Here is a 72,089-nt window from a genome sequence, read left to right as displayed (position 1 = left end):
GGGTTGCAAAGAGTTGGACACGACTGAGCAACTGAACTGACTGAACAGCACTGAAGAAGTTGCCCTTTTATTGATTCTTAACAAACCCTATGATTCTCATGGGTAAATGGAATCATTGTCCCAGTGGGTTGGGTGCCCCACACAGCTGCCTCTTCACCCCTGAGCTTGGCACAGAAGTTCCAAAAGGACCTTCCTGCCCCAGGGCTCTTCACTCTCGGGATATTCGCAAGCTCCACCTCTCCAACTCCCTTGCATTTTTCTGTGGCCAAACATCCCCTTAAAATCCACCCGGCGCCTCAGCTTTATGAGCAAAAAAGGCCCTTCTTCACCCAGGCCTATTTCCACTCTGACTCCAGGAGCCAGGTCAAAGTCCAGACCCACCTTCACGGGTCTGCAGGTTGGATGACCCTGAACGCCTCACACGCCATACTCCCAGAGGCTCCAGCCTGTCCCCAGACATCCTCGCTCGGTGTGCCCTGGGGCTTGTCCTGCGGCTGCCTCTGGTGCCCCACCAAGATGCAGTGTGTCAGGAAGGAGACCCTTCTCTTGCTCTTCACTGTTTTGAGCAGTAGAACAGGTCTTTTGGGCGTGGTGTTCAGAGTCTCACTGCAGCTGCAGGAACTGCGGCTGGAGATAAGAACCCACCAAATGGCCCCTTCATCTTCACTCAAGGCTTCATGCCCAGAGATTCACACCCCAACCGGAGGTCCTCCCGCCCTTTCTCCCACTGCCGGGCTTATATGAGCCACATTCAGGTCCAAGTTTGTGAAAATAAGTTGGGGAAAGAAGGGGGGTCTCTGATGGGAACGTTCCTTGAGGAGGGCAGGCATTGTCCTGGCTCCCTGATCATCAGGACGGATTGTTCTCGGTTTTTTTCCCCTTTTGCTACATGACCGTGTAGTGTACCCGCTGGGGCAAAGTGTCCTTCCCCGGTGGCTTTGGGCATGGCCACGTGAACGACTTCAACCAATGAAATGTACGCAGGCACCACCCACTCGGGGAACTTACTTCGATGTTCTTGCGAGCTTTTGGCTCATCCTCTCCATCTTGAGGGCGGCTTTTCCCTGGCGCGTATCAATGTGGTCGTTGCCGGGCGCCTAACAGTTTTGTCTTTACTTGGCCCAGGAATAGAGCTAGATGTGGGAACCCGGAGAGTGAAAAGGAGTAATCAGCCTCATTGCCCACCTTGTACCTCCGCTTAACCCGTGTTCGGGTGCTCCAGGACCCTTCTGCTCCGGCCTTTACCAAGACCTCCTTAGTTTTTCTATCTTTTGTGGAGGATGGCCCTGCAGGTTCCTCCACCACCTGATCCCACATTCACGTTGGCTCTCAAAACTTGAACGATTTGTGTCATCAACTGACCCTTTGTCTTATAGCTCAAATCACTAATTGAGCCTCCTACTAACTTGTCAAATAACGTTAGTGAGACAGTTTTCCAATAAAGCACTTAAAGAAACCACACTTTTGAGTATAATAGCAGAGGGCAGTGAACACATTTCTATTAAAGGAGAAAGCAACAAAGGAAATGGGATTTCTAAATATTTAAGTGTATTTTCAAAACCCATTATATCAAAGATTTTTAATTTTTTTTTTTTTAATACGAAAGTGACACAGTTCCAAAGTGTGTTAAATCCTGCCAGCATGGGGACATTTGCAGACACGTGTGTGGTACTCAGGCAGGCCTGGACAGCTCTTCCCCAGCATAAGCATCTCACAGACAAAAGTCCACTTGTGCCAATTCAATATATATGTCAGAGGAAAATTCATTCCTTTGCAGGATTATAGAAAAATTATTCCAGGACTGTTCAATCTTGCTCTATAAGACAAATTCTCAGTGAGTGAATTAACTCTCTCGGAGTAAATTAGACACATTTTGGAAATTGCCTTAAATCCTCACGAGCATGCCGCCTGTTCAGTTGCCCAGGGCCTGCACTCTGAAAGAGCCTGCTCCTGCCATAGGAGTCTTGGAATTCTTAATAATTATTGAACAGAAGCCTGCATTTTTCAGTTTGTACTAGGCCCCACAAATCATGTAACTGACCCTACTTTCAGGTCCCTATAAGGAAGAGAGAGGTTCTAAATAGTCCTTTGGTATTTTTTGTTCTCTAATCGTTTGTTAATCCACATGTATTCTTGGCATCTACTTTGGTGACTGAAACCCTCTTCCACAGTAGACTGAATTTTTAGAAACCATCTTTCACCTGTTTTAATCGTGGCTGGAAGGGTCATGGGAGTGGGTCTGATGTCACTGGTTTAATGGCCAGTGGAAATATCACATTCCCTCATCAATTCAAAACACGCCCTTCGCTTTATGTTCACTGTCCCCAAGCCGGCTTTTCTGATGCCTGCCTTCTTCCCAGAAATGAACGGTGAGAATTTGCTCTTTAGGGAAAAGTGGCCAGTTCAGCCATCTTAAGTTTGTTTGCGATTGTCGCAACGGTTTAAAAAGGGAATCCCGCGCGCGCCCCCCCCCCCCAAAAAAAAAGAACATAGTAGGCAGTGCAGAGATTCAAAGGACTGTCGACTTGCAATGTGGGTATGCAGGGAGGACGGGAGGTGGCCACCAGAGGGAGGCTCTGAGGGAGATGAATGTCCCTTAAAGAAGAGGCAGGCAGCCCACCTCCTCCTGGAAGAATGCCCATTAAGGATGTGGGATTGTGCGTATGAATATTTAATTTGTGCCTTTTAATGGGTTTGTTTTTAGCATCTTTCTTATTTAAAAATAATTCTGACTTCATTTTCTCCGCTCCCCAAAAGGTAAATAAAGGCAAAATAGCGCTGAGAAAGCATCTCCAATGGCTTCCGAGTCATTTTGCTTGTTTTAATGCCCGAGACTCAATGTTCCTTGGGTGTCCTTGAGGTTAAAAGGATTCTCTGAAGCACACCATCTTTTCTTGCCCTCCTCCCACAGTTCTTGTCTTTCACCTTTTATAGGAAGACCATCTAAATGACAAATTACCAAAGAGAGATTAGACTAGTCCTGGATCTTTAACTTCCCCCACCCCAAATATTCGGCATAATTATCAAGACAGTTTGTCTTGTGGATGATGGTTATGCTGGTTCTTCTCCAACAGAGATAAATGGCAAGAGGTAATTAACCTGTTTGCCAAACTGATAACTCGTAGACATGACTGCCTCCTGAGAGTCACTCAAAGAGCGACACAGATGAATGGAGAATAAGCACCTTTAGGCTAAATGGCCAGTGGTGAGAAATATCAAAGAAAAGACATTATTTTACCATCTAAACTGTCCCACCGTGACCTGGCCCTAATCTAGGCTCAACTGATCAATAGCTGCTGACATTGATGTAGGTTCCTACTGATTATAAAGTGTCTTTGGGTGCATTATCCTATCTTCAAGTCCCTGATCTGAGAATATACAAAAGGGTAACTTCCCACTGGAGAGATTCATTACAGACTTGGAAAATAAATAATGAAAATAAGCCCTTTACTTATATCAACTAAGCATCTGAGGGGCTTCCCTGGTAGCTCAGCTGGTAAAGAATCCACCTGCAATGCAGGAGACCTTGGATTGATCCTGGGTTGGGAAGATCCCCTGGAGAGTAGATAGGCTACTCAGCTGGTAAAGAATCCGCCTGCAATGTGGGAGACCTAGGTTCAACCCTTGGGTTGGGCAGATCCCCTGGAGAAGGGGACGGCTGCCCACTCCAGTGTTTTGGCCTAGAGATTCCATGGACTGTATAGTCTACGGGGTCTCAAAGAGACGTGACATGACTGAGTGATTTTCACTTTCACTTTCAAGCATCTGAAGGGGCAGTAATGCCTGGGTTACTGCGGTTGCTGTTCTTCTGCAAAATTGCCTATGGGTGGGTTTCCTCCCTTTTTCCTGGCTCCTTTCCCCTGCTTTCTGTACTGTTCTTCCACCTTTAGGCTCCAATCTCAGTCTTTTCCGTGGCTGACTTGCACCCGTCCCCACCTGGACCTTGGTTCCCATTGCCGCATCTTCCTGGTTCCACAGCTTCCTCCCCATTCCGTGCAGGGCACTGTCCAAGGGAAAGCCTTGACCTCTCCATGATGTGGCCCTGGCCTCAGTGCCTCCTCTCTCTGCCTCGCCTCCATGCCCAGATCACAGTGCCCACAGCGGGCAGCTTTCCATGCACACCATGGACTTTCTCCCCTGGAGCCTGTCCTGCATGGCCCTTCTATCTGGGAAGGAAGTCCTCACTTTCTGCTGAGACAGAAGGTCCCTCTCAAGGGCTTGAGAACAAACATTTGAGGATTTGCCTGCCACAGGGTCTCTGTGGGGGCAACACACATGGAAGCTGTCATAGACAATACATAATTAAACATTCTGGATTCCACCAAAACTTGATTTTGAGATATGAAGAACTGGAATTTCAAATCATGTTCACATGCTGTAAGATAGTCTTCTTCTCTTGATCTTTTTTCCCAATCATTTAAAAATGTAAAAATTGTTCTCAGGTCTTGGGTTGCACTATCTGAATTTGGTTCACGGTATGTAGTTTGACGGAGAAGGCAGTGGCATCCCACTCCAGCACTCTTGCCTGGAAAATTCCATGGACGGAGGAGCCTGGAAGGCTGCAGGCCATGGGGTCACTGCGAGTTGGACACGACTGAGCGACTTCACTTTCACTTTTCACTTTCATGCATTGGAGAAGGAAATGGCAACCCACTCCAGTGTTCTTGCCTGGAGAATCCCAGGGATAGGGGAGCCTGGTGGGCTGCCATCTATGGGGTTGCACAGAGTTGGACACGACTGAAGCGACTTAGCAGCAGCAGCAGCAGCATGTAGTTTGACAATTCCTTGATTTAGACTAGTATTAGTTCTTCAGAGCCATGTCAGGTGGTATCTTCAGGAAACTTCTCTGAATGTTGGGCACATTTGGCAAAAAAAAAAAAAAATCCTTTGTCTGTGTTCCCGTGGGACCAGTTTCCATTTTTTCATCTCTTCCCATAGGATTTTCCAGTCAAGTGCCCTGCCACTGAGACGCAGCTCCATCCCCAAAGCATTTGGCAATGACCTGCTTTTGTGCCTGAGTTCCTATTAACAGCTAAGTCCCCCAGAGCAGAGCTGGAGCTTCCCTGCTCCTGGGCTCCAGGCCCGGCCCTGTACTCCCAGCTGGGTGAGGGCCCAGGCTCTGAGTGGCCCCTGGGTGGAGCTGGGTGTTCTGGGGTGATATCTGAGCCATCTCCCCTGGTTTGCCTGGGCCTTGCAGGGAAATGGGCTTCCCAGGTGGTGCTAGTGGGGTAAAGAACTCATCGGCCAATGCAGGGTTTGATTGAGAGAAGGGTTTGATTCCTGGGTCGGGAAGATCTCCTTGAGGAGGGGATGGCAACCCACTCCAGTAACCATGCCTGGAGAATCTCATGGACAGAGGAGCTGGATGGGCTACAGTCCATGATGTTGCAAAGAGTTGGACATGACTGAAGTGACTTAGCACACACACATGCAGGGAGACAGGCCACTGTAAATAAGAAAGCAGTGTGTAGGTTACACTGTGAACCAGACAGTTACCTGATCTAGACAGAAGGAAGCAGTGATTATGGGGCAAAAAGAAGCATCATGTACTTGGAACATATGAGAGCTCTAGAAAGGAGAGGGACTCTCAAAACATGGGGACTGTGAAGGGGAGGGCATTTCCCTGCCACAGAACTCTCCTGAGAGCCAGAGGTGTCCTTCTGCCTCAGAATCACCAGCCTCATCTCAAGCTTCCAGCTCAGAATGGCCAGGGGAGCTTGGGGATCTGCATTTTAGTTAGCTATTGGTACAGAACAAATTGCTCCTAAATTTAGTGGTTCAAAATAAAAATAACCATGTATCATTTCACTCCATTGCTATAGATCAGGAGTTGGAGAGTGGCTTAGCTCATAACTCAGCTGGTAAAGAATCTGCCTGCAATGCAGGAGACCCCAATTCAATTCCTAGGTTGGGAACACCCACTGCAGAAGGGATAGGCTACCCATTCCAGGCTTCCCTGGTGGCTCAGCTGGTAAAGAATCTGCCTTCAGTGGGGAGACCTGGGTTCGATCCCTGGGTTGGGACGGTCTCCTGGAGAAGGGAATGGCTATCCCACTCCAGTATTCTAGCCTGGAGAATTCCATGGACAGAGGAGCCTGGTAGGCTACAGTCCATGGGGTCACAAAGAGTCAGACACAACTGCGTGACTTTCACTTTCATTTCACTTAGCTGAATGGTCCTGTCTGTGGCTCTCTCAGAAGATGATGGTCAAGAGGTCAACCAAGGCTATGATCACCTGAAGTCCCAACTGGAGTCGGAGGATTTGATTCAAAATGGCATACCCAGTGGTTCACAGGCTGGTGCTGGGGGTTAGCAGCCGATCTCCTTTCCTCCTCAGGTGGATCTCTCTGTGCGTGTGTGTGTGTGTGTGTGTTTCACTGCTTCATTTCACAAGTATTTGTAATATGGCGTGATAGATCTCATTTTAAAGATGTTAGGATTGGTGGCCTCTTTTCATGAGCTTCTGAATCCATCATGTTGCTTAGGATCTTTCTTCTTCACAGGGATTTTTTTCACCCATTCACCACAAGCACTCAGCTTCATGCCTGATAGCTTCCTCCACCAGGGCTTTCTAGATGTCCTTACAACATGGCAGCTGGATTGCACCAAGAGATAACAAGGTGGAAACTGCAATGGACCTCACTGTCACATTCTTTCCTTTTCACCATGTCTGTGGTTACCCAAGTCAGCCACATTCCAGCATGGCAGGAAATGGTACCAGGGTGTAACTATCAGGAGGCCGGAATCACTGGAGCCATCTTGTAGACTGGACATGGCAACAAAGGACTTAGAGCCTGTTTTCTTAAGGGCTAGATTAAAACAACTTAAAAAAATTATGTATGCTGTTTTATAGAAAAATTTCCTTGATCCAAACTTCATCAAGATCCCTTAATCTAGACAAATGCTAAAAACAGGAAGCTATTTTCCAAGGCTAGATTTTGCTTGTGCCTAACTGGGTCTGGTATGAGTGGACTGGGTTTGGGGGAGTGGAACATGACATTTCCCACCCTGAGACAAATAGTTTTAACAATAGTTTTGTATCTTATCAAACTCTGTATTGCTGGTGTGTATGTATAGTAAATGGGCTTCCCCGGTGGCTCAGGTGGTAAAGAATCCTCCTGCAATGTGGGAGACCTGGGTTCAATCCCTGGGTTGGGAAGATTCCCTGGATAAGGGAATGGCTACCCACTTCAGTACTCTTGCCTGGATAATTCCCTGGACAGAGGAGCCTGGTGGGCTACAGTCCATGGGGTCGCAAAGAGTTGGACATGACTGAAGCAACTTGGCACACACACACGCTTGTGTAGTGAATATTGGACTATTTGACATCAATATCCAAGTTCTCTTCTTCCAATTCCTGAAACTAGTTCTTATTGATGGAAGGTAAGCGGAAGTATTGTACATTACCTCCAGACCAAGGCAGTTAAATGAAATAGGATTTACCCATCTTCCTCCTCTCCTGGCTGCTGGTCGAATGCAAAGCACTGATAGAGGAAACCAAGGCACTAAAAATGGCAGAGCCACCAACTGGAAAAAGCCTGGATCCCTGAATGCCTGGAGCAGGGCTCCCTGCCTTTCTCTTGAGAGACCCATGTTAAGTTGTGAAGAAAGTGAGAAATAAACCTCTGCTTTGTTAAACCACTGAAACGTTCAGGTCTTTGTTCATGTGGGCCAGCACTGCTTGTTATGACTTATGCAAAGTATAAATCTTACGTAAATCTTTGCCATCCTAGAATTGAATTTAATTTTTCCAAAACTGAATCCCTGCCTACTTTCTTTTGTATTTGTGCTTTCTCATAAGATATTTCATTTTTAAACTAATAACAACAACAAAGCCCCAGACTGTTCTGGATCTTTATAACGGGTTTGTGACAGCTGTTGAAGACCTTTGGGGGGAAAAATGTTGCCTTCTGGGTTGTAGCTTATGAGGTACAAATGTATTATATGATGTTACAACATATGACATGACACCTGGATAAAAAAAAGGAATGTAGGGATTAAAAATAAAAGTAAATAAAGGTTATTAAAAATGATATCCTGTATACAAATTGATCCAGTATATTCAAAAATTAAAATAACTCTACTTCTTCATGAATGTCAGAGGACCACAAGGTTCCTTTTATATCCCAAGGACTGAACCAATTAAAAAACAAAACAAAACACCTTTAACCATATACAAATTAAAGGTCAGCTCTGAAAACTTCAATAACAGACTTATAACTACTAACAGTTCCTAAAATGCTGTCTGCATAATCAAGGACTATTTCTCAATCCTGCTCTATAAAAAAGTAGATCACACCCTTGTTTTGTGATTTAGACTGTGAATTTTTGTCTTCTCCTTGTGTTAACGGAGCACCACGAGGAAACTGAGGAAAGCATGGTCAATGTGTCCCCTTTATTCCATCCATCTTTCACCCTCTTGGATCTACTGTCCCTTCACACCAGCCACTCCAGGGGCCACCAACACCCCAGGGGGCCTCTCCTTCCATTTCTTGGCTCGGCAGCAGGGCCCCAGCCCTGGAGGTGGGCCTGCCAGCCCCCAGGCTGCCCTGCTTTCCACTTCCACACAGGGAGCCTTTCTGTGGCCACGTTTGTGGCTTGGTGATGTCAGACTAGCTAAATCTCATTTCTCTCTTCCGGCCTCTAAGTCTCTTAGTTCCCTTTATTGGCTCTGGACTTGCTCCACAGGATGTCCTACCAAACTTTTCCTCTGGGGGCCCGTGTCTCGCTCTAGAGGGAGTGCTGGCTGGGGCGGGGGTTAGACTGGGAGATGGTAAATCTCAGTGACCACAGGACAGGCTCGTAACATGGCTGGGCTCGCTGGTTCAGCTTCAGACTGTGAATATTTTCTCCCCACTTCCTCTTTTTTCAAAAGGCAAAGACAAATAAAGCTGAATAAAGAGAGCTATCATTTGCTTTGTATCTTGGGACATTTCTCTAACGTCTTTCCAAAAGCTGAGCCCCTTACAAGCAAAATAAAATGAATGGCATCTTTAAGAGGGTTGGGGAACTGATGTACTATACAAGAAAATTTCCAGAACGTTCAAGAGTATGTTTTTCCTCTCTATCAGTATGTGTAAGAAAGAAAAGAGACCCAGACCACTGATGTAAGTGGATGAAAAATAAAGGAATGTGTGGCAAAGGAACAGTCAGAATACTTGAACTGAAAACAAAAGAGAGTGATCATTTTTACAACCTAGCCTTAGACACTGAACAGTTGATTCGGGTGACTAACTCTAGCACATCTGTATTTATATGATCTAGAAACGTAAATTACGAACACACAGGAAAATTTGGGGGTTGCCCGGGGAGAGAGAAAAGATAGTATCTGGTTACATCGGTGTCTTTGTCCTTATCTATATGAAGTCCTGATCTAGCATGCGTGCGCCACCTGGTGGAGTCACAATACCTACCTTCACTTGGAAATGGATTCAATTCAGCAAGATGCTTTCAATTTCCCATCAACGGCAATGAAAGGGGATTGAAAAAGTATTTCTGTGGCAACCACATGTAGGGTATTTCCAAATTATGTAAGCCAATGATGAGTGAAAACTTACAAGCTTCACACAAGTGCCTGATTTCATCATCTAAAGGCATCCATTCAATGTCAAAGTGTGTATTGTGTCTGGACACCAAAGACACCCACAAGCTCTGCAGATAGTTCTGCCTTCCAAAGCAGTTACAGATGTCTCCCTTCTGTTTTCAAGGTACTAAGAGGTAGTGATAGTAGTACTAGTGGCAGCTAATAAAGAGAGAGAAGAAGAATCCCTAAACTCAGTAGCCATCCTTCAAATAACCAACAGCTGATGTTTGCCATAAAGCAATAACATTGACCTGCCGAATCTCTTACTCTGAAATTGTGGGGTGGGGGGTGGTTTTTGCAAATATTTGCTCTAAATGTGAAGACTTTCCACACCAACTCTGACTCTCTCTTTCTTTCAACCATTTTTTGGATTAAATTTTTATTGGCATATGGTTGCTTTACAATGCTGTTACAAAGCTATGTTACTTTCTACCATACAGCAAAGTGAATCAGTTATATGTGTATATATATCTCTTTTCTGGATTGCCTTCGATTTAGCTCACCACAGAGCACCAGATAGCATTCCCTGTGCTGTACAGTAGGTTCTCATTAGTTATCTATTTTATACTTTTATACATACTAGCATATATATGTCAATCCCAATCTCCCAATTCATCCCACCCCCTACATTCCCCCTTGGTGTCCATTATTTTTCTCCTCCGTGTCTCTACTTCTGCTTTGGTAATAGGATTTCTAGAGTCTGCATGTATGTGTTAATATGTGGTATTTGTTTTTCTCTTTCTGACTTGCTTCATTCTGTATCTGATTCGCTATTTACTTGGAGTCTCCTATTTTCTCTGACTTGTGTTCTGAAGGTCATCAACATCCACCTAAAGTTGTCCCCAGCTCTCAAATTTCCCTACTTATGTGCAATTCTCCGATCAGCCACTTACACTCTCAACTGTACCACCCACAAGGAAAGAGTCAGAAGGAACTCAGGGAAGAAATAGAAAATACCCAGAGTTTTTTTTTTTTTTTTTGCAAGTTGCTTTGAAATGACTGCACATTTTATAAGGAATCTACAAAAACATAGAAATGTACAGAATGGTAAAATAGCTGATGTGAGAAAGAAGCAAGACCAAGGAAAACATCTCAGCAACTTTTGGAAACATTGGAAAAGTGGAAATGTGCCAAAGGTTTAAAACAGGGATTTTTAAAACACGAAACTAGACTATTTCAAATAGCTGATGATGTTTATTGATTTATTTAATGTTTTGTTGTTGTTATTGAGATGTAATTCACATAACATAGAGTTCACCATTTTAAAGTATATAGTTCAAAGTTTTATTTTTCATTCACAAAGTTGTGCAACCATCACACCAAACCAATCTTAGAACATTTCCATTACTCCCCAGAAAAACCCCACACCCATACCTCACTCCCTGTCCCCTCTTCCCTTACCAGCCTCCGGCAACCAATAATCTACTTTCTATCTCTACAGATCTGCCTATTCTATATACTCTGTGTAAATGGTAGCATATAGTAAGAGGTCTTTGGTGTTTAGCTTCTTGTGCTTAGCACGTTCAAAGTTCATCCATCTTGCAGCATTATAGTTCATGTATGAGTATATAGCACATCATTTTTCATACATTCAGCAGTTAATGGACATCTGGATTATTTCTACTGTTGGCTTTATTGTGAATAATGCTGCTATGAACATTCATATACAAGTTTTTATGTAAATATACATTTTCAATGCCCTTGAGTGTATGTTTATATATATGAGTGGGATTGATGGGTCACATGGTAATTGTATGTTTAACTCTTTGAAGACCTGCCAAGCTACTTTTCACTGTGGCTGTACCATTTTATAGTCCCAACAACAATGTATGAGTGTTTCTAATTTATCCTCACTAAGACTAGTACTTTTCTGTTTAAAAATTACCATTGTTATTATTGCCATCCTACTGGATGTGAAGTGATCATTGATTTTTAAGAGTGAGTATTTCAAGTGGTGCAATGGTAAGGAATCTGCCTGCCAGTGCAGGAGGTGCAAGAGACACAGTTTCAATCCCTGGATCAGGAAGCTCCCCCAGAAAAGGAAATATATTCTCCAGTATTCTTGCCTGGAGAACTCCAAGGACAGAGGAGCCTGGCAGGCTACAGTCCATGGGGTCACAAAGAGTCAGGCAATGTTAAGCGACTGAGCACACACTCAACACACATTCATGCAAATACAGACTAGAAAACAAAGGAGATGCTCTTGGGCATAGAAAAGAACTTTCAGATCAGCTCAGTTCAATCGCTCAGTTGTGTCTGACTCTTTGCGATCCCATGAACCGCAGCACGCCAGGCCTCCCTGTCCATCACCAACTCCTGGAGTTCACCCAAACCCATGTCCATCAAGTCGGTGATGCCATGCAACTATCTCATCCTCTGTCATCCCCTTCTCCTCCTGCCCTCAATCTTTCCCAGCATCAGGGTCTTTTCAAATGAGTCAGCTCTTCGCATCAGGTGGCCAAAGTATTGGAATTTCAGCTTCAACATCAGTCCTTCCAATGAACGCCCAGGACTGATGTCCTTTAGGATGGACTGGTTGGATCTCCCTGCAGTCCAAGGGACTCTCAAGAGTCTTCTCCAACCCCACAGTTCAAACACATCAATTCTTCTGTGCTCAGCTTTCTTTATAGTCCAACTCTCACATCCATACATGACCACTGGAAAAACCATAGCCTTGACTAGACGGACCTTTGTTGGCAAAGTAATGTCTCTGCTTTTTAATGTGCTGTCTAGGTTGGTCATAACTTTCCTTCCAAGGAGTAAGCTTCTTTTAATTTCATGGCTGCAGTCACCATCTGCAGTGATTTTGGAGCCCCAAAAAATAAAGTCAGCCACTGTTTCCACTGTTTCCCCATCTGTTTGCCATGAAGTAATGGGACCAGATGCCATGATCTTCGTTTTCTGAATGTTGAGCTTTAGGCCAACTTTTTCACTCTCCTCTTTCACTTTCATCAAGAGGCTTTTTAGCTCCTCTTCACTTTCTGCCATAAGGGTGTGTCATCTGCATATCTGAGGTTATTGATATTTCTCCCAGCAATCTTGATTCCAGCTTGCGCTTCTTCCAGCCCAGCATTTCTCATGATGTACTCTGCATAGAAGTTAAATAAGCAGGGTGACAATATGCAGCCTTGATGTACTCCTTTTCCTATTTGGAACCAGACTGTTGTTCCATGTCCACTTCTAACTGTTGCTTCCTGACCTGCATACAGGTTTCTCAAGAGGCAGGTCAGGTGGTCTGGTATTCCCATTGAACTTTATGTTTATATATTAAGGTCAACTACATACTAGGCCCTCATCTAACCCAGACAAGAATAATTACCCAGTTTGTTTACCTAAGTATTCTGCTACCAGGGTGTTTACAGAATCACAGGGTCTTAGAGTGAAAACTGCCATAAAGAAGATTCCTTAACTGGTGCTACAGTTTCTAAATTGCAGAAATTTCTCTACAATTTACCTGACAGTTAATCATTTCATTCCACTCATGCAATGACAGGGAACTCTTTTCTTCACAAGACTTCCCATTTTATTTATAATTTCTAGACTAGCCTTCCTTACATTTAAAGCTTGCCTTCTTATAACATCATGTAAATTCTGAGACCACATGAAAAATCTGAATTCCATTAAGCCGCTGGTCATGTCTTTGTCCTCAACATTTCTCTTCATCAAGCTAACTATCTTCAGAAGGTTACCCATCCTATAAAGTCATGGATTCCACTCCTTCACCATCTCCAATGTCTTCCTCTAGATATTAAATTGGGTCTACATCCCTCTAAACATGAATCCCTGGGGTGTGAGCCCAGCACGCTCTGGACAGTAGGGAATACAGTGAGAGCATTATTTGGCTGTGATGCTGTGCTTCCTCTGACAATGTTGTCTGAGACTGCATGCCTTTCTGCAACTGTGTTATAGTTGCAATTTGTTTGCTCAAATTGTGCTTGAGCCAATCAGCTAAAACCCGCCAAACTTTTTCAAATGATATGCTCTCACTCCCCTGTTCTTGGGCAGTTGGTTTTCAAAGCTTGTAGGACTCTTATCCTTTTTAAATTTCATCTTTTAAATTTTAGTCTCTAATTCCAAAGATTGTGACAATCTTTTGGACTCCTGAGTCTGTTTCCACTTCACTAACTACTTCTCTAAGGCTTTGTGCCCATCACAAATTAGAAAGACATTTTATTGGTCTTTGATCAATTCATGGTTATGAACCACATATCCAGCCTGCTCTCCTGGATGGCATCTGTTCTCACAAACAGCACCACTATGCAGTTCAAACACCTGTTCAAGTGTCTGTCTCTCTATTAGATTGGACTCTCATTGTTCTTTCAAGTACTAGTCACTCAGTAAGTTTTGTTGAATTGAGTTGGACTGAATCTCCTTTTCAAATGCCACCTTAGAGTCTTTTTGGTAAGACCACTTGCCAAACATGTGAGAACATCTCCTGTTTTGCTAAAATCTCACTAATTAGTTATGTTAAACTATGGTCAAGGGGGAGGAAAAAGTTGTTCATTTATACCTTCTGCTTAGTAACTCATTTCCTAATACATCATCCTTCATCTGCTAAGCTCTTGTAATGATACGTGCTAGGATCTGTACTAAGCATTTTGCATATGTTATCTCATCTCATCCTTAAAGGAAACCTATCAGGTACAATTATTTCCCAGTCTAGAGACGAGGAAGCTGTGGCACAGGGGTAATTTAAGTAAATCATTCAGGGACACATGTCTAATAACTAGCTAAGCAAGCATCGAAACTCAAGTCAAGTCTAATATGGAGCCAGAATGCCAATCGCTATGCACCCTATCACCTTTTATGAAGTCATGCTTTCACCCAGAAAAGAGATGAAATGCTATTATAATGTGTCACTGAGAACATCCATTTCCTTATCGGTATTCACAGATTCCTGCTGGTGATTAATACCTTCCATTCAAAGTGACCCACAGAGAATGGTTGCCTCGGCAAAAGGAAGGAAAACGTGAGACCATGAGACCATAGAGGGTCTAATGAGATCTTAACGTGCATTTCTAGTGCTTTGTTTCTTGTATTTTAAAATAAAGAATACAAAATCACACAATGCAAATACTCACTAATACAAAGTGCTGGATTCATGTGTGTTTTTATGTTCTCAATACTTGCCTGCATTTTTCAAATTACCAAAATAATATTTCAAAACAAAAATCTATAGACGCGTGGAAATTTTGATACATGTGAAACTGCTGATGCCACAGTTCCTTTTGATGTGGCTAAATGAGGTGGGTCACAGATTTTCCTGTTTCATTACAACAAGTTTAATGTACATCAGTAAAATCATAATTTAAAAATCACTTCAGGCTGTTTAGCTGAATGTATATAATTTCTTCTAGAAGAGCAATTCACCTCCCAGCACTAGAGGACAGAGGGAATACCCAGAATCCTCTTGGCTCCGTGGACTCCTTGCTGGAGCCCCAACAATTAAGCTTCTGTTTGAAGAGCTAGGCTAGGCCATTAGAAAATGAACTAATACGCATTCTTAGTGCTGCAAATTTATTGCACGCGTTGGCAACTAGGAAGAAATAAAATGTTCCCAAAGATTATTTCTAAGTCATAAGATCAATGAAAAATTTTTTTCATATTCTTTATACACATCCCAAATTTTCCACAGGAAAAAATAAAACTTTAATGTATTCTCTTTCGTCCTCCAATGTTTTAATATTCATCTAGAGGTTTATATGCTCTGAAACAGTGATATTGTTAACACTACTGAAGTTGCAAGCACTTTAGATAATTAACTGTCCCCAGATGGCTAGCAGCTTAGTGCATTGAGGCTTCTATCTGTCTGTTGCTTCCCTGGTAAACTGTCACATATTTCTGAATGTTGATTCTTCGTTTTTTTGTCACCTTCCAAGTTCCTATTTCATTCACTGTATCCTAGGGAATTAAATGAATATGCTTGTTAGGCCTGTTTGTAGAGTAAATAGATCTGAGTAAAGGTCTGAAGACCTTTGTTGTGGAGGACTGCTCTGGATCCTTAGGGTGGGTTTGTGACAGCAGATGAAGGCCTTTAGAGGTAGGAAATGTTGCCCTCTGGATTGCAACTTGTGAACCAGAGGATTGAGACTTTTTATAAATCCAAACATCTGTCAAGTGAGTCATTTCCGTACTTGATGTAAACTCTATTTTTTTGTTGTCGTTTAGTCGCTAAGTCGTGTCCGACTCTTAGAGACCCATGGACTGTAACCCTCGGGGCTCCTCTGTCCATGGGATTCTCCAGGCAAGAATACTGGAGTGGGTTGCCATTACCTTCTCCAGGGGAGCTTCCAACCCAGGGACTGAACCGGAGTCTCTTCCATCGGCAGGCAGATTCTTTACCACTGAGCCACCAGGAAAGATGTATAAACTCTACACACATCTCCTTTTTACCTTTAGAGTGTGTGGAAGAAGTTAGCTGCTTGCTGCTGAAAATAGTGTTTTGAAATCAAAGCAAAGACATATGAGCTTTATGAAGACATTGCAAATTTTTTCTATTTTTATTCTTTATTAGGTGAAGAATGTCAACCTTCTGATTTTTTTTAATCTAGTATGTTTTATTTGGAGCAAGTCTACTTAACAATTTATCCCCTGGGATTAAGCTATGAGATTAGACATTATAGATTGATTTTTGAAAAGTACTATTTTAATATATTATCATTGTAGTTGTTGAGTGTTTAAAATACATTTTATACATTTGTTTATATTTCCCCCAAGAAGCCCATGATTGGATCTATTGTGTTTTGAGACTGCAGATCATTGGGAAAAGTTTTGATTTTCATAGATTAGGGAACTGTTTTGACTCCACTGTAAAGTGTTTATTTGACTTGCTGTCCTTCAAAATAGAGACCAGTGATAAACGGATCTGTTTCATAGGAATATACTTTGGGTTATTCTTTAGGAGTAGGAATAGTTCGCAATGAATCGCCATCATTTCTGTCTTCACTGTGACTATCGCATCTAATATATACATGATACTTTATAGCCTCAAAATATAAATCATCTCGGTTGATTCTAACACCAAACAGTAGGAGTGATTCAGTTCAGTTCAGTTCAGTTGCTCAGTCATGTCCAACTCTTTGCGACCCCATGAATTGCAGCACGCCAGGCCTCCCTGTCCATCACCAAATCCCAGAGTTCACTCACACTCACGTCCATCGAGTCCGTGATGCCATCCAGCCATCTCATCCTCTGTCGTCCCCTTTTCCTCCTGCCCCCAATCCCTCCCAGCATCAGAGTGTCTTCCAATGAGTCAACTCTTCGCGTGAGGTGGCCAAAGTACTGGAGTTTCAGATTTAGCATCATTCCTTCCAAAGAACACCCAGGGCTGATCTCCTTTAAAATGGACTGGTTGGATCTCCTTGCAGTCCATGGGACTCTCATTACCCATCTCCTAAAGAGGAAGAACCCAGTGGCTCTTGAGCCTGTTGTCTTCTGATTCTTGATATAGGTGGCTTCTGACTGCTCAGGGTAGCAGAGAGTGTCTTCTCCTGAGATGGCTGGTTTTCTGCAGTCCAACGATCCTGGCTGGCCTGTGTTGGCTCAACAGTTTTATCTGTATTTGCTTCTTAATTACCAGCTATGACAAAGAATCCTCACTGTCAAGTCTTCATCTTATAAATTAATAATTCCAAATGAGAAAGAGTGAATTCACACATATGTTTTAGAAGAATGTCAGTGAGCTTCTCAGAATCTCTCCTTCTAACACTGACTTTGAGAAGGACAGATCTTCTGGTAATTGGCTGGCACGTATTTGAGTTTACTTTTTATGATCAACCATAGAAATATGGCTTAGAAAAATGAAAATGGAATTTTAAATCATACCTATTTGTATGTAAGGCTTAGAGTTGGTTTAATACTTCAATATAACTCATCATTTTGAAGTGAACCATTTTTCTCAATGACTGTGGTCTGTAGCTTCTTCTATGAATAATATGCCATATATTATATTAAAATTGTCAAAGACTGCACTTTTCTGTGATGAAGAGAAAACACTGAAATATTCTTTAGAAAAGCCTTTCCATATCCAGATTATTGTCAAAAGGTCTTATGTTTAGATAACAATGTAATGTGGTCATTTGCCCCCAAGAATGGTGGGAAAAGCAAAATATCGCAGAAATTGCCTTTCTTATTGCCTCTATTGCTCCCCATTTTCTGTTTGCTTTTTGAAAAAAGAAGTTGCAGTAGTGTCAGCTGCCTTCAATCTTTATTGAAAGTAGATATATTAAAAAATAAGGAAGGGAGATTCATGCATTTAACAAATACCTGTGTGTGCATGTGTGATCAGTTGCTCAGTCATGTCTGACTCTCTGCAAGTCCATGGACTGTAGCCCACCAGGCTCTTCTGTCCACAGAATTTTCCAGGCAAGAATACTGGAGTGGGTTACCATCTCCTACTCCAGGGGATCTCCCTGGCCCAAGGGTCAAACTGGTGTCTTCTACATCTCCTGCAAAGCCAGGTGGATTCTTTAACCACTGAGCCACCTGGGAAGCAATAAGTAAGAGATTCATGCACTTAACAAATAACCACATGCCTCAAATATGGCTGTAGCCATAAAAACTAGGGTTTGGATACAAAGTCATAAAGAATTAAAGCTACCATCCATTAGCTTTGATATTCATGCCTGTATTAGTTTTAATTAGTGGACATCTGCCTCTTTTATTTTCCCTCCAGCTTCTCCCCGACAATTTTTACCTTTATACCTTTATAGGTCACTACTAGAGTCCACGCTGTCTCTGGTTTAGTTTCTGCCTCTAAGCTAGGAAACTCTGAGTTTGACCTTCAACATTAAAAAAAATATTCACACAGTGGATGAAAACTGGCATAAGTTAAATCACTTCACTCCCTTAGACCTTAATTAAGGAAATTGCAGAAGTGTTTATTTAATTACATTTAAATACCTAATTGAAGATCAGAAGTCCACTAGCTTCTAGGTACGTGAAGAGTTTGTGATGAAAGTTTCTCCATTTCAATGTTATGAACTGAATTATTGAAACTCACATGCTTGATATGGTCCTTTTTTGTTTCAATAGTTAATAGGCTGAGCCTAAGATCATAGAGCCTCCTGGGATCACTAGCTCAATACTTACTTTTTCAGAAATTAATACTATAGAGGTAAAGAAAGAAGACCATATATCAAGTTTTTTATGTTTAATTTTAAATATGTTCTTTTCTTTTCTAGATATATTAGGAAGCACCAGAAAAAAAAATTTTCCCTGTTCTAAAAAAAAATTTTTTTTAAATAGGGAAGAAAGGAAGGAGGAGGAAGGGAGAAAAGAAGGAAGTCTCAGTCAGTGAGAAGCACTGGTGGGAGTTTGGAGCATCAGAGGAAGGGTGAAGTCAGAGTACTTCTCTGTGTGTCTCAGACCGTGTCCTGAGCTGCACAGCTCTGGGGTCTCTACCAGGCAGGCCATCCATGTTCCCAGCTTCCTCCAGGTAGCCCCTCGGGGGAGACCTTCACCATCACCAGGAAGGGGAGGGTAACAGCCCATCAGTCATTGCCTCAACATCTACTTTGGTTTGGCAGGGCTCCCATCAACTTTGCAACCAATTTCTTTTTTAAAATCCTCTTATGTAAATAAACGATCTCTGTGTAGGCCAGACCTGACTGATACACCCCATAATACCTTTCTTGGAAGGCAGCTATACGGGTGGCATGCACCCTTTCCAAGGGCAGAAAATGGGCTTTCACTTCCTTTTTCAGACCAAAACTCTTTAGTGTTTAGTATGTAAGTTTAGTAAGACCAATGCTCCAGTTTGCAACCAGAAATTAAATTATAAACTTAGAGTGCCAAAAGTGAAGAGATAGCACTTAGTTTAATCCCATCCCACCACGCCACTCTCCAAATACCTACCTCTACTCTGCCCATAATTATGTGGGGTTTGTTGTAACTGGTTTAATCTCACCAGCAAACCTGAGAGACCCAGGCTTTCCTTTTTTTACCCCCAAGAATTTCTCACTGAAAATGCAGAAAAGGTTTTGGTGAGGTCTCCCAATCATCGAGTGATAGCATCAAATTGCAGGGCTTCTCCACAATGTGAATCGTATCAGACAATAATCACCAAGCACCTACCATGGGCCGGGCCATTTGCCAGGTGCCCAGGGGACACCGAGCTTGGTTCCTGATCTCTAAGAGCTGAGGGTCTAGTAGACGGTTTGGGTCGAGAAGGAGGGTGGCAAGTGCCATGGGAAGGGACACCACCGATGCTCCAAGGAGAGGGTCTGACCTTGGCCTTTGCCTCTGGAAGTCTCATTGGAGAATCTGGGGGACTTCTTCAGCAGAGTGGCAGCAAGTTGGGCCTTAAAGGATGGAAGATAAAGCTGTGAGAAGTATACAGAAAGGTTATCTGGGTCTGATCAGGAAGGGCAACCGTGGGGAATTGGGGGGCACAGAAAATGGTCCAGTTGGACTAAGCAGGAGTCTGAGTGACAGCAGGACTCTGCGATGCTGGATTCTTGGGCTAGTTCTCTTTCATGTATTCTGACCAAATGCTCACTCTAGCTTGCTCTCGCTCTCTCTCTCTCTCCAGGTATCCGAGTCTGGCAGAGCTGGTCCTCAAGGACTAGAAGACCCTGTTACTGCCTCTGGGACTCACATCCCCACCCCTCTCGGCCCCCAGCCCACGATCACTCCCTCTCTCCAATTGCTCCCCTTTACCCCCACTTTGGGGGTTTCACTTTCCATCCCTTTGGTAGCCCTTTTGTCGGCTCATTTGCTAAGTGATGTATACATTCCAGGTTGGATCCAAGACAGTGTGGGATGAAAACCAAATGCAAATCCAGCTAGGAAGAAAGGCCAAAATAAACACAAACTTCAAGACCTCAAATGAATAGCTTCCAAGGCTGAGCCTGGGTCCGAGCCATCCCCCAGGCCTCTGCGGCTCAGCCCGAAGCAGCCCCCATGGCTGCCTTGCAAGGACTTGCGGGGAGCTGGACAGAAGAACTCTGGGCGTTTCTTCTTCATCTTTTAAAGATTGATGTGACCTCAGGGCTTCCACAGGGAGCCTCTGCTGGGTCAGCATTCCCTCTGCCAGTATAGTGGCCTGTCCCCCTCCCCTCTCTGTCTCCTTGGCCAAGATCCACCCCCCATCACCATAGCCCTCATGGTCCCTGGCAGTTCTGTTCCTATACTCTTGGATCAGAGGCTCACCTTCTGAAGAATCTTCAGGAACTGTACCTCCTACCTCCAATGGCATGTGTGTTTGGCTTGTACCAGCTCAGCCACTAGGGAAAGCCCTTCAGCTGTCACTCCAGACTTTCTTCCTGGGGACAAAACTTTGGACCCATCGCTCAAGGGACTGTGTTTATAATAACTGCTTCCTCTCAGGTGTCAGGGAGTCAGCAGCTTGGGCTTGAATCCCAGCGCTGTCCTCAAGATAGTCAGTAACCCTGGACAAGTCACTGTACCCCCTTGGGCCATCATATCTTCAGCCATTCAATAAATATTCATGTCGCAGCCACTGCTCTGGGCACTTTGGAGACAGAGTGGAGCATGCATGAGGGATAAGACATCTTAGAATTCAAGTCTGCTCATGGGAGATGCTCAATAAGTGAGTTTTCAAAATCTGGGACAGGGGAAGCTTGGGAGAACAATTTAGTTGAAATTTCTAATTGAAATGTGAATGCTCTTTGACCCAGCAAGTCTCTGCTGATGTATATACCCTAGAGAAATTCACATTTACACAAGGAGAAAGAATGAACAGAACAAAATTTAAATGCCAGCTCACAAGAGATTCAATTCCTGGTCTGGTTCAATTCCTGGGTGGGGAAGATCCCTGGAGATGGAATAGGCTACCCACTCTAGTATTCTTGGACTTCCCTTGTGGCTCAGCTGGTAAAGAATCCGCCTGCAATGCAGGAGACCTGGATTCAATTCCTTGGTTGGGAAGATATCTGGAGAAGGGAAAGGAAACCCACTCCAGTATTCTGGCCTGAAGAATTCCATGGACTGGGGTCGCAAAGAGTTGGACCTGCCTGAACGACTTTCACTTTCACTTTCACAAGATTGAAAATTGTGGGATGTAGTCCTGAATGATCTTGTCATGGATTTCACTGAACCCTAGACCTGTATCCAAACTTATCATTGTGAGGAACAGATCTCCCTCTACTTATTTAAGCCACTATGGTTGTTTTTTTTTTTGTTTGTTTATTTGTTACACATAACAAATATAACAAGGGTAGGGGAAGACCCCCTGGAGAAGGGGTAGGCTACCCACCCCAGTATTCTTGGGTTTCTCTGGTGGCTCAGATGGTAAAGAATCCACCCACAATGCGGGAGACCTGGGTTTGATACTTGGGTTGGGAAGATTCCCTGGAGGAGGGCATGGCAATCTGCTCCAGTATTCTTGCCTGGAGAATCCCCAAGGACAGAGGAGCCTGGTGGACACAGTCCATGGGGTTGCAAAGAATCAGACATGACTAAGTAACTAAGCACAGCACAGTGCGTTTAAATAATTGAAAACTAATTACTTTGGGGAAGAAAGGCTTTGATTAATGCTTGATTAAAACTCAAGTTGAATAAATAAATCTCCCTTAAAACATCTGTCTCATTTACCAGAATCATGTATTATAATCTCTTAAACATTTTAAACTCCTTCTATAGACTTAATCATAGTTGGTTTTCTGTTCTACTACTTCATATAATTGACCTGGCAAGTCTATCACCAATTAAGCCAAAATGTTCTCATACATTTAAGCAGCTCTTCTAAACCTGATAAATTAAATTGATAAATATAATAAATCTATTTTAATACTGTTAATGAGCTACACTGTAAACTTTCTTACACTTTTCAACATAAAATTATAAGCCTAAATCAATTTCACATTTTAAATTGGAATCATAAGTTTAAAAAATTTAATTAATAAGAAACATAAGCAAGTGTGAGAGTATCAATATTATGGGTTTGATTTATTTCATCATCTCCCTATTGATTCTAAACATTATCAGACTTGGGAAGTCACTTACTCAACAAAGAAACAGATTTTTGACCTCAAGGGAGTCAAAGTTACTTCATCAAGGACTCATGATTACAATATGGTGGAATCTCAGATAAACCAAGGGCGCTGAGGAGCCAAAATCAGAAGGAGAGCCAGCCCCTGACCCTTTCTGTGATTGCCATGACAACAGGGGACACCTTCAGAGGGGTTTTATTTTAGAAGCTTCATTCCAGTTACCTTTTAGTTATTCTTCTTTATTCTTTATTATTAGAGGAGAAGAAAGTTGTCGACTCCACCTCCTCCCAAGTTAGCTGGCTTCCTCTATTACATCACTGGCTTCTAGGTTTGCTTGGCTCTCTGCAGACACTGCTCAAGTACTTCCAGATTGCCCTAAGGACATTTTAATGGTCTTGAATTGAATCCCAAACATTTGGTTCTGCACCATGATTCTAAAGTCATAAGAATAACATGAACCATTCCCCTTCCTTGTGACTTTTCAGGAGATCCCCACATGGGATTATAGCATCTCACTTTTCATCACAACTACCAGTTAACCCATAGGGTGTCTGCCCCGGGCACTGTTCTCCCTGCAGACTGTGCGCCCTGGATGATATCTGAGTCACCTGAAGGGGGCGCTGATCAGGTCCAACCTCAGATGCCTCAGCCATTCAGTCCACTCCAGCCCAGGAGGTCTGATCTCCTTACCATCCCCACCTCCTGTTCTCTTCATTCATTTCTCTCTAAAAGGTAGAGAAGTTCCTCCTTTTTTGGATGTCTGGCCTTCTGTGTGTGTGTGTATGACTGCGTGTGTGTGCGTGTGAGTGTGAGTGTGAGTATGTGTGAGTATGTGTGAAAGTGAGGCCACCACAGCAGAGCTGGAGCAACATTTGTTTTAGACTTTTCATTATTTATAGATCCGTGGGGTTTGAAACATTACAGTTGTTCCCACTGCATGAAATTCACACTTTGGCCACCTATGGGAAGAGCCGACTCATTGGAAAGACCCTGATGCTGGAAAAGATTGGGAGCAGGAGAAAGGGGCAACAGAGGAGATGGTTGGATGGTATCACCGACTCAATGGACATGAGTTTGAGTGAACTCTTGGAGACAGTGAAGGACAGGGAAAACTGGATTCTTTACTGTCTGAGCCAGCAGGGGAGCCCACTTCTGAGACAGAAGTTTCTATTTTGCGGTCAGAGGGAGGAATGTTTAAGTAAGTTCAGTCACTCAGTCATGTCCGACTGTTTGCGATCCCATGAATTGCAGCACGCCAGGCCTCCCTGTCCATCACCAACTCCCGGAGTTCACTCAGATTCACCTTCATCAAGACAGTGATGCCATCCAGCCATCTCATCCTCTGTCGTCCCCTTCTCCTCCTGCCCCCAATCCCTCCCAGCATCAAAGTCTTTTCCAATGAGTCAACTCTTTGCATGAGGTGGCCAAAGTACTGGAGTTTCAGATTTAGCATCATTCCTTCCAAAGAAATCCCAGGGCTGATCTCCTTCAGAATGGACTGGTTGGATCTCCTTGCAGTCCAAGGGACTCTCAAGAGTTCTCCAGCACCACAGTTCAAAACCATCAATTCTTTGGTGCTCAGCCTTCTTCACAGTTCAACTCTCACATCCATACATGACTACTGGAAAAACCATAGCCTTGACTAGACGGACCTTTGTTGACAAAGGAATGTCTCTGCTTTTTAATATACTGTCTAGGTTTGTCATAACTTTCCTTCCAAGGAGTGAGCGTCTTTTAATTTCATGGCTGCAGTCACCATCTGCAGTGATTTTGGAGCCCTCCCAATATAAAGTCTGACACTGTTTCCACTGTTTCCCCATCTATTTCCAATGGAGTGAAAGGACCGGATGCCATGATCTTCGTTTTCTGAATGCTGAGCTTTAAGCCAACTTTTTCACTCTCCTCTTTCACTTTCATCAAGAGGCTTTTTAGTTCCTCTTCACATTCTGCCATAAGGGTGGTGTCATCTGCATATCTGAGGTGATTGATATTTCTCCCAGCAATCTTGATTCTAGTTTGTCATCTGCGTATCTGAGGTGATTGATATTTCTCCCGGCAATCGTGATTCCAGCTTGTGTTTCTTCCAGTCCAGCGTTTCTCATGATGTACTCTGCATAGAAGTTAAATAAGCAGGGTGACAATATACAGCCTTGACGTACTCCTTTTTCTATTTGGAACCAGTCTGTTGTTCCATGTCCAGTTCTAACTGTTGCTTCCTGACCTGCATACAGATTTCTCAAGAGGCAGGTCAGGTGTTCTGGTATTCCCATCTCTCTCAGAATTGTCCACAGTTTCTTCTGATCCACATAGTTAAAGGATTTGGCATAGTCAATAAAGCAGAAATAGATGTTTTTCTGGAACTCTCTTGCTTTTTCTATGATAAGTGAACCATGAACTTCCTGATGTTCAAGCTGGTTTTAGAAAAGGCAGAGGAACCAGAGATTAAATTGCCAACATCCGCTGGATCATGGAAAAAAGCAAGAGGAATGTTTAGGAAGAGGGAATTTTAGCTTCCTTCTCAATACATTTATTTTAATTTTCTTGGCCTAAATTTATGCTGTATTTAAAAGCTGAATCAGACAGGTATCAACCAATTTTAGTGTTTACCTTTCAGAAGAGAACCTTTATGCCTTTCACCATCCTAATTCTAATTTTGTCCATTTCTTCAACCTTCCTTTCTCTCCCCACGTTTTGTTGTATCCAACTGTATTTCTTAAGTCTTAAGTAACCTAGATAGCATATTAAAAAGCAGAGATATTACTTTGCCAACAAAGGTCTGTCTAGTCGAGGCTATGGTTTTTCCAGTGGTCATGTATGGATGTGAGAGTTGGACTGTGAAGAAAGCTGAGCACCGAAGAATTGATGCTTTTTCTGAACTGTGATGTTGGAGAAGACTCTTGAGAGTCCCTTGGACTGCAAGGAGATCCAACCAGTCCATCCTGAAGGAGATCAGTCCTGGGTGTTCATTGGAAGGACTGATGCTGAAGCTGAAACTCCAATACTTTGGCCACCTCATACAAAGAGTTGACTCATTGGAAAAGACCCTGATGCTGGGAGGGATTGGGGGCAGGAGGAGAAGGGGACGACAGAGGATTAGATGGCTGAATGGCATCACCAACTCGATGCACATGAGTTTGAGTGAACTCCAGGAGTTGGTGATGGACAGGGAGGCCTGGCGTGCTGCGGTTCATGGGGTCACAAAGAGTCAGACATGACTGAGCAACTGAACTGACTGAAGTCACTTGTTTGAAGAGAAAAGACTTCTAATGCTTGCATAGCCCCATCTCAGTTCCCTCTCCTTCTAGATGCAGGAGGGTGACCTTTCCTGACTTTCTGACGAGGCCACATGACCTAGTTCTGGCCAATGGGCTATGGGGGTGAGGAAGTCACTCTTGGGCCAAGGTATGTAATCTCTAGGGTGAGCGCCTCCAATTTTCTCTTCCTCCACTGTAATTTTTAATTAAAAATGTTAAAACTGCATGTAAAGAGTAATTACCCAACTGCATATTGAATTGATAACATTAACTACAACAGAGGGGAAAAAAAAGCATTTCAAGTTCCCAATGGTGACATCTGCTGAGAAGCTCTCTGACCCAGTGTAGCTGACACCCTGGGCCACCTTCACCTGGCCTGCAGCTGCCACCTGAGCCCCAGCCAGGCCTCTCATCTGAGGGGATGTGGTCCCTCACCCACCCTTCTTATCTTTGCCCACCTGGAACCCAAAGTAGGGCTGCCTGAAGACAACAGTGATGTCAACCATCACCATCACATTAAGACGCTATCACTTTTAAATGCTGTGTACCAGAGACTATGCCGAACCCCACAAGATAAAGTATAACTCACCCCATTTTACACATCAGATAAGAGCCTTGATTAAGTGATTAGCCTAAGACTACCAGGGACTTTTCCCTTTCGATGTCTGGCAGAGCAGGGATATAATAAACCCAGGCTGAGTGATTCTTAAGCTCTTGTCCTCAACCATTGAACCCATTGCCACCACTGACTCTTGGAGGTGACCCCGATGGTGATATTGACATATGAGGCTGCAGCATCTCCTCCTCTCTCCCCAACTGGCTAAGAAAGGTCTCCCCTCACCTGTCATTGTTAGGCCTTTATTACCAGGATCAGAATAATGTATGGGGGAGAACAGCGAGGACAGAAGAAACCAGAAAGGCCAGTTGGATTTATAATGGTGAAAAGTAAGAGGAAAAAAATAGTCACAGTGAACAGAAAAGAGCAAGGAATACAAGTCTGTATAGGGTGAGTCTGTGACAAAATGTTGAGATGATTAACAAATGTGTTAATTGCTCAGTGGTGTCCGACTCTTTCGACCCCATACACTGTAGCCTCCCAGACTGCTCTGCCCATGGGATTCTCCAGGCAAGAATACTGAGTGGGTTGCCATTCCCTTCTCCAGGGGAATCTTCTCAAGCAGGGATTGAACCTGGGTCTCTCACATTGCAAGTAGATTCTTTAACAAATGGGGACAATATATACCTTGGGAGCAGCTGTCTACACCACATTTTGATTTACTTCTTTTTTCTGACACTGATTGTCATCGTGGTGTCTTACTATGTGTCTTCATTGTCTCTTCCCTGAAAAAAAAGTTTTCCAAGGATGCTTTTCCTTACTATTAAATAGACCTCTGTTGAACGAATTTATGGTTACCAGGGTAGCAGGGGAGGATGTGGGGAAAAGATAGGGAGTTTGAGATCGATATGTACACACTGCCATATTTAAAACAGATAACCATCTGGGTCCTATATACAGCACAGGAAACTCTGCTCAAAGTTATGTGGCAGCCTGGATGGGTAGGGAGTTTGGGAGAGAATGGATACATGTGTATCTATGGCTAAGTCCCTTTGCTGTGGACTTGAAACTATCACAACATTGTTAATCGGCTACATGCCAATATAAAATTCAAAGTTAAACAAACGAACAAAAAAAAAAAGACCTCTGTTTATAGATCTTACCATTAAAGAGATTCCGAAGTCCTATCCAGAGGCTCCCAGAACCCATCAGACATAGTCAAGTCAACCTCCATCCCCAAAACAGGCTCAAGCTGAGACAACAGTGTTCTTTCTTTCATGTTTTAAGATGATGTAATGCATTAAGGACAAGACTCTTGAAGGGTGTCATTTTATGGTTTTAATTTTCATGGTCAAATGTGCATAGCACATAGTATTAATCAGAGCGGTAATAACATTCATAATAATATCAAGTTCAGTTCAGTTCAGTCGTTCAGTCATGTCTGATTCTTTGCAACCCCATGGACTGCAGCATGCCAGACTTCCCTGTCCATCACCAATTCCCGGAGTTTACTCAAACTCATGCCCATTGAGTCAGTGATGCCATCCAACCATCTCATCTTTCTCCTTCTCCCTTTCTCCTCCTGCCTTCAATCTTTCCCAGCATCAGGGTCTTTTCCAATGAGTCAGTTCTTCAAGCGCATCAGATGGCCAAGGTATTGGAGTTTCAGCTTCAACATCAGTCCTTCCAATGAACACCCAGGACTGGTCTCCTTTAGAATGGACTGGTTGGATCTCCTTGCAGTCCAAGGGACTCTCAAGAGTCTTCAACATCACAGTTCAAAAGCATCAATTCTTCGGTGCTCAGCTTTCTTTATACTCCAACTCTCACATCCATACATGACCACTGGAAAAACTGTAGCCTTGATGATGGACCTTTGTTGGCAAAGTAATGTCTCTGCTTTTTAATATTCTGTCTAGGTTAGTCATAACTAAATAATATCATGAAAGAAAGTGAAGTCACTCAGTCGTGCCTGACTCTTTGTGATCCCATGGACAGTAGCCTGCACCAAGCTCCTCTGTCCATGGAATTTTTTAGGCAAGAGTACTGGAGTGGGTTGCTATTTCCTTCTCCAGTGAATCTTCTCGATCCAGGAATCTAACCCAGGTCTCCCACATTGTGGACAGACACTTTACCGTCTGAGCCACCAGGGAAGTAATATCAAGAGCCCTCAGTAAAAGCTAGCACCAGGTGTCACATACCCTATACCAGGAGCTATAATGTGAGTCATCATACTCGATCAAAATAGTCCTAGGTAAGCAGTACACTTATCCTCATTTTACAGATGAAGAAAATGAGGCTGAGAAAGATCCAGTTCCACACAGCGACCCAGCTGGGGAGCATTCGAAGGGGAACTTGAATCCAGGCCTGTCTATGGTGAGCTATCCAGATTAAGAATTATGAATAATCCTATCCCCAAAAGAGAAAGCTGGCTGGAGCAGTTCCCAGAGTGGCACCTTGGCAACTCAATTCAGCATCTATGACAGATCAGGGCTGTGTTTCTGGATGGCGTGATTAGAAGGCAACCAGATCAGCTCTTTGCTCAGGAGCTCTTAACTCATGTGACTGGATTTCCCTTTTCCTCTCAAGGGACTTTGCACTTGAACAACTGTACCTAGACCTCCACCACTGGTGTGGATACCTTCTCAACCCCACATCCAGGAGGCAAGTTTCCCCCGTACCTTCACCTCTTCAGCAGGATGCCCTGAAACTAGCAAAGAACGCCCTAGGTTCAAACAGCTTCAAAACAGAAGAAACATAAGTTCAGAAATACAACTTCAGTTTCTTTGCATTGTGATACCAAAGTGTTTATTGTTCTCCTATTGGAACTCAAGAGTATCTTTGTCCTTTTAAAAACAAATGGAAGTATAGTGATTAGGTCTAATAAAGCCGCAATATAGTTAAAACAATGCTCGTTTACAGTAAAGAGTTCAGAACAAACACCTATCACGGTACTAATAATTGTTTGAAAAAGAATAGAAACAAAATATAGGAAAGGATTCATCTAGTAAAATGTGTAGACTTGGGGAAAAGAATGTCTAGAGAAAAATAAAAGATTTAGATGGAAGATTTTGGACATTCTAAAAGAGACATCTGGCTACTTCAAAGGATTTCAAAGGTCAAAAGCACAGGTTCTTATAATACCTAATTCTCTCTCTCTCTCTCATATATATATATATATATATATATGTATATATATATAAGTTTTCTTTCTTTCTCTTGGCCAAGCCACAAAGCTTGCAGGATCTTAGTTTCCTGACCAGGGATTGAACCCACACCCTCAGCAGTGGAAGCATGGGGCCCTAACCACTGGACTGCCAGGGAATTCCCTCTATGTTTTAAAAAGGAAAAAAGTCTTCTTTTTCTCTGATACAGATTTGTCGCCAGCCCTGACTCTTATCAGTGACACTAGTGATGATCTTATCAATGCACTGTGTGACTCACATACAAAGTGGCATGAGGCAGAAGTTTGAGTACAGTTGCTTGATGAGCAATTATCTGAGCTACCCCTGTGCCTGTGTGAGCCACACCCCAGGAAGGGAGACAGCAGTGACGGGTGAAGGGCTGGAGCTGGCAGGGTCCCCCCGCCAGCACCTTGTGACCCCATGGGTTCCAAACAGTGTGACTGCCACTGCCGTCTGGAGAAAAAGGATAAGTGTGTTTCATGGAGGAAAGTGGAAAAGAAGAGAGACACAGTTAGTGCCCCCTAGTGTCGGGAAAACAGTGCTCTTTAAGAAAAAGAAAGCAAGTCCTGATTTATGTGTCTGCCAATTGCCGTGGTGTCCTCCCACCGTCGGCAATTTCAAGCTACAAATGGTTTAATAACCGGCATGGAAAATTCATGAATATTTAACCATCAGCTTCCACGAGCTGGTGCGAGCCAGCTCCAACACACACTGGGCTGGACAGTGCAACTAACCATTTATATGCCCAGATGGTGGCCTGTTTAACTCACCTGCACAAGCACACACTGTTCTGTTCTGTGCTTGTGATGTTTTAAATATTTTGAAGGTTACTTACTGAAAACTAGCAGAGTATCCATGAAGCTCAGAAAGAGCTCCTCTTAAAAATAATCCTGCTTAAAAGCCACCAGAAAGCGTGGGGTGGAAAGCCATTTGATCAGTCTAAATTTAAATTCAGAAATCATCACACAGCCGAATTCTTGGGACTACACTAAATTTTCTAATAACTCTTTCCTCTATGAATTTTTAAAGAGTAAAAGAAAAAAATCCCCCATGATTTTTCTGGAACAATTTAGAAAAACGTAAAAACCAGGGCATATTCTTAATAAATATTTAATACATTTCCAAAGTAGATAAGAAATGGAAGGGAACATACCTGTTCATCCCTTATTCTGTATGTTCAGCTAATCTCACTAACGGAACCAGGCCTTCTCAGACTCAAAGTGCTGGAGAAAGTGGAAAGGTTTCTTGACACACAGAGTGGCCTCCCCTGCAGAGTGGAGTGCCAGGGAGATGGGACGCCTAGGGAAAGAGGAACTGGAGAGGGGAGCAGGGCATCACCTTCCAGCGTCTGCCTGCCTATGTCCTGCCTACACAGTCACCATGATCTGATCCAGAGTTTTCCGTGCGAGGTTGGGCACCGTGGCATCTTCACTGGGGTACCCCACAGGCAGCAGCATCAGGAGCTTTTCATTGGTGGGGCGGCTCAGAAGCACTCTCAGACGGGGGCCACAGTTGAGAGGCGTGGTGGTAACAGTCACCAGTCCAGCATTCTACAACAGGAGAGAAAAAGAAAATACATTTTAAAGTCAGCAAGCAAAACCCCAGCTCTGCTTGTAGCATGGGCACGTTCTAGTCCCTGTAAGACTGTTTGTCCCATAGTTGGGCAGAAAAGAAAGCTACCAACTTGGGCAATGGTGTCTTGAAGTTTTCCTACCCTCCTCAACCTCCCCAGAACCCATCTCTGAACCAAACAGTGTGATGCTTCTCAGAGAATAAAGTAACAGTCTTATTTTTCACTGGTGCTTAAAAAATGGGAATGGTTGTTTCATGGAAAGAAGTTTGAGGTATCTAATCATAACAAGACTACATATTATATGTCAGCATACCTAGACAGCATATTAAAAAGCTGAGACATTACTTTGCCAAGAAAGGTCTGTCTAGGCAAAGCTTTATTTTTTCCAGTGGTCATGTATGGATGTGAGAGTTGGAGTATAAAGAAAGCTGAGCACCGAAGAATTGATGCTTTTGAACTGTGGTGTTGGAGAAGACTCTTGAGAGTCCCTTGGACTGCAGGGAGATCCAATCAGTCCATCCTAAAGGAAATCAGTCCTGAATATTCATTGGAAGGACTGATGTTGAAGCTGAAATTCCAATACTTTGGCCACCTGATGCAAAGAACTGACTCATTTGAAAAGACCCTAATGTTGGGAAAGATTGAAGGCGGGAGGAGAAGGGGATGACAAGGGATGTGATGGTTGGATAGCATCACCGATGTGATGGACATGAGTTTGAGTAAGCTCTGGAAGTTGGTGATGGACAGGGAAGCCTGGTGTGCTGCAGTCCATGGGGTCACAAAGAGTAGGACATGATTGAGTGGCTGAACTGACTCATACCAAATAAATGGAATAACAAAAGGCAGTTCCTGTGATTATACAACCAACCAGTGGAAGCAGAGCATCACCCCAGCTGAGAATACTTGACGTCCAGTGATGGAGGACCCAGTGGCCAAGAAGTACGTTAAGAAGTCGAGGAAATATTCCACCAACCTCTGCCCAGTCCCCCTGAATAATAAACATTCAATAAAAATCGTGTAACTTCAAGACACTTTTCCAGTTGGCTCTCTCTGTCCTCCCCCTGATTTTCCCGTTAGATGATCAACGGTAAGCCTGGGCCAGAAGGAAGTTCTGGAATTGTCTTTGGGAATCAAGCATACCTACAGTTTCTCTGGGCTTCCCTGGTGGCTCAGAGGTTAAAGCATCTGCCTGCAATGCAGGGGACCTGGGTTCGATCCCTGGGTCAGGAAGATCCCCTGGAGAAGGAAATGGCAACCCACTCCAGTATTCTTGCCTGGAGAATCCCATGGATGGAGGAGCCTGGTTGGGCTACAGTCCACGGGGTCGCAAAGAGTCGGATACGATTGAGCGAGTTCACTTTCACTTTCAAAGTCTGAGCAATCTGTCCAGACAGGGGCTCCTGGAAGATTCTTTCCTGTCGCACAAATCTACAAATCACAAAACCCACGCAAAACCTACACTCAACTACACTTTAAAGAACGCTAAAGGAGAACCCGGGTCTCCTGCATTGTAGGCAGACGCTTTACTATCTGAGCCACCAGGGAAGCCCTATAAAGAACGCTAGAGGGCAGCAAATTCCCACGGTAAAGTGGGGAAGTTTGCCTAGTCAAACGCGCAGAAGCCCCGCTTGAAGCCAGCACAAAGCGAAACTGCTTCTTCAGGGGCCCTATGCAGGATAGCGGTGGTGCCCTGCGGTTTGACCTTTGTAACGTTTGTATAGCACCTCCTTTTTGTAACCGTTTTTCAAATCATCTGAAGTGTTTTTTATGATTTTTTTAATGTTTTATTTTTTATGTTTTTTTCCCTCTTTTATGCTACAGTGACTATTTTGCAGGTTTTCAACAAGCACGTTTTCCTTTGAGATAATGAAGAAGCACATAGGTTTTTGCAATCGACTGTCCCTTGAACCCTTGAAGGTTGGCTCATTCGCTCTTCTAATACTGTTTGCTTTGTTTATTTCTCTTGTTTACCATCGCTCTCCACCCTTTTCCAGGACCGCAGTCCCCACTAGAGTATACTGTTCACACACGGAGGCAACTATTCTGGTGCCTCCTGGAATCTGCCACATGAGAGGAGCTCAGAAAATATCTGGTATACGAATGACTTAAATCTTGTGAAATCCTGCTCTATTTCATGCTTAGTGTTACTGTAGCTCCTATATAGGTGGAATTTTTTTTTAAGCACATGGACATGTTTCTTTCTTTTTTTTTTTTTTTGTCATGGACATGTTTCTGATGCAATATGTAAACAACTTCTCAGGATAGGAGCTCCATAAGAGAGTCGCCCTTATGGCTTTTTAATCATCCCACTGGCTCAGACAACAGTGAACACAGCTGAGAAGCCAGGCCCTGCAACTTTCAGATTCCAAAGCCCCTCATGGGTGTTTACCAAAACCCTTAAAGTTTCATGTCCTTACAGAAGAAGGCAAACACAATGACCATTTTGTTGACCCTTAACTGATGTTATAAGTAAACTTCCAGGAAGGATTCTGGATTGTTTGAACCATCATCCTCACCAGCCCAGCTTTCCAGAGGTATTTTATACATCAGAGTAACTTGCCTTAGGAATTCAACTTTAGATAAAACTCTACTAGTCCCTAAACTAGAAACTCAGCTGAAATTTGCAAATAAAACCACAGTCGGCCCCAGGGATCACTTCTCTCTCTTGGACAGAGAGGGAGGGCGGCATACCTGTAGGGCAGCTAGGAGGATGCCACAAGCGATGGAAACACTGATCTCATTGTAGTAGTGAATCTTTTTCTTGCCATTTGCAGCAAATCCGTGGACTTGCTTGAAAATGAGAATCAAAACAGGGGCAGTGTCCAAGTACTCTTTAATCCAATTGGTCCTAAAGGCGAGAAAAAGATATTCAGAATATTTTCTCTTAATGATTTTTTGTTCCCCTTTTACCACCTTACTGACACGAAAAATAAAAACATTTACTCATCTTTTATGGTTAAATTGAAAAAGACCAAGATTATTCTTTTGTCATATTCATCTTTTTCTAGCCAAAGTCAATAAACAGATATTCATAAAAAGTCACATGTGAAATGCTGAAAAGACACAAAGATGGATCTTATAACCCAGAGGGTAATAAGTCACATTTAGTAAAATAAAATGGTAAATTTTATGAAAGAAAAATAAGCCAAATGCCTTAGGAGCTCAAAAATGAAATGCTAATTTTAAATAAGAAGGTTGTCAGAATGTACGCAAGATTTCTCTTGAGGAGGGACGCTGAAGACCAAGTGGAGAAGGGGCATTGGGGAAGGCACCCTGGGGAAGAGATGAGCAAAGGGCAGAGTCGGAAGGAAAATCCTTGGCCAGCCAGGGATTTCAGAAGTCTGATAGGCTGGAGGATGGTGTGTGTGGTGGAGCGTGTGTTTGGAGGGCTGGCAGTCTCCATACAGATTTTGCACAGGGCTTTGTTCAGCGGGGCATGAAAAGTTACCATGCTTCTGAGCAGAAGCATCATGTGATTAGATCTGTTTCAGAAAGAGCCAGGTTGGTGAGAACCAGCTCCGGGGAGACCAGAGAGGAGAAGATGGCATGGCCCAGGAGAATCTGTGGTCCTGTGAAGGCTGGAGCTGACAGATATGATACAAGAGTGCAAAGGGAGAAGGAAAAGGTGACAATGAGGTTGAAGCGAGTCTCCAGATGGTGATGCTCTTAGCCTAGTTATGGAGAAAAGGAAGGAAACCTTTGTGGGAGAGGGACACACCTCAGGGGAGGTATAAATGCTGAGTTTCCATTTTTATTTTCCAGGTAGGAGCATGTCTTTCACCACTCTGCCCATACATTTTGACAAATGCTTCATTCTAGCACAGGTATTCAAAGGAAAGACCCCCATACAACGCTATATATTCAAATTTTCCCTTAGGGTATATAATGTCATCAGTAAACAAGAGACAGTAATTGTTCATTTCTTTTTTAACCTAGGAAGTATAATACTTCCTTGTTTAAAATACACTAAACTCGCATGTATATTTTTCTACTGTTTCTTTTACCCTACTTACTTCTGTAGATTACTTGTTCAAAGCTATGTCACCATACCTCAACCAGCTTACTCACATTTGACTAGGATCAATTCTTTTCCTCTTTAGAAGGAGGGAGAATGTTAATAGTTTACCAGAACACTCTGGAGTCAATTAGATTTGCCATGTTAGGTAAACCTCTCCCTTTCTCACAGCTCATCTTCCTCATGTGTAAAATGTACTCACCTCAAAAGGTTTTGTGATGGTAAAATCAGTCCAAATAGATCAGGTGCTTAGAATAGTACCCAGGGCATGGTGCCATGCCTGTGATAGCTAGTGTTATTATCACAACTCTATTTTATTTTACAGTGAATAGTTTAAAACAATTTTTAAATATAAGGTGAAGAATAAGTAATTTACTAGTTTCGGAAGCAGGGTAGTGATTTTTTACAATTTTTGTACTTATTTTCCAGGGCATACATTGGTGGTTAGTATTTTGGTGTGTTCAATTTTACAGGAATGTATTATGGCATTATATCAGAACTGCAGATTGCAACATGCTGAGTCTGTTAAGAAAGGACGAGTAACACCTTCTGCCTGGGCGGAGGGCCTCATGCCAGCAGCAGGAGAACAAAGCTTAACCAGATAAGTTGGACCAGATTGTGTATTATAGGCTTTAATGACAGCTCTGAGTTTCAGAGCTGACCTAAATTGGATATCAGGAGGTGAGCGAGATGAGTTCATTTGCAATGCAATTTAGCAAACATTTATTCGGTTACCTATTATGCATTATCACTGTGCTAAGTGATACAAGCTGGGCCCTAGAGTTATAAACATATCTGGGTGTGCATCTTGTCTGCAGAGAAAGTCTGTAATGCTCATTGGATTCTCATGAGTGTCTTGGTACAACAGAGGTTTCTAAAATATGGACTAGAAAATGAGAAGAAAGGTAAGCCAGCCATTAAAGTACTGTGTGCTGTGCTTAGTCACTCAGTCACGTCCGACTCTGTGACCCCATGGACTGTAGTCCACCAGGTTCCTCTGCCCAGGAGGATTCTCCAAGCAAAAATGCTGAAGTGGGTTACCATGCCCTCCTCCAGGGGATCTTCTCAATCCAGGGATCAAGCCCAGGTCTCCCTGCATTGCAGGTGAATTCTTTACCAGCTGAGCCACCAAGGAAGCCCAAGAATACTGGAGTGGGTAGCCTACCCCTTCTCCAGGGGATCTTCCCGACCCAGGAATCGAACCAGGGTTTCCTGCATTGCAGGCGGATTCTTTACCAGCTGAGCTACTAGGGAAGCCCAAAATCCTGTGTGGTAATGGCTATTTCAGATGCATGGAAGGTGTGTATTAAGTACTTTGCGCATAGAGACAAGAGAGCAGCCGATTCTGCTTCACTGGGGAGAGACGGGGCTGGCAGTGTGTTGTAGGTACTACACACACACAGAGCAAACGTCTCTCTAAGAGAGAGGGACGGGCTCAACTGGACTTTACCTGTCTATGTTTTCTCATGAATGTGCCATAAGATTTACATATTTATTATTAATACCCTGTACTTATTCCAGAACACAACCATAAGTTACAATGCCAATAGCCAATTTTGATAGGGTTTAAATAATATCTCAGGAAAAAAAAAAATGTCCTCTGAGGCCAAAGAAATGAAAAGAACAGGACTAAGAGGCCAGCCTTCTCATCACCCAGCCTTGTCTACCAGAGGAGAAACCAGCTTTACCCCACAAGATGGGGAGCCCATTGCCTCTCCTCAGGCTTCTGTCACACTGGGTGTTGGATGGCTGGTGCCGGACGTGTCCACTAAAGGCCCACAGAGGACAGCCTGGGGCATAAGAACTTCTACCTTCTACACGCCAAGGGCTAGAGCTGGCACCCCACCCCTCCTCATGCTCGACCTGAGGAGAGTTCAGAGGGGAAACGAGATGCCTGTGAGGAGTGCAGTGTTTGTAAAGATGACCCTGCGACCAGTGTCCTAAATGACAAGGCTGAGGGGGGCTCCCCTTGTGGCTCAGCTGGTAAAGTACATGTCTGCAATGCGGGAGACCTGGGTTTGATCCCTGGGTTGGGAAGATCCCCTGGAGAAGGGAAAGGCTACCCACTCCAGTATTCTGGTCTGGAGAATTCCATGGATTGTATAGTCCATGGGGTCACAAAGAGTCGGACACAACTGAGCGACTTTCACTTTCTCTGCAACAAGCGAAGCCATGTGCCTCAACTAGAGAAAGCTCATGATCTGCAACAAAGACCAAGTGCAGCTGAAAAGGTAAAAAACAAACTAAAAAAATTTTTATTTAAAAAATAAAATAACAAGGCCTAGTCTGAAAAAATGGAGTGTTTTTACCTATGAAGATGACTGAGAAATTAATGAATTCATCCTAGATATGAATTCATCCTAGGGTGACTGGTTCTCAAAGGGGAAAAATGGGCTCAACAAGGCATAGTTGCAGGTTCTAGAAAACAATGAAACTTTTTGTGTGTCTACTCTAATACATTGAAGCCTCATGGTAAAGCCAGTTACACTGAATTCCAATCCACCCTGGAGTTAAGAAAGCCTGCAAAGTTACTAATGCCTATTGGATATTAAACCTGCACTAAATTTGTACTTTTATTGAGCATGTATTAAAACTGAAGTCTGCTCAGCGAGATCATGTGGAAGATGTGATCATTATAGCAAGATGTCATTTACTTCATTCAAAATCCTGAGAATTTCACAGTCTTATGTTCCAGATAGTAGAAAAGTACATCCTCAAAGTTTAGTTTGCCAATAATTATTTGGATCAGAGCCTGTTTGTTTACCAGACTTACTATGTGTCATCGCTGTTCTGCATGCTTACAAACACATCCAAATTTCATAGTGAAATAGATACTAGACTTATTCCCATTTTGCAGATGAGGAAACTGAGGCACAGAGAAGTTAATAAATAGTAGATCTCATATTTGAACCCAAGCACTCTGGCTTCTAAGGCCCTACTCTTGGCCTCTATCTTATTTAATCCTGATACCAAGTTTTTAACATTATTGGGGGTGAAAAAATAGAAGCTTAATGTGATGGTTAAGTTAAGGTGCCAACTTGACAGGGACACAAGGAACCCAGATAGTTGCTTAAGCATTATTCTGGGTGTGTCGAAAGGATGTTTCTGGATGAGATTAACATGTGAATTGGCAGACTGAGTAAAGCCGATTACCTTCCCAATGTGGGTGGCCTGGTCTAATCTGTTGAAGCCCTGAGTAGAAAAAACACAGGTGGAGTAAGGGATAATTTTCTCCTTCTGCCTGACTGTCTTTGAGGACATCAGTCTTCTCCTGCCCTTGGACTCAGACTTGGACTGGAACATACGCCATCAGTTCCCCTGATTCCCAGGCCTTTGGACTCAAACCAGAACAGCAGCATTAGCTCTGCTGGGCCTCCTGCTTGCTGAGTGCAGGTCTTGGGATTTCTCAGCCTTCATAATCACTTAAGCCAGTTATAGTAAGTTGGCTCAAGTAATTATGAGCCAATTATGAATAGTAAATAAATTGTCTACTATAATAAATAATGTGCTAAAATGTGCTTAGTTTCTCAGTCGTGTCCAACTCTTTGTGACCTCATGGACTGTAGTCTGCCAGACTCTTCTGTCCATGGGGATTCTCTAGGCAAGAATACTGGAGTGGGTTCCCATGCCCTCCTCCAGGGGATCTTCCCAACCCAGGGATCAAACCTAGGTTTCCTGCGTTGGAGATGGATTCTTTACCAGCTGAGCCACCAGGGAAACCCAAGAACACTGGAGTGGGTAGCCCATCCCTTCTCCAAGGGAACTTCCTGACCCAGGAATTGAACCAGGGTCTCCTGCATTGCAGATGGATTCTTTACCAGCTGAGCTACCAGGAAAGCTCTATAATAAATAATATTATCTATTTATATATTAATATAATAAATCTCTTTCTCTCATTGCTTCTATTTCTCTCTGTCTTTGTCTCTCTCTCTCTCCATTCATTCTGTTTCTCTGGAGAATCCAGACTCATGCACTTAGAGACTGCAAGCAAATGCCCAAGGTCTTGCACTTGGAAAAACCAGAGCTGAGACATGAACTGAGATGCGATCCCAGCTGGCATCTCTAACACCTACCCAATATGTGTGCTCAAAGCAACACAGACGTGAGGCCTGACTGCACTTCCATTATTTCTCCCACAGTTAAAATGAAACTTTTTAACACCTAAAACAAACCAGGAAATTGAATCTTAGTTATCTCATTTTAAGAAGCCAAACCAAGCATGCCTGACTCTCCCCACTTTTGTACCTGAATTTCTTCAGGTCTGTGACCCATCGATTTCCCATCCTCTTCAGGTAGTTTATTTCCTCTTCCTCCTCAATGATCTCCCGAATCTTATGCTTCACGTCTGGGTCCTTCACAACCACAAACGTCCAGGGCTCTGTGTGGGCCCCACTTGGGGCTGTTCCTGTCACACATTCAATTAACATCAGAAATTAAAACTGCAGGAAAATGTGAGACTGTTAGCTAAGAATTCCTATAACTCATATTTGCTCAAGATAACGTTAGATCACCTGGGACACAAAGTGCCCAGCAGTAGTCTCTGGGGTCCTGCTGACATCCTGTTCTGTTCCGCCTCACTGTCAGAGTCGTTGAACCAACTAATTGAGATCAAGGCCAGTAGTTCCTGGACTATGGGAGTTTATCACTGCTTCTCTAATTATGTGGGAGAAGACATCCCTTGAAAATCACACCATGACTAGTAAGGAAACTCAGAGAGGAAGCTCTGTCAGGCAAAATCCCCCCAAATCCATTATTTGTTTTGGTAAATATTTGTGTTGGTATTCTTGAAAAAAGTGTCAAGTCGTGAAGGTTATTGGAACTTGAAAAATTTTAATGGCAAAAAGCATTTAAAATTTTTTAAATGATAAAAAGCACTCTCCAGGGCTTCCCTGGTGGCTCAGTGGATAAGAATCCTCCTAGCATTGCAGAGGACATGGGTTTGATCCCTGATCCAGGAAGATCCCACATATGAAGAAGCAACTAAACCCATGTGCCACAACTATTGAGCCTGTGCTCGAGAGCCCAGGAACTGCAACTACTGAGCACATGTGCCGCAAGTACCGGAGCCCCTACGCCTAGAGCGTGTGCGCCACAGGAGAAGCCACCTCAACAAGAAGCCTGGGCATCGCAACTGGAGGAAAGCACACACAGCAACGAAGACCCAGCACAGCCTCTAAATAAACGAACAGATTTTTAAAAGAGCGCTCTCCGAAAGGCAAATGAATTATAAGTTGTTTAGAGCCTATATCACAGTTCTGAGGGTGGCACTGTGGGCTTGTGGTCCTATGTGGATACATGAGAACTTCTTGGCCCTGGGCGCTTGGACACATAGCAGTGTGTCTTTCAGCTCTCACAGGCTTTGGGAAAACTCAGACCACACTTGGATCAGTCCCTGTATCCCTGACAAAGCTTCATAGTGCATCGTGGACTCAAGGAGCTTTACTTCTCCTTAAGATTTCAGCTAAGGAGTGAGCCAGGTTCTGGTCTGGAAGTCACCACTCTCTCCTAGAAATCGTTCACTGTTTCTAGAAGCAGACCACGGTGTGGGATATTTCAGAAGTATTTTTTTTCTTCCTAGTGAGTAATTCAATGGCATAAACTCTATAGAAGGGCTCTCAAGCCTGCCAGCCTTCATGAGTTCACCATCCACCAGTCCCCGTGGTAGAGAGGGCATACTGAATTGTAAAATGCAAGTCAAATCAAACGTGAAGCCCTCTAGGTTGATGCAGAGCCCCCTGTTTGAGTTCCCTGAGACATAGAGCACATTCCCATTGGCTATGTATTTTACATATGGTAATGTAAGTTTCTATGTTACTCTCTGATGTGAACCCCCCCCCCCCCACCAAATGGAAGCTGTTAACTATTTGACCCCTTGAGCTCATAGCCCCAGGCCTCCTGGAGCTGTCAGTGAAGTTAACCCATCCTGTCTGATGAAGTTAACCCTTATGACACCACCCTGCGACCTCACCATCAGCCAGTCAGAGACTTGTACCTGAGAGGATCACATACCCTGCGACTCCTCTCCCTCACCTGCTGTTTAAAAATGCTTTGAACTCAGGGGGCTTTTAGGGAACGAACCACCCCTCTCCTTGCATGGCACTTCAATAAACCTTTCTCTGCTCCAAACTCCTACATTTGGTGTGTTTGACCTCACTGTGCATTGGGCATAGCAACTCTCACTAACAAGACTTTGCAGGTAAACCTATCACTCCAGGCTTTATCTGCTGTGTTTGAACTTCAGCATTGCTCTACTACTGTCAACTGCAGCGGACATTCTCAAAGACCCACTGCGCATGCACAGACCTGCTGCTTTGATGACATTGTCAATGACCTCCATTGGGATTTGCTCGTTACTTATGAATCTAACAGACCGTCTCTTATTGAGAAGTTCATAAAACTCCTGGGATCTCTTAACCATTTCCTTCTCTGGGTATCGGTTGTGGGAGAATGGGATGTGTTCCACCTCTTCCTCTGACTCTTGCCATTCATCAGCCTCTGCAAATAGGAATAAGACAGTAAATTAAATGATCTCTTGGTTTTGAAAGGGAATGCCCCCTCCTGCCCCCATATGCCTCATTAGCATAAGAATTATTTTGAGTTGACTGTTTTTAGGAAACAGCAGACACAGGAGAAACTCTGAAAACCAGAGTAGAAGTCACCCTTTGGTAAGTAGACGTTTACATTTATAAAGGAATTCTCCATTTGGAAGTATCTTCCTCTCTGCACCAGGAAGAGAGGGATGATTCTAAATCACAATGAACTCTTGTCAATAGAGAAGGTGTGGCCGTAAATCTCTGTAATAACTTTACCCTTATTTACTCTGCTTTTTCTGATAACCTCCCATAACTGACTCTGCCCAGCCCCCAACACCTTTCTTTTGTCTTTATCTGAAAATGATATTTAAGGTGGTGGCTGGGGCCATTTCCCTGGCAGCTCAGCTGGTAAAGAGTCTGCCTGTAATGTAGGGGACCTGTGTTTGATTACTGGCTCAGGAAGATTCCCCGGAGAAGGGAAGGGCAACACTCTCCAGTATTCTTGCCTGGAGAATTCTGTGGACAGAGGAGCCTGGCAGGCTACAGTCCATGGGGTCTCAAAGAGTTGGACATGACTGAGAGACTTTCACTTTCTTTCTAGAGCCATTTCAAGGGGGTTACTCAGTTTTCCTGGGTGTCTCTCATGTACACAAGAAATATACATATTGTTAAATTTCTGTTTGTTTTTCTCTTGTTAACCTGTGTTTATTATGAAGAAGAGATGTCTCAGCCAAAAACCTAGAAGAATAGAGGGAAAATTCTTTTTCCTCCTTTGGAGTTACAAGGAAACCACTAGGGAAAGGGAAATCAAGTTCTCAAAAATATCTATAAGGATATGAGCTCAAAAACATCATAAAAAAATGAAAAGGGTCTGAGAATCCTGAACTCTGATCTTGACTGTCCTTCAAACCCCAAACTGGTTACAAATCAAGAAAAAGAAAATTTTTGCTTCCCCATAGATGAAAAATATAAATTTCTGTTAATGGTGAACTAGCTTATTGAAGCTATCTCCCACCAGCTGAAAATCACTAAAGTGAAAGTGAAAGTGAAGTCGCTCAGCTGTGTCCGACTCTTTGCAACCCCATGGACTATAGCCTACCAGGCTTCTCCATCCGTGGGATTTTCCAGGCAAGAATACTGGCGTGGGTTGCCATTTCCTTCTCCCAGAGATCTTCCCAACCCAGGGATTGAACCCGGGTCTCCCACATTGTAGGCAGACACTTTACCGTCTGAACCACCAGGGAAGTCCAAAGTGTTAGTCGCTCAGCAGTGTCCGACCCTTTTGTGACCTTATCAACTGTAGCCCACCAGGCTATCTGTTCATGGAATTCTCCAGGCATGAATACTGGAGTGGGTAGCCATTTCCTTCTCCAGGGGATCTTCCTGGCCCAAGGATTGAACCTGTGTCTCTTGCATTGAAGGCAGTTTCTTTAACATTGAGCCACTAGGAATCATTGAAAATCACTAAGATCTTGAAAAAAAAAAAAAAAAAGTATTACTTTAAAACCTATTGCAAAATCATTAAATTGCTAACAGCATAGTAAGACATACCCAGGCCAAAACTTAAGGGAAATTAGGAACCTGCGAAGGTAAATAAGTGCAAAAGCTGCATTTGCCCTGTTAGTATCTGCCAATCTCTACATATTTATTTTTATATTTTCAGGGATCAAGAGAGACAGAAATCAAAGCCCAGACCCATATACAATGGGAAGTCTAACAAGCTGGGACCCCAAGACTACATCCTTAGAAAAAGTAAGAAATGTAAATAAGTCAGCCCCCAAGAAGTTACAGCATTTTTGTGAGTCATGCCTCAAAATTGAACTTGGAACAATGTGGTCCTGCCTGAAAATAGCCCCATCACCTAACAGAAGCAAATGCCAACATACAGATAATTTTAAGTGCAATAGTCAGCAACCCACCAAAGACAACCAGACATACATAAAACCAAAACACCTTGAACAAAATATAGCAGAGCAGATTTTTAAAAATAGAATCAGACACCTGAAGTCTCCAAATATGGAATCATCAGACTCAAAAGATAGAAAAACTTTGATGGCTAGGTTTAGAGGGAAAAAAAGACAAGCATTTATAAATCTGTAGGGTACAGGAAAGAATGAAAAGTTACATGGAAAATAGTTTAAAATAGAGATTTTAGAACTGAAAAATAAAATAACAGAACTAAGAATCTGGTGGATGAGTTTAACAGCAGGTTAGACATACCTAAAGAAAGAGTTAATGAACTGAAGATAACTCAGAAAAAAATACCATGAATAGAGCAAGGAAAGACCAAAAGATGGAAAACATAAAAGCAGAATGAGAATGTCTATTATATGTCTGATGATAGTCACAGCAAGAGATGGGAAAGAGAATGTGGCAGAGGCTGTATTTGAAGGAGACTATTTGTTAAAAGGGCTTCCAGGGCGGCTCAGCAGAATAAAAAGCCACCGCAATGCAGGAGACACAAGAGACTCAGGTTCAGTCCTTGGGTGTGGAAGATCCTCTGCAGGAGGGCATGGCATCCCATGCCAGTGTTCTTGCCTGGAGAATTCCATGGACAGATGCATGCATCTGATTAAAAAAAAAAAAAAAAAAACTGATGAAAAATGCCAAATCTACAGATTCGAGAGGCCCAGTCAATCCCAGGTAGTAAAAAAGAAGGAAATGGCAACCCACTCTAGTGTTCTTGCCTGGAGAATCCCAGGGACAGAGGAGCCTGGTGGGCTGCCGTCTAGGGGGTCTCACAGAGTCATACACAACTGAAGCGACTTAGCAGCAGCAGCAGCAGTAAAAGAGAAAAGAAGCCCACATCTTTTATAATCAAATATAAAATCTCAAAATCAGCCAGAGGGAAAAAAAGATTCCTTTAGGAAGAGGCCCAGGTGGCTTCATAAGGGAGTTAGTTCTATCAAACACTCAAAAAACATGCATACATGCATGCACACTGAGTCGCTTCAGTCGTGTCCGACTCTCCAGGTGCCTCTGTCCATGGGATTCTCCAGGCAAGACTACTGGAGTGGGTTTCCATGCCTTCCTCCAGAGGATCTTTCCAACCCAGGGATTGAACCCTTGTCTTTTACGTCTCCTGTATTGGCAGGCACGTTTTTTTTTTTTTTAGAAGCCTGAGTAATACTGGAGTGGGTTGCCATGCCCTCCTCCAGGGGATCTTCCCAACCTAGGGATCAAATCCTAATTTCTTAGTTTCCAGCACTGGCAAGCAGGTTCTTTATCAAAAAGAACAATTATTGCTAAATTTTCTCAAACTCTTACCAAGAATAGAAATAGAGGAAACATCATCCCCAACTCATTTTATGACACCCACAACCTTGTTACCAAGTCTGACTAGGACATTAAAAGAAAGAAAGGCTACAGATTCAACTTCCTCATAAATATAGATGCAAAGAGTCCTGACCAAAATATTAGTAAACAGAATTCAACATAAAAAAAACAAAGCACTTTGACTAAGTTGGGATTATCCCAGGAATGCAAGTTAACAACGTTAACAAAACCATGTTTGTTACATTCACAAACTAGTAATCATTGGAATATGGAAAAAGTGTTTGATAAGATTAGGGATTCATCTCTTAGTAAATTGGAAGTATAAAGGAACTTTCTTATCCTGATAAAGTCTAGCTACGGGGAAGAAACGAAAACACCCAGAACCACCTGCATAGTTAATGGTGAAACATTTAAACTCTTCCATCAGATATTGAAAATGAATTAATATTGCCATTCCAATCCCAAAGAAAGGCAATGCCAAAGAATGCTCAAACTACCACACAATTGCACTCATCTCACATGCTAGTAAAGTAATGCTCAAAATTCTCCAAGCCAGGCTTCAGCAATATGTGAACTGAGAACTTCCTGATGTTCAAGCTGGTTTTAGAAAAGGCAGAGGAACCAGAGATCAAATTGCCAACATCCGCTGGATCATGGAAAAAGCAAGAGAGTTCCAGAAAAACATCTCTTTCTGCTTTATTGACTAGGCCAAAGCCTTTGACTGTGTGGATCACAATAAACTGTGGAAAATTCTGAGAGAGATGGGAATACCAGACCACCTAACCTGCCTCTTGAGAAACCTATATGCAAGTCAAGAAGCAACAGTTAGAACTGGACATGGAACAACAGACTGGTTCCAAATAGGAACAGGAGTCCGTCAAGGCTGTATATTGTCACCCTGCTTGTTTAACTTAGATGCAGAGTACATCATGAGAAACGCTGGACTGGAAGAAACACAAGCTGGCATCAAGATTGCTGGAGAAATATCAGTCACCTCAGATATGCAGATGACACCACCTTTATGGCAGAATGTGAAGAGGAACTAAAAAGCCTCTTGATGAAAGTGAAAGAGGAGTGAAAAAGCTGGCTTAAAGCTCAACATTCAGAAAACAAAGATCATGGCATCTGGTCCCATCACTTCATGGGAAATAGATGGGGAAACAATGGAAACAGTGTCAGACTTTATTTTTGTGGGCTCCAAAATCACTGCAGATGGTGACTGCAGCCATGAAATTAAAAGATGCTTACTCCTTGGAAGAAAAGTTATGACCAACCTAGATAACATATTCAAAAGCAGAGACATTACTTTGCCGACTAAGGTCCGTCTAGTCAAGGCTATGGTTTTTCCTGTGGTCATGTATGGATGTGAGAGTTGGACTGTGAAGAAGGCTGAGCACTGAAGAATTGATGCTTTTGAACTGTGGTGTTGTAGAAGACTCTTGAGAGTCTCTTGGACTGCAAGGAGATCCAACCAGTCCATTCTGAAGGAGATCAACCCTGGGATTTCTTTGGAAGGAATGATGCTAAAGTTGAAACTCCAGTACTTTGGCCACCTCATGCGAAGAGTTGACTCATTGGAAAAGACTCTGATGCTGGGAGGGATTGGGAACAGGAGGAGAAGGGGACGACCGAGGATGAGATGGCTGGATGGCATCACTGACTCGATGGACGTGAGTCTGAGTGAACTCTGGGAGTTTGTGATGGACAGGGAGGCCTGGCGTGCTGCAATTCATGGGGTCGCAAAGAGTCGGACACGACTGAGCGACTGAACTGAACTGAACTGATCCTCACCAGAGTTTTAATTATGAAAGACTAATTTTTGAAGCTTTTAGGAAAGAATGCAGGAGACTATCTTCATGACTTTGTAGAGAAAAAGAATTTCTTAAACAAGAGACAAAAATATTAACCATAAGAAAAAAATCTGTTCCGCTTCCCTACACTAAATTCATCTTTACACCTTCCTGCTTCTACCGTGTTCTATTGTGGTAGAACATGGTAGAATCAGGCAGGTATATATAAGGGCTTCCTTGGTGACTTAGAGGTTAAAGCATCTGCTTGCAATACGAGGGACCTGGGTTCGATCCCTGGCTCGGGAAGATCCCCTGGAGAAAGAAATGTCAACCCACTCCGCTATTCTTGCCTGGAGAATCCCATGGACGGAGGAGCCTGGTGGGCTACAGTCCACGGGGTCACAAAGAGTCAGACATGAATGAGCAACTTCACTCACATATATATATTATATGTTCTACCATATAATAGATAGATAGATAGATAGATTCTACATGCATACATATGCTTAACTTGAGTTAGTCTTGGACTTCTGATTATTGTGGGGCTTCACCAACTACTAGAATCTTGGAGGCAGAAGATGCCAAAAAAGAGACCAGTACAGAAAGTGGACTTCAGTACAGCAAATCAGAATAAATTGATGTGAGTTGGACTTTTCAGGGAAATTTAAATCTGATAAACAAGGCTTCACCAAGAAGGCTGCCAAAGAAATAGACACTGAAAATATCAGTGGACTCTAATGAGTAGATAGTTCTTTTACACAAAAGCTGAAGTCTTTCCTAAACCTGATCTGATATTTTTCAGCCCAATGGGGATTGGTGTAGAGAAGTCACATAACCAGTAGAAGGCAACTCCTACTAGATAACAGCAGGTAATCAGAATCCACTATGATCAAATTCCCAAAAATGCTCAGCACTTACTTTCATTAAGGTAACAGATTTAGATTGTTTTAAACCGTAAAATTTATCTGTGTGTATGTGCATGGGTTACCTGAAGTATTCTGTACTACCTAAACTGTATCTTTAGAAAACTGAATATAATGCTATCATATATCTTTCTCATTCACAACCCAAAACCCAATGAATATTTGCCTGATAAGACATATTATATCCCATGCCTTCAGCTGTGTGACAGAAAACAGTTAGTTGTGACTTTCTTCCTCGAGTAGATACAAATCCATTTTGATGCCATGGATTAACTGATGTTGGAGTTATGATTATATTGTGGTTGTTGTGACATTTACTAAAGGGTTCTCATTTCCAGTAATGATTATTTACATAATTTAAACCAACTCTCTAAAGTGAAAAAAGGTAAAATGCTTAGTAAAATATAATTTAGAATGTTTTCTTCTACATATTAATGAGCTAATTTGTAATTTCCCTGGTGGCTCAGTGGTAAAGAATCCCCCTGCAATGCAGGAGACTTGGGTTTGATCCCTGGGTTGGGAAGATCCCCTGGAGAAAGAAATAGCAACCCACTCCAGTATTCTTGCCTGGGAAATCCCATGGAGAGAGAAGCCTGGCAGGCTATGGTCCATGGTGTTCCAAAGGGTGGAAACCACTGAGCAACTAAACCACCACCACCAATCTGTGACTATAGGACATCATAGTTAAAAATCTAGGTGAAGGTTAGTACCAGTAGAGGTACACCAACAATCAAATGTCCGGAGAATATTTTCCAGTTGCCTAGAAACAGCCATGAGGCTCAGTTCAGACAAAGAGATGGTGACAAAAGTCAAAACCCCAGGGCCACACAGGGCTTGAAGGTTTATGTTCCAACAGTAAGACTAAAACATAACTAATCCAGCCCTGGTACCTTAGAGCCTAGGATAATATCCTGTGAGTGATCCAAGGAGCCATAAGACCTGACCTCATATTAAAGTTGTCCCAGTGTTATAATGTTGCTCAACTTGTAGGTGCAAATGTGACTATTCCCTGGAATAAGTAACAATATCTTCTTCTTGTTGGTTGGCTAAATCTTGTCTGACTCTTTTGGGACCCCATGAACTGTATGTAGCCCATCAGGCTCCTCTGTCCATGGGATTTCCCAGGCAAGACTATTGAAGTGGGTTGCCATTTCTTTCTCTAGAGGATCTTCCTGATCCAGGATTAGAACCACTGTCTCCTGCTTGGTAGGTGGATTCTTTACCACTGAGGAAAGCCTAACTATACCACCTGGGAAGCCCTAACTATATCTTAGACCTCAAACAAAAGTATGAGTGATTTTCCAAAAAATAACCAGTGTACAATAAAAAATAACAGTGTGTTCAAGAAAATAAGAAGTCATGAATAATAACCATAGAAACTACAGGCATCAGAAATAGACCTACAAAGACTTGAGATATTAGAATTATCAGACAGATCATGAAGCAATTTCAAACTGAGACTAGTGTGTAGGATGTTTACAGGAAGTAGCTTTGGGAACAAAACTTGTGGAAAGGAGAGGGAAGAAACACGATTGGACAGAAGACATCATATTTCAATGTAAGCCTTGTATGATGGCTTAGCCAACAACAGAGCTTCTTTGGAAGAAAAATAGCCCATCAGAGTTGTCCCCAAGTAGGCCCAAATGACTGGGCCTTTAAACCACTAAGCCAATCAGTCATTGCATATAAACCACCCTGGGAAAGGCAGAATCTTGGGCAAAGCAAAGGTAAACCCTGGAATACGCAGACAGTTGAAGGCTCTTTGTTTACAACACGCCCAATAGAAGGAGCAACAAGTCTTTCCTTGAAGGGTGATCCAGATGATACATTTCCATGCCCATCACACTCTAACTCAGCAATCCCATGCATACCTCAGAGAAAGTCATGCATGTGTGTCTTGGAAATAAATATTAAAATGTTCTTAGAGGCATAGTTTATCATAGTCCTGAACTGGAATAGCCCAGATCTTCATCAGCAGTAAAATAAATAAATTGTGATATACTCATGATAGCACCCCACTCCAGTACTCTTGCCTGGAAAATCCCATGGATGGAGGAGCCTGGTGGGCTACCATCCATGGGGTTGCTGAGAGTCAGACACGACTGAACGACTTCACTCTCATTTTTCACTTTCCTGCAATGGAGAAGGAAATGGCAATCCACTCCCGTGTTCTTGCCTGGAGAATCCCAGGGACGGGGGAGCCTGGTGGGCTGCCGTCTGTGGGGTCACACAGAGTCGGACATGACTGAAGCAACTTAGCAGCAGCAGCAGCATGAAACAGAATACTATACAGCAGCAAAAATGAACGAACTGCAGCCTCATGCCTAACCTGAATGAATTTTACAAATAAAATGTTAAGCTAAAGAACAAAGCCAAAAGAATATAAGCAATAGAACTGTTTAGGAATGCATATTTAGGTGATACATCTATAAAGAAAAGCACAGAAGTAATTCCCATAAAATTAAAAATAGTTATGTCTGTGGGATGAAGAGGTGTGACTGGGAATATATGGATTTATGGAGTACTAGAAATTCATATTTCTTGATCTAAGTGATAATTATATGGAGTTTTGCTTTCAAATTATTTGTTAAGCCATCCATCTATGTTTTATACCCTTTCCCAGCCAGCATATTACATATCACAGGCTTTTCTGGTGGCTCAGGATAAAGAATCCACCTGCAGTGCAGCAGATGCAGGTTCGATCCCTGTGTCCATGAGGTTGCAAAGAGTTCAACATGACTTAGTGACTAAACCAACCGCTACCTTACATTTCACAGTTAAGGGATTTGTGTGTGTGTGTGTTTTGTTTTAATAAGAAAGCCATAGAAATGAATTGCGCAAAAAACCCCAAGGGTAGATCAACTGAACACAACTGTTAAAGACACTTCATGGTCTCTTAAATGAGACAGAAGGATGAGAGATGATCCATCTGGGGAAGGTGGGGCAAAAGTAGGAGATGGAATGAATGGATACAGTTAATTTGTCCTAAACATGCAGTAATCCTTCATGGAGCCAGAACTATAGCTTAGGTTTCTTAACTCCTAAGTCAGTGTTCCTCCCTTCCTGCCTGCCAAGTACAGAGGTTTTGCTTTCTGAGGCAGGTTTCAGTTACCCAGGGTCAACTGTGTTCTGAATATATTAAGCGGAAACTTCAAGAAATAAGCAATTTATACCAGTAGTCATGTATGGATGTGAGAGTTGAACTATAAAGAAGGCTGAGTGCCAAAGAATTGATGCTTTTGAACTGTGGTGTTGGAGAAGACTCTTGAGAGTCCCTTGGACTGCAAGGAGATCCACCCAGTCCATCCTAAAGGAAATCAGTCCTGAATATTCATTGGAAGGACTGATGCTGAAGCTGAAACTCCAATATTTTGGCCACCTGATGCAAAGAATTGACTCATTGGAAAAGACCTTGATGCTGGGAAAGATTGAAGGCGGGAGGAGAAGGGGATGACAGAGAATGAGATGGTTGGATGGCATCACCAACTCGATGGACATGAGTTTGAGTAAGCTCCAGGAGTTGGTGTTAGACAGGGAAGCCTGGCATGCTGCAGTCCATGGGGTCACAAAGAGTCGGACACAAATGAGCGACTGAACTGAACTGAAGTTTTAAATTATGCACCATTCTGAGCAAGATGATGAAATTTCATGCCTGTCCTGCTCCATCCCCCTGCCTACATGAATCATCCTTATGTCCACATATCCACCTAATTAGACACTTAGTAGCCTTTTAGGGCTTACTTAGTGGCTCAAATGGTAAAGAATCTACCTGCATTGCTGGAGACCTGAGTTTAACCCCTAGGTTGGGAAGATGGAGGAAGGTGTGGAAACCCACTCCAGCATTCTTGCCTGGAGAATTCCCATTGACAGAGGAGCCTGATGGACCCCTGAAGGAGGAGTCTGGTGTGCCCCAGTCTGTGGAGTCTCAAAGAGACGGACATTACTGAGCGACTAAGCACAGCACAGTTATCAGGTCAACTGATAAGGTATTGCTTGTTCTGAAGTAACCCTGATTTTACTTAATAATGACCTCAAGGCACATGAGTAATGATGCTGGCAATTCAGATATTCTCTTACTGTGTCTAATTTAAACTTTACCATAGGCATGTATGTATAGGAAAAGCTTAGGGTATGTAGGGTTCAGCACTATCTGTGGTTTCAGGATATCCACTTGGGGTCTTGGATGGTTTCCCCTCAGGATTAGGGGGGACTGCAGTCAATGTCCAGGAGGTGAGATGTCACTTAGGGAGCCCTCAGATAAAGATGAGAATGACAATCGAAACAGAGGAAAGAGAGCAAGAAGATCCAGGGCCTGGCCCTGAGAGCCCTGAGGGGCATTCCAGGTGGAATTCAGGTAGAAGAGAGTCCTCTGCCCCTGGGAGCACCCACACATTTTACTCCTGGGTATGTGAGGATGGGGAGAAAAAGGCAAGAGGGAGAAAAGGGGATTTGGGGGAGACTGGGAACCCAACTACAGTACTAGCAGGGATTGTGGTAGCTCACTGCTAGTAATGAGAAACTTCTTACACTTTACTAGCCAGGGGCAGTGGGAGCCCACATGGCACACATTTAATGAGATGGCCTAGTTACGAAATCAAATGCACTAGATGTGATGGGGGAGTGGCCAGTAACACCTACCAGCTTTCTAGCATTCCACTGTGAACCAAACCCAGATGTCATCAGGTCAACTTTATCAAATGCATCAGCAAAGACTTCCGACACCATGCTACTCCCCACCCATGTGTCACAAAGTCCAGCAACCTGTTTAGTTAGTCATTGGTAAATGAGAGAATGCATGGAAGGCCTCCTTAACTTCAGGTCCGTCCACCATTTGCAGAAACTAAAGGCAGTAGAGGGGCATGACTCAGCAGTTTCTGCAGCCACTGAAGTCCAGGGTAGGTGCTCCAACTTCGGCATAATGAAGGGGCTGCCTCTTAAGCCTATCAGCACAGCCTTGTCTCTGAGCAGGGCAGACACTCGGCCCCAACCCCCACTGGGTTGGATTGTCCTGGAGGGCTTTCTGAGCAGAGCACAGAGAGGCTGCCGTTCCTGGAGCCTCTCCCAGGACAGAAAGTCTACACTCGACCTGGAGAAAGGGGTCAGCTGAGCCAGATGGAGAGAAGCTCTGAGGGACAGCAGTGCAGTGAACCGATACAAAAGGCATGGCTCTCTCCTTCCTCTTGAACTCCTAACCATCCCCCCCAGGGAATGTGGGCTCACCAAAGGAGAGGGAAGAGCCTCCGTTCTGTGGCTTTTCTGCTTTCAGCCCAGACCAGCCAAGCCATTCTGGTGGATTCATTTAAGTGGTAGAACCCACATATTCCAAAATAAATGCACACCGCTGTGGTCTGCTTTTAACAGAAGTTCTGTGCTATCACACATGGAGGTTGCTATTGACACCAAAACCAACTCACCTTGTATCGTGGTTTGAATGCCAAGGAGCCAAATTGCTCCCTAATTAGGTTTAATGGCCAAGTAATTCTAGGTCATGTCTATCCTTTAATGTTTAACTTGGAGGCATTTTTCTGGCTGCTTCTCTATGTGAACTGTTTTTGTGTTTTTGCAGTTCCACTTCCAAATCTTGGCAAATGGGCCAAATGTTTTCCGGCTATGAAACCACAAGGCCAATTTGTGTTGTATCATCCTTGTTCCCTCCCTGCAATTTTGGAGGAGGCTTCAGCAACCATGTTGATAAGGCTCTGGGTGACACAGCTCTTGCAGTTGACAATGGGAACAACTCTGGGGCCCAACATTGGCCCAGAGAACTTCTCCTTCCCACTTCCTCAGCCATCGCTTTCCTTTCTGTGTGGGCCTCTCAGCCATTTGTTGCAGTGTAAATTGACTCACTAGCAACAACAAGGGTGGGTGGGGTTGGGGAGTCTGGGGGTGTTCAGCTGGAAAGATCTGGAATAGAGCAATGCTATCCCAGGTGAAGTGGACAGAACTTGTTTTCTGAGCCCCTCCACCTCTTCTGGGGTCCCCAGTGTCCTGTGCTGACCTTTACTCTCCCCAGCAGTACCCACCCAGATTTGCTCCCAAGGATGACATCTCCATCAAATCCTTTCCTGTCCCTAATCTTCTCCCATCTGAATTCAAATTTACCTCTCCTTTCTCCTAGGACCATAATGTCTTACAGGAGTCCTGGTAAACCAGCCTTTTGGGCTTCCCTGGTGGCTCAGAGGTTAAAGCGTCTGCCTCCAATGTGGGAGACCCGGGTTTGATCCCTGGGTCGGGAAGATCCCCTGGAGAAGGAAATGGCAATCCACTCCAGGATTCTTGGAGAATGCTGGATGGAGAATTCCATGGACGGAGAAACCTAGTAGGTTACAGTCCATGGGGTTGCAAAGAGTCGGACACGACTGAGCGACTTCACCTCCCCTCATGCAGAAGTATGCATGGGTGTCAAAAGATGATGAAATGCAAAGATGAAGCTGAATTCCTTGCTTCTTATAGCAGAGGAAAGCTAGGCAGGTCTTGAGTGCTGCTGTTATATAGCGTTTTTGTCAGTGGTGTGCTGGTAAACCAGCTCTCTGAGAGTAGGGAGAAAAAGAGCACTGAATTATAGCACTGGCCAATTTCCAGTGCTATAATATAGAGTCAGCACTCCCTTCATGGCCTGACTTCAAGCTGCTAGCAAGTGAACAAATGGCCCATAAATTTTCAGAACCTCTAAGATCTCCTCAGGCTAGTTCTTGCACACCGCTTGGTTGGAAAACGTGGAGTTCAGGCATTGGTTGCCTTCCAGGCATGTAAGAGGGTTAATATCATCTGTAGGAACAGTGTTACTTGGTTGAGACTGTTGTTGATTAGTTGGCATGCAGAGGAGCTGGAACTGGAATGAATCCATCTTTAATTGGTTGACTTGTTAAGCTTTTACTGAAATGAGCTGTCATTGATCCAATGAACAGGTTTGAAACAGCTGCATATGGGTACATAAAAATCTCTCTGTTCCTAAGTCTGAAGAACATTTTTATTCTCAGGTGTTGAGCACATTAGATAAAAATTTTGGCAAAGCCTTTATTAGCAGGGACTGGGACAATGAAAATTCAGTTAGAATACTAGCTTTTGGATGGCTCGCGAAGCCAAGTAAAGAAAATCCCCACTAATGTTAAAATGGACACATCTTAATGTGTTTCCTGTCTTTTTCTCCTGTTTCCAGTTCCATGAGCTTTCATGAATCTGGGACTGACTAGAGGATTTTTGTGTGGTATTTTCAGTTCATTTTGGGGAAACAATCTGAGGTTTCCTGTTTGAGATTAAATATGGGTCATTTATCTTCCTCAGACCTCTGCCACAGATAAAGAGGGAACAGAAAATGCTCATGAGGGCACCATGTGTGACTGGTCCCCAGACGAAGTCTGTGTCTGACATCCAGTCAGCACGTCCCCTCTGTGTCCCGCCCGCGCCTCTCCTCCCCTCGCCCCCCACCCCACACAGGCTGATTCCCCGATCTGTGAATGTGGAACAGGAATCTTGTGAAGCAGAGCTGGCAGAGGTTGGATTGGTGCTCATATTTCCCTCAACTCACACTAGAATGGCCTACAATACTTATTGTGCTGTTTTGTCTCAGTTAATTTTCAAAATGGCTTGCCCCTGGTCTCTCTTCGCTGTTAGCAAAGCCATCTCGTGTGTCCTTGGCAATGGTAGCCTTCTCCTCTCCAATTATACCTGCATCAGAACCACTGTATTGGCAGTGTATCCTCTCTTAGACTGAGTCCACCCACCCAGTGGTTAAGAGCAGGGACTTGGGTGCCAGAGGAGACGGAGTTTAAACATTAGCCCTGCTTATCACCTGTGTGCCCATGTGACCTCAGTAAGTATCACTTATGTAGACAAGAAAAATCCCAACAAGAGACTGTGAACTCTACACTTGGGGAAAATTTGCTCTGTGGTTGCTGAGGCGGGTGCTACATGTTCACTTTATTCCTCCTTGTAAAGAATAGAGAATGAGAACTGAATCAACAGGCAGAGAAGCAGAACGGGGCCGCACAGCTCTGGTATCTGGTCCCAACCATCAGGCGCAGGTCCCTGGTCCCAGGTCCCTGGTTCCCCACCAGCCACACTGACCCCTCTGCATCCCTTCAACCCTTGGGTCTTCAAAGCCAGTGGGCTTTTCTCAATGCACACACTACTTATGATCTCTCAGGAAACGTTTAACTCTGTGGGCCATCTCCTGCCCGCTCTGTTCTGGATCATTCTTTGGAAAAGCCTGGAAAAGCCTTCTTTGTAGACCTGGAACTCTGGAACCAGCTCCCGCTGGGTCCTGGCTCCACCACTAGCTGCTTGGACAGATGATTTAGATGATCTGAGCTCAGCTTCCTTATCTGTAATACAGGGATGATAACAGTGCCTACTCCCTGTATTGTTATGATTCACCCTATGTAAAAATGACCTTGGATATAGAAAATACCTAGAAGGGCTTGTTACTAACCTGGCCCTTCTTCCCTACACCTTTTCTTCCAAGTCCATTCTTCCCAGGCAGTTCTCATCTGAATGTGCTCCCCACCAGGTTCTCTCCTCAGCCTTTCCTTTAGCAATACCCTCTAGTGAATTCATTTTTTCCCCAAGTTCCAAGCATCACCTTAAGCTAGTGACTCTCCAGTCAGTGTCTGTGGCCTGGATCTCTCACCTAGAAACCTGCCTATCTTTTTGCTTCAATGTGCCACTGTTCATTCAAGCCCAACATGCCCTGCACTACACTCAACAGCTTCCCCTTTAAACTGGGTCCCCTCCCCTCACCTGCTTATGACAGTGTTGTTCTGATTCTTCCAGTCTCCAAATCATTGCCCTCTTCTTCCTCTCTCAGCAGCCAACTTATTGTCAGAGCCCATTGTTCTTCCTTGACTGTCCCTTGGATCCACCTCTTCTCTTGCATCACGCTATCCCCACCACCCTGCCCATTGTTACCTGAGCAGATCCTTACCCAGCTTCAGAGTGGATCTCCCCTCATTCAGAAAAGTGCTTCTCAGCTGGCATAGTTGGCATCCAGGGAGGAGAGTGAGAGACAGCCCTGCTAGGAGGCTGCCTGGGCTTGGACTCTGTGTGGTATACTCAGTGTACATGGTATAGCCAGTGCTATATGGCTTCCAGCATGGAGTGCCAGCTGTGTACCCCACTCCCAAATCCTAAGGTTAGGACAACTCAGAACACACACACACACACTTATACACACATGCACACATATACTACCAGGTGGCCTCTTTTGGAGGGAGGGTGGAGCTTTTTTTGGGGGGGGGGGGGCTCTGGAATCACTGCAGATAGTGACTGCAGCCATGAAATTAAAAGATGCCTGCTCCTTGGAAGAAAAGTTATGACCAATCTAGACAGCATATTAAAAAGCAGAGACATTACTTTGCCAACAAAGGTTCATCTAGTCAAATCTTTGGTTTTTACAGTAGTCATGTATTGATGTGAGAGTTGATTATAAAGAAAGCTGTACACCAAAGAATTGATGCTTTTGAACTGTGGTGTTGGAGAAGACTCTTGAGTGTGCCTTGGACAGCAAGGAAATCCAATCAGTCCATCCTAAAGGAAATCAGTCCTGAATATTCATTGGAAGGACTGATGCTGTAGCTGAAACTCCAATACTTTGGCCACCTGATGTGAAGAACTGACTCATTTGAAAAGACCCTGATGCTGGGAAAGATTGAAGGCAGGAGGAGAAGGGGACAACAGACGATGAGATGGTTGGATGGCATCACCGACTCAAGGGACATGAGTTTGAGTAAGCTCCGGGAGTAGGTGATGAACAGGGAGGCCTGACATGCTGCAGTCCATGGGGTCACAAAGAGTCGGACACGACTGAGCGACTGAACTGAACTGGTGCCATTACTACCCCAGCTGAGAGTCACTGAGCCTCTTCCAAGTCAAACCCAGCCCACAGAACCTCCTCAGACACACCCCAAACACAGATCACTCAGAGCTCCCCAAAACCTCTCCCTGACTGTCTGTCTCCTCCTTCATCACCTTGTCTTTCTCGGGTCAACCATGCCCCCGCCCATCTTCAACATCCAACTTCATTTTCACCCCTTCCCTGGTCAGCATAGTCCTTCCGTCTTCTCAGCATCTTTCCTAGCGGTTCTGTATTCAGGTTTCTTCTGTTCCTCTTAACCTCCTCACCCTTACTATTCATATCCTAGTAATCCACCCGGCCTGGTTCGACCCTTCTGTAACTGTCTTGCCAAGATCCTGAGCCTTCTCAAAACACCTTATAATCAGTTCCGCCTGTCTCTTTTTCACTCTTTTTCAGTTGTCCATTCATCGCCTTGTCTACTGAATCAGACACTCAGCTTTGAGGACCACAGCCACTCTTGTCTGTAACCCACAGGGCTGCTATGATGAGTAGTAGTGAGCCCCTACACAGCTGCCCTTTTTTAATTTCAAAATTTTGATCAAAACCTGACTGCTTAACTCATGGCCATACCAGCCTGTGATGTGCCCCATGCAGAAAGATTTTAGCAGCCAGTCAGGACAGGAGCTGGGGAAACCCAGCCCTTCAACAGGTTTTTACTGATGATCCAGCTTTTCACTTGGTCACAGCAAATGACAAGCTGACACCCAAGAGAAATGATGTCTCCGTCACATACTAATTTGTTTGCACGATAGAAGTTGATGATGAAACTGACCTGCCTGCACTTATTTCTCTCCATAAACCCCACCAGCCACTTGCTCTCATCGTAAAAATACAGAAGGTGGAACCGAGCGGCAGAGTCAGTGTCTTTACCTGCTTCCTCCTGGTGGACATCGGTGCTGTCTTTCAAGTCTTTCTCTACCCAGGGATGAGCCTCAGCCCTAGGCTCCCCCTTCCTTCTCTCAGTGCTTCTATCAGCATTTTTAAAGATCCACACCATCAAAATGCAGACGACAGCTACCAAGACTGGAGTCAGAAGAAGCATGGTGGTGAGACTGATCCTGAAGGGTGTCCATGCTTCCCAGGCTGGGGTTTAAACAAATAGGGACAGGTGTGGGGAAGGCTGGGAGATGAGTGAAGAGAGGGAGGGGTTTGCTCGGGGAAGGGACAGTGAACCTGCTGACTCCACGAGGACTTTGCCAAGGAGCAAAGATCGCAGCTGTGTGCGTCAGGGTGTGTTGCGGGTCTGGCAATGCACGGGTGAGTGCACTCTTTTAAACTGTGTGCTCAATCAATGTATTCTTAGACAACCATTGCCAGGATTTGAGGATATACTTTAAAGCACTAGATCTTGCCAGCCATGGAGGAAGGTATTTCATCTTTCCCCTGTAGATTTTCTCTGAGAGCAATGTGTCTTCGATTGGCCTGATGCCATGAGTCACTTAGCGTTGGCCCCTTCGAACCAACTTCCATGCCCGTTTTGAGCAGTTTCCAAATCTGGGATGTTTTCCTGCGGTTTTAGAGACTGGGCAAAGGATTGGCTATCTCAGGCCTCTCGTGTACATTTTGCCTTATATATATCTATATTATTTGAATTCTTTTCAACCAGCATGTACATTTTTTTTACTATTTCTACTTTTTTATTGTGATAAGATATAATAATATAAAATTTACTATCCTAGCTCTTTTTAAGGCTCCAGTTCAATGACATTAAGTACATTCACAGTGTTGTAAACCCACCACCACTCTTCCAAAAACCGCTTCATCATGCCAAACAGGAACCCTCTAACTGTGAAGCAGTAATTCCCCACTTTCTCTTCCCACAGGCCCTGGTAACCTCAAACCCACTTCCTACGTGATGATTCTGACTGTCCTAGGAACCTTCTGTAAGTGGACTCATACAGTATTTGTCTTTTTGTGAATGGCTTGTTTCACTTAGCTGAAAGCCTTCAAGATTCACCCATGTTTTAATATGGATCAGAGCATCGTTCTTTTTCATGGTTCAGTCGCTCAGTCGTGTCTGACTCTTTGCAACCCCATGAATCGCTAGTAGGTACTATATATGTTTATGGGGGCTTCCGCAATGGCTCAGCAGGTAACAAATCTGCTTGCAATGCAGCAGATGCAGGTTTGATCCCTGGATCAGGAAGATCCTCTGGAGAGGGGAATGGTAATCCACGCCATCATCCTTGTCTGAAAAATCCCATGGACAGCGGAGCCTGGAGGGGCACAGTCTATGGGGTCGCAAAGAGATACAACTGAGCACTCGGTACAGCATATGTATTTTTATACTTAAAAAATAGACACTAAATAAATGTTATATTTACAAAAAGACCATTACCATACAGTGCAGTAAGTGCTATAATAGACAAGTATGCCTGGTCCCTTATTCCATCTGAGACGGGACAACACCCCATGGAGGACATAGCTTCTACTGTCTCAACAAACTCAGTGTGACCTGGGACAGTGCAATTGAGGGAGCCTGCACCAGAATCTAATCTACACACTCTCCCTTCCTTGAGAAACTCTTGCTACAAAAAAAAAAAAAGTCAGCTGACCTAGAGAGTGTGTAGTGTAGTGACATGGTTACTTTGCCTGAATTTCCATTCTGCTGTGTGCTCATGTCTCATTTCATGACTGGTGATCAACAGTGGATGGATTGGTCAGTCTGCAGACCACACTGTGAACATCTTTACTCTAGAGAACATATTTTCCCAAGACACACATATGAGTCTTTACTTCCAGTGCTGGTGGTGAATCTAATGATCCCATGCTTGAATCCTTCTGCTTTAGTAACATCCTGCAAGTGTATTTGCAGGGTAAGTGAAATGAGGTGAAAGAGAACTTTCCAGGAAAGAGACTTCCTGGGATTGAGTGAGGCAACACCATTTCTAATGATTCACACAAACAACCTGTCATCAAGCGTTTCCATCAAGTACTTATTTAACAAGTGTTATATCAAGTATTCACACTAAAGGCTTAAAATAGGATGTGCTGGGGACTTCCCTGGTGATACACTGGTTACAGCTCTGCACTTCCACTACCAGGGACATGTTCAACCCCTGGTTGGGAAACTAAGATCCCACATGCCACGTGTCATGGCCAAAACAGAAACAGACTCACAGATTTAGAGAATGAACTTGTGGGTGCCGGAAGGAAGGATGGAGAGAAGGAATGGGGGAAGGGATAGTTAGGAAGTTTGGGATGGACATGTATGCACTGAGTCCCTTTGGTGCCCACCTGAAATTGTTATAACATTCTTAATCAGCTATGAGTGAGTGAGTGAAGTCACTCAGTCATGTCCGACTCTTCACGACCCCATGGACTGTAGCTTACCAGGCTTCTCCATCCATGGGATTTTCCAGGCAAGGGTACCGGAGTGGGTTGCTATTTCCTTCTCCAGGGGATCTTCCCAACCCAGGAATCGAACCTGGGTTTCCTGCATTTCGGGCAGACGCTTTACCCTCTGAGCCATACTCCAACACAAAATAAAAAGTTTTTTTTTTTTTTTAAGAAGAACCTTATGGCTAAAAAAACAAAAACAATAGGGTCTGCACCAAAATCTTATCTCAGTTCAAGTGTGAAGCTAGAGGAAAAAATTCAGAATGCTTTTAAACCTAACTGACCACACCTATACACAGTTCATACTCACAAATAACTTTAACACCATCAAAGGATATTTAGTTTATATAGATCTAATGACCAGAGGACTGTGTGATGCAAAAGTTTATATTTCTATGTGTGATCACTATGTTGATTCTTTATCTACATTATCCCATATAATCCACAGGATGAGTCACTTGATAAGAAACTCCACTGCTCCAGCCATTCCACTACATACAAGAATTGAAAGCAAGGTCTCAAAGAGATATTTGCACATTTATATTCACAGTACTATTTTTCACCATAGCCAAGAGATGGGAGCAACCCAAGTGTCCATGGACAGATGAATGGATAAACAATATAGTAGAGACACTAGAATATTATTCAACCCTATAAAAGAGGGAAATTCTGACCCATGGTGCAGTGTCAATGAATTTTGAAGACATCTGCTAAGTGGAAAAACATCCAGTCACAAAAGGATAAACCTTGTATAAATCACATGTACGAGATCTAATGTAGCCAAATTCATAAAGATAGAAAATACACGGATTGTTCACTGGCTGGGGGAGGGGAAAGGAGAGTTATTATCTAATGGGTGCAGAGTTCTGGTTTTGCAAGACAAAAAGAGTTCTGGATTGTGGTGGATAGTGGTGATGGTTACACAACAGAGAGAATGGACTTACACGGTTGAACAGTACGCTGAAAAAAAGCAAAGATGGTACATTTAATGTTGTGCACTGTGCTGTGCTCAGTCACTTAGTCGTGTCCGGCTCTGCATGACCCCATGGACTGTTGCCCGGCAGGCTCCTCTGTCCACGGGGATTCTCCAGGCAAGAAGACTGGAGTGAGTTGCCATGCCCTCTTCCAGGGGATCTTCCCAACCCTAGATGGAATCCAGATCTCCCACATGCAGGCGGATTCTTTATCATCTGAGCCTCCAGGGAAGCCCTCAATGTTGTATATATTGTACCAAAAATATTTTAATAAAAAAAAATCTCTGCCCTGAAGGAAAAGTGAAGAGCTTGTACAACAGTGCCTAAAGCACCATGATTGAGTGGAAACAGGCCCTTAAAGTGTAGTCCTGGATCCCCATCCTCCACACCCCCAGAGGATTTGTTAGACATAAAAACTCTCGGGCCCTACTCCAGATCCACTGAACCAGAAACTCTGGAGGTGGGTCCAGCGCTCGGTTTCAACAAGCACCCCAGGTGGCGCCGACCCTTGCTGAGGTCTGAGAACCACTGGACTCGCTCCTCATGTCCCCGCATTGCTGTTGTTTAGTCGCTCAGTCGTGTCTACTCTTCTGCGACCCCATGAACTGTAGCCCTTCAGGGTCCTGTGTCCATGGAATTCTCCAGGCAAGAATACTAGAGTGGGTTGCCATTTCCTTCTCCAGGGCATCTTCCAGACCCAGGGATCGAACCTGCATCTCCTGTTTGGTCTGCTTGGGCATCTCCTGTTTTGTCTGCTTGGGCATCTCCTGTTTGGTCTGCTTGGCAGACCTATTCTTTACCACTGAGCCACCATTAGTTCAGTTCAATTCAGTCACTCAGTCATGTTCAACTCTTTGGATCCCATGGACTGTAGCACCCCAGGCTTCCCTGTCCATCAGCAACTCCCAGCAACTCCCGGAGCTTACTCATACTCATGTTCATTGAGTCGGTGATACCACCCAGCCATCACATCCTCTGTCGTCCCCTTTTCGTCCTGCCTTCAATCTTTCACAGTATCAGGGTCTTTTCCAATGAGTCAGCTCTTCTCATCAGATGGCCAAAGTATTGGAGTTTCAGCTTCAGCATCAGTCCTTTCAATGAATATTCAGGACTGATTTCCTTTAGTATTGACTTGTTGGATCCCCTTGCAGTCCAAGGGACTCTGAAGAGTCTTCTCCAACACCACAGTTTAAAAGCATCAATTCTTTGGCACTCAGCTTCCTTTATAGTCCAACTCTCACATCTATACATGACTAGATGGACCTTTGTTGGCAAAGTAATGACTCTGCTATGGGAAGCCATAGCCCAGGGAACTATACTCAATATTCTGTAATATTGTATATGGAATAAGAATCTTAAAAGGATATGTGTGTGTGTCACACACACATATATGAATCACTTTGCTGTACACTTGAAGGTAACACAACATTGTAAATCAACTATAATCTAAAAAGAACCATTGCAGCCATTCAGAGGAGAGCTAACCAAGGACTTGACTCTTGGGGAAGAAAACTGGGGGAGTAGGAGGAGGAAATGGTGGCATAAAGCTTGGAAGTGGTAGAAGTGACCAGGTCCAGATGTGGGGGTATTACAGAGCGGGAATCAGAAATGACATCCCTCCTTCTCCCAGCATATTCCAGTCTGTACTTTGTCTCATTCTCTTGGGAAAAGACTTTGGGATTTCATGGCCTTCATGTTATTTAACCCAATGAGCATGTAAGTGGAGAGACTTCTATAAAGAGCTCTCAGGGAAAAAGCTTAAATGACAACACAGCACTCACAAAGCTGGGGATTGTTCCAGAATGTGATTCATCAAGTGAGACTGGCTCTGCCTCTTTCAAAACATGACTTCTGAGACTGGCAGATTTCCTGAGTGCTTCTTTTCTCACTCAAGCAATAGCCAAACAGTACTGCCTGGTTATGGGTTGGGGCCCACGGATGACAGATGACAGCAATTCCTCAACCTCTGTATTATATTATCTTTTGAAACCAATGCCTTTTTATGAAAGAGCTTAGCCACAAACGATGTGGCATCCATTCTAGACAAGAAGACAAAAACCCTCTGGTGATATTAGTCAGAAACAGTTTTTAGTAGAAAAATGTTATGTTCCATAACAACGTTCCTTAGCATTTAGTGATACTGTATTTGCTTCCAGTAGAGATTCATTATTGCTTTTCTACACAATAAAAAAATTATCATCTGATGATGGAATTATCATCACCATCTTATTTCTCCTCTAAGAAGAAATTACGAGGCAGAATGTTAACAAAACAAGGTGACTTGTAGGAGAGGCATTGATTGCTTGGCATTTAAGAGAATGTCTGGTGTGTTCCTTTCCTAGTGTGTGTGTCAGTCACTCAGTCATATCCAACTCTTTGTAACTCCACTGACTGTCGCCCACCAAGCTCCTCTGTCCATAGAATTCTCAAGGCAAGAATGCTGGACTGGGATGCCATTCCCTTCTCGAGGGGATCTTTCTGATCCAGGGATTGAATCTGGGTCTCCTGCACTGCAGGCAGATTTTTTACTGTCTGAGCCACCAGGGCAGCCCTAAGGCAGCTGTAAAAAAAGCCCTGCAAACTAGGTGACTTGAAAGAACAGAAATGTGTTGTCTCTCAGTTCTGGAGATCAGAAGTCTGAAATCAAGAGGTCAGCAGGGCAGGGTTCCTACGGAAGTCTCCAGGGGAAAATCTGATCAGGGCTTTCTTTTTTTTTTAATTTTATTTTTACTTTATTTTACTTTACAATACTGTATTGGTTTTGCCATACATTGACATGAATCCACCACGGGTGTATACGAGCTCCCAATCCTGAACCCCCCTCCCATCTCCCACCTCATATCATCTCTCTGGATCATCCCCATGCACCAGCCCCAAGCATCCTGTATCCTGTATTGAACATAGACTGGCACTTTGTTTCTTACAAGACAGTATACATGTTTCAATGCCATTCTCCCAAATCATCCCACCCTCTCCCTCTCCCTCAGAGTCCAAAAGTCCGTTCTATACATCTGTGTCTCTTTTGCTGTCTTGCACACAGGGTCATCGTTACCATCTTTCTAAATTCCATATATATGTGTCAGTATACTGTATTGGCGTTTTTCTTTCTGGCAGGGCTTTCTTTTTATTTCTGGTGGAGGCCAGCAAGCCTTGATGCTCCTCGGCTGGTAGAAACATCCCTTTAGTCCTGCCTGTGGAGTCACATGGCGTTCTCCCAGTGTATCTTCACTTCCCCTTCCCCTTGTAAATCTGTGTCTGTATGTTTCTCCTTTTCTTACCAGGATACCAGTCATTTTACACCCTATGACCTCATCCTAACTTGACTACACCTGCAAAGACAGTGTGTCCTGGGGGACATCGGCATATCCCTTTAGGGCACCACTCAACCCATAACACCTGGTAAAATGGAAATGCAGATACTTCCTCCTCTTCTGGTGAGGGTAAGTTCACTGTGAAACAGGTCAAATCATGGTGAGTCTCCAAGTTTTTAGCCTATCTGATTGTAAAGTGGGCAGAGCAGGAGAAATTGCACTCATTTCTCTCTAAGGCAACCACCCCATTTGTAATCAATGACTCATCTGCCCAGGTGTGAGGCTGAGATTGCTCAACACAAATGTTGGAAGACCAGAAACCTCTTTTTTTCATATGTCTAGACTCTGGAAAGTCTAGAGGTCCAAAGTTTATATCTTTTAATTTTCCTTATATTTAAGTTTTTGATTAGATATTAATGTTGATTACTTTAGCTAGCAACAGCGGTCAAGTTTTTCTTCCATTACATCACTCTGACTTCCACTTCTACCCTTCTCTGTCCACTGGGGGAAGCAGGGGGAGAGAGGACCGGAGCTCTTCTTCTGATTCCATGGGCTCCATCCTATAATCCAGGATTATTTAGTATTTCCTTGAAATATTAGAATAAAAGAATATTTTTGCGGACCAAGAAAAGCATTCAGTGCTTTTCTGCAACACAATGACTTAAAATCTCTTTAATACTGCAGGCTAGGCATCACTGTTTCTCTATTCCTTAATAGATGAAGTTAGTTACTATACTCTTGTTTTATGAATGATTCATCTAAACTAAGCCTAAAGCTGATTGCATAATATTCTAATTGCAAAATATACTCTTTTTTAATGGTGGTAAAATATGCAAAACATAAACCCATTTTAGCCATTTTTAAGTGAATAGTTCGAAGGTGCGAAGGACATTCATGTTGTTGTGCAACCATTCCCACCTCCCATCTGCAGAATGGTTTTTTATCATCCCAGTCCGGAAGTCTGTTAAACATTAAACATTAAAAATATCCATTAAAACATTAATTCCGTCTTCCCTCCTGCCCTAGTCCCTGGCAACCAACATGCTATTTTCTATCTCTACAGAGTTGACTACTCTGGGTACCTCACATAACTGGAATTACATTTGTCCTTTCGTGTCTGGCTTATTTCACAGCTCAACGTTGTGGCTAATGTCAGGATTCCTTTGCTTTTTAAAGCCAGATGATATTCCATGGAGTGTCTACACTGCATTTATTCATCTACCTGTTGATGGATCTGTTGAGTTGCTTCTACCTTTGGGGTATTGTGAATATTGCAGCTATGGACATTGCTGTACCCTGCTATTCTTTTTCACCCTACTAATGCATAGTTCAGTTTGAGAAACTGACTGTAAAATTGGTTGCCCAGAACACATCTGGCTGATCCTTAAGGAAACACTATATGATACAAATTTCTGGAAGTTTTTTTCCTCCTAGTTAGCAACGTGTGTGTGCTCAGTCCTGTCCAACTTTTTGCAGCCCCATGGACTGTACTCTGCCAGGCTCCTCTGCTCATGGAATTTTCCAGGCAAAAATACTGAAGTGGGGTGCCATTTCCTATTCCAGGGAATCTTTCTGACCCAGGGATAGAACCCTCATCTCTTGTGTCTCCTGCACTGGCAGGCGGACTCTTTACCACTAGCGCCACCATAACAGTTACCCTTAAATTCTTGTATTTCAATTTTTAAATGCTTCTCTAAAAAAATTTGTTTATTAAATAAATAGTGGCACAGATTATTTAGAGAAAAAAGAACACAACACACACTGCTGCTGCTGCTGCTGCTGCTGCTGCTAAGTCGCTTCAGTCGTGTCCGACTCTGTACGACCCCATACACGGCAGCCCACCAGGCTCCCCCGTCCCTGGGATTCTCCAGGCAAGAACACTGGAGTGGGTTGCCATTTAAAAAATGTAAATAAGGGAAACACAATTTAACAAAATTAGAACTAAGGTTGTATCTCAAATAATTACAAAGGGACATTTTAAATTACAACAAACTTCATACGATTCAGTGTGGATACCTTTTAAAGCTCAATAAAATCAGCAATTTCCAGAGGAAAAACAAGCAAAATTCTCAAACGGACTAAAAAATATCAGTTACTATGATAAAAATAAAAAACATTGGCAAAGAATGTTATGTTCAAAAAAAGATGTGTCCTGCCTCAGATGGTGACTTTTTCAAACACTCCTCAGAGTATATGTAAATCTTCCCAATTTATTGAACAAAAATAGTAACAATTCTCCTAACAAAGCTCAACAAAGATAGCAGACCAAAAACAAAACAAAAACAATCACACTTATAAATCCCACTTGTAAATTTTACAGAAAAAATTAGCAATTTAAATTAATCAATATATTTTAAACATATCTTCACTAAATACATTCAAATAAGATTTATCCAAGCAGTACAGAATAATTAAATATGAGGAAATCTAAATATATCATATTACAAAAATTGGTTAAATTTTAAAATTATTTAATAATCTTCAAAAATTTCCAAAAGCTATCTGATATTCTTTAATACCCAGTCTGACTTTTAGAAACTTGTTTAGAAGCCCTAAAAATTTTTTTAACATGATTTAAAAAATTCACCTTAAACTGAATCAACAATATTCTTAATGATAAACACTAGAGGCAATATCATTAAAATCAGAAATCAAAATTTAAAAAGGAAGGAAAGACAAGTGAGAGAAGGAAAGCTAGAAAAAAGAGAGCTTACTCTTGAGCATTCTTATTCTGGAAACTCTGGTCAAGATATTAAGAATGAAACTGTTAACGGACCTTCTAGATCGTCACAACATGGGTGCCACATTCTTCAGCTGCATTTTACCAATAATAAAACTAATATTTTTGTTCCCATTTATCTATCTTCTGAGTCTATCTCTGAACTCCAAGTAGCAGAGAGAGTGGTGATTAATTATTAATTCATTACACTCAAATCCCAACCTTAGGCATTTTTTTTTCTTCCAGTTTTCAGTTCAGTTCAGTCGCTCAGTTGCATCTCACTCTTTGCGACCCAGTGGACTGCAGCACACCAGGCTTCCCTGTCCACCACCAACTCTCAGAGCTTGCTCAAACTCATGTCCATCGAGTCAGTGATGCCATCCGACCTCTTTCCCAGCATCAGGGTCTTTTCAGTGAATCACTTCTTCTCATCAGCTGGCCAAAGTATCGGAGCTTCAGCTTCAGCATCAGTCCTTCCAAAGAATATTCAGGATTGTATCTTTTTTTTAGGTTCCACGTATAAGTGATATCATTTGATATCTGTGTAGAGACAGGGAACTCTACCCAATACTCTGTAATTACCTATATGGGACAAAAAATCTGAAAAAGAATGGATATATGTATATACATAACGGAATCACTTTGCTGTGCATCTGAAACTAAAATAATATTACAAATCAACTATAATCCAAGATAAAAATTAAATTTAAGAAAGAAAAAAAAAGCCTTCATGAGGTGGGGGGAATGCAAACCTGACCACCAGGTGGCAGGCGTGCGCTTAGAGAGAGTCTCGCCGTCAACTGAGAACAATGCCTGAGTTTGGCAGGGCCAGGCCCTCAGTGCGGACTTCTCAAAACGCAGGAGCACGTCCTCTCCTGGGCATGCCATGGTCTCTGGGAAATGGAGGAACAATGGTGTCAGAACCTGGAAGGCAAGAGAGCGGTGCTGGGGGTCATATTCGGGGTGAACTGGAGAACACGAGCGAGCCTTCCGCAGGGCTGAGGGCATCATTTCACGTCTGTTTCTCAGGGCACAGGTCCCATCGTATCCTCTTCAGTCTAAACGTGCTCTGGACACTTGGCGGGAAATCGCGGATTCCGTATCCTCCCCTCTTTTGAGTTAAATTGTGTTCCCCCAAAAGGTATGCTTAAGTCCTGACCCCAGTGCCTCAGGATGGGACTTTATTTTGAAATAGAGTCAGCGCAGATGTAATGAAGTAAAGTAAGATGAAGTCTTACTGGAGGAGTGAAAAGTGAAAGTTGCTCAGTTGAGTCCGAATCTTTGCAACCCCATGGTCTATACAGTGTGTCTAAGGCCAGAATACTGGAGTGGGTAGCCATTCCCTTCTCCAGGGGTTCTTCCCAACCCAGGGATCGAACCCAGGTCTCCTGCATTGTAGGCAGATTCTTTACAGTCTGAACCACTAGGGAAGGGTTGGCTCCAAATCCAACATGGCTGCTGCTGCTGCTGCTAAGTCACGTCGGTCGTGTCCGACTCTGAGTGACATTACAGACGGCAGCTCAGCAGGCTACCCCGTCCCTGGGATTCTCCAGGCAAGAACACAGGAGTGGGTTGCCATTTCCTTCTCCAGTGCAGGAAAGTGAAAAGTGAAAGTGAAGTTGCTCAGTCGTGTCCGACTCTTGGCGACCCCATGGACTCTAGCCTACCAGGCTCCTCCATCCATGGGAAAATGGCTGGTGTCTTATTAAAGCAAGGGAGACTTAGATGCACAGGGAGACAGCCATGTGATAATGGAGGCAGAGATTAGAGTGCTGTGTCTGCAAGTTAAGGAACACCATAGGTTGCTGGCAAACACCAGAAACCAGACGAGACAGGAGGGAATTTCCCCTTCAGATTGCAGAGGAAGTATGACTCTGCCCACCCCTTGATTTCAGACTTCTTGCCTTCTCACTCCAGACTAGAAATCTGTTGTTTTAAGCCGCCCAATTTGTGGTACTTTGTTACAACAGTCCTAGGAAAGGAGGTGCTAAAGAATCCACCTGCCAGTCAGGAGATGCGGGTTTAATCCCTGGTGGGGAAGATCCCCTGGAGACGGAAATGGCAACCCACCCCGTTATTCTTGCCTGGGAAATCCCATGGACAGCAGAACCTGGAGAGCTATAGTCCGTGGGGTCGCAGAGTCGAACACAACCACCAACACGTAGAAAACCACTTAAAAGACACTCTTCTAAGAAAACCATGTTCTAATCCCAATCTTTATCTTCTTTTTAGCCTGGATACTTTATTTGCTGTACCGTTTATGTCATTCTACACGCAAGAGTCTGACCAGGAAGGAAGAGGTTAAATGCTCGGATCAAATTTCAGAGAAAACTCCGGAAGGAAGGCTCTGGGTTTGCATTCCCAGCATCAGACCAAGCTTCCCCACCATTTCAAGGTTCACTTGGCAGTAATGGTTTCTTCCCTCCTCCCTTGTTGCATGCCAGGGAGGCTACCCACCCCCATCTGCCTGTTGGCAAAAAAGACCTCAGCAGAGAAGGCCTTCAGTGGATGCTATTTGTATTTTCACCTCACACCCTCAGTCTGGGTGGGAAGAAGGGCAGGAGAGAGGGCTTGTCTCTTTTCTGGAGAGTGCATCCGTGTGAATGACAGCAGAATGAGAGCCAGAAACCATAACCCTCAATCCCAGTGGAATAAAATTAAATCAGAGGTTAAAGTGTTTCAACAAGAATGATAGAATTGAACTGTCGTTTAACTAAGATGCTTCCGGCTCATCCCGCCATCTGTTTAATAGATCATCGACATCAATTACCACTGCTCTGCAGTAAAACAAGGAATAACAGAGCAATGCTAAAAGCAGGATGGCCCCAGGAGAGGAGGCGAGTATTGCTGAGCAGAAGTGTGGTACCAGGGGCTCCCGGAGGGATGGTGGTGGCTGCCTCGCCCAAACAAATCCATTTCCTCTCGAGGACTTGAGGTGGAGCTTATATGATAACTTACTTCTTTGTTGGTTTCTTCTTTGGGGTTAGGGGCAGTGTGTGTGGAGGTGTTACCATAGTTACCGAAGAAATCAAGACATTATTCAGAAAACTGAATCTCCTGACAGGGAGAAGGTGAGTTTTCAGGTCAAAAACACCAGCAGGAATGTTACTGAAGGAAATGTGGAGATGACTACAAGGAGAAATGCAAAATCCAAAGTAACCACAACACCCAGAATTCAGACTCTGTTTTGCCCTCTTACTGCTCACACTCTAAAATGACAGTCTTCCTAAGACACAATTACAGGTTAAGTTAATAATCGTGGTTCTACAGGATATTGCAGAGTTTCCTACCTTACTGTAATTAGACAGGCAGCTTGCCAGCAGCTCATGGCGAAGCCAGAGCTTAATTTTGGATTTAGGCAGCACAAATTGCTTAAGGAGGTTTGGAGCTACTGAGGGATTTTGCTGATTCCCCAGTGATTTTTCAGCCTCTCTGTACTTAGAGGAAAGAATTGAAGTCTCACTGGAAAGTATTTTCCTGTGCCCCTCATTTCCACATCTGAGAACGACTTCATGGAGGTCAATGGGAGGGAAAATGTGGATGGCCCCACTTCCCACCAGACAACATCAAAGAATCTCAGGGATCCCCTAGTTGACCCCAGCCTCTTGCTTTCCCGTTGACAAGTGGCTCACAAGGGTTGCACAAACTAGATACCTGCAGATCTAAAACATTAATCAGATGTCTTGAATGTTCTCCCCATCCAACCTGGAGTTCTATTCCTGTTCAACCACTGACAGAGTGTTTGACCTTAGACAAGTCACTCAATCTCTCCAATCCTCTTTATCTTATCTATAAAATGAGGACCACAAACCCTTTTCTTTCTGCCTCAGAGGTGGTTGTGAAACTCAAGTGAAATGTGTAAAGAAAGTGCTTGTAATTGGCAGACATATTTACAAAGGGAAGATATTATAGGACTTCCCCTCCATGGGCGGGACTTCCGTCTGCTGACATGAATGACAGGAGGACAGGTCCCCAAGTCTCTGTCAGGAAGATGCCAACAAAAATACACCATGCGCTTGGGACTTGACAATTTTTACTTAATGTGCAGATTTTGACATGGGTTAGGAGTATCAGACTGCTGGGACAGCAGACACACCAGAATAAGTTCCAGCAGATTAAAAAGAAATATGGCACTACTTCCTCTTTCCCACTTCCTTCAGGCTCTGGGGGCTCTTCCTGTCAGCCACGACCGCTCACCAGCACATACCAGAGAATAAAAGAGAAAGTGCCAGGAGCACATAGGGGCATCTCC

General features: G+C 43.5%; 1 protein-coding gene across 1 annotated transcript; it reads right to left on the bottom strand.

Moving 5' to 3' along the window:
• Positions 1 to 30,625: 30,625 nt before the first annotated feature.
• On the bottom strand, positions 30,626 to 58,593 carry IYD (iodotyrosine deiodinase). The gene is made up of 5 exons (XM_040238680.1): positions 58,365 to 58,593; positions 41,423 to 41,614; positions 39,365 to 39,524; positions 33,796 to 33,952; positions 30,626 to 31,081 (listed from the first exon to the last, which is right to left on the bottom strand). The coding sequence occupies exons 1-5, from the start codon at positions 58,534 to 58,536 to the stop codon at positions 30,899 to 30,901; spliced, it is 864 nt and encodes a 287-aa protein (XP_040094614.1). The 5' UTR covers positions 58,537 to 58,593; the 3' UTR covers positions 30,626 to 30,898.
• Between the last annotated feature and the right edge of the window lie 13,496 nt (positions 58,594 to 72,089).

The sequence above is a fragment of the Oryx dammah genome, unplaced genomic scaffold (genome assembly GCF_014754425.2).
Source record: "Oryx dammah isolate SB20612 unplaced genomic scaffold, SCBI_Odam_1.1 HiC_scaffold_4, whole genome shotgun sequence".
Classification (NCBI taxonomy): domain Eukaryota; kingdom Metazoa; phylum Chordata; class Mammalia; order Artiodactyla; family Bovidae; genus Oryx; species Oryx dammah.
Note: the sequence above shows the minus strand (reverse complement) of the source record. Positions and strands in the feature narration are given on the sequence as shown.

Bases quoted from the DNA above. Each gene is read 5' to 3' on its own strand.
- IYD (XM_040238680.1), bottom strand. From the start codon at position 58,536: ATGCTTCTTCTGACTCCAGTCTTGGTAGCTGTCGTCTGCATTTTGATG. The intron at 33,953-39,364 runs GTACAAAAGTGG...TCTCGCCTTTAG, and splicing joins ACAGACCTGAAGAAATTCAG to GACCAATTGGATTAAAGAGT. The intron at 31,082-33,795 runs GTATGCCGCCCT...CTCCTGTTGTAG, and splicing joins TCCTCCTAGCTGCCCTACAG to AATGCTGGACTGGTGACTGT.